The sequence below is a fragment of the Miscanthus floridulus genome, chromosome 16, assembly GCF_019320115.1.
Source record: "Miscanthus floridulus cultivar M001 chromosome 16, ASM1932011v1, whole genome shotgun sequence".
Classification (NCBI taxonomy): domain Eukaryota; kingdom Viridiplantae; phylum Streptophyta; class Magnoliopsida; order Poales; family Poaceae; genus Miscanthus; species Miscanthus floridulus.
In genome coordinates this window covers 56,179,471-56,251,559 of record NC_089595.1, presented here as the reverse complement: position 1 = coordinate 56,251,559, position 72,089 = coordinate 56,179,471, and the positions used below count along the sequence as shown (strand labels likewise).

The 72,089-nt window shown below is 45.4% G+C and overlaps 3 protein-coding genes and 2 pseudogenes across 9 annotated transcripts; 2 read left to right on the top strand and 3 right to left on the bottom strand.

Annotated features, from left to right (window-relative positions):
* The window catches only part of LOC136510707 (probable AMP deaminase), a 17,637-nt pseudogene extending 11,446 nt beyond the window's left edge, over window positions 1-6,191 (bottom strand).
* An 8,345-nt stretch (window positions 6,192-14,536) lies between these two features.
* On the bottom strand, window positions 14,537-37,050 carry LOC136512355 (probable AMP deaminase). 7 transcript variants are annotated; one of them, XM_066506322.1, is made up of 12 exons: window positions 36,523-37,050; window positions 35,680-35,846; window positions 32,417-32,607; window positions 31,602-31,780; window positions 31,470-31,521; window positions 31,072-31,347; window positions 25,305-25,449; window positions 25,136-25,203; window positions 15,827-16,447; window positions 15,470-15,746; window positions 15,215-15,377; window positions 14,537-14,990 (listed from the first exon to the last, which is right to left on the bottom strand). In XM_066506322.1, exons 3-7 carry the CDS (start codon window positions 32,514-32,516, stop codon window positions 25,361-25,363), a joined length of 696 nt encoding a protein of 231 aa, XP_066362419.1. In that variant the 5' UTR covers window positions 32,517-32,607; window positions 35,680-35,846; window positions 36,523-37,050; the 3' UTR covers window positions 14,537-14,990; window positions 15,215-15,377; window positions 15,470-15,746; window positions 15,827-16,447; window positions 25,136-25,203; window positions 25,305-25,360. The 7 variants fall into 7 exon arrangements, with proteins under 7 accessions (XP_066362419.1, XP_066362420.1, XP_066362418.1 ...); XM_066506323.1 differs by having other exon boundaries at window positions 14,537-15,377; window positions 15,470-15,575; window positions 15,686-15,746; XM_066506321.1 differs by having other exon boundaries at window positions 14,537-15,377; window positions 15,827-15,956; window positions 16,394-16,447.
* LOC136510706 (glutathione S-transferase T3-like) lies at window positions 15,269-16,279 on the top strand. Its single transcript, XM_066505069.1, has one exon. It carries the CDS (start codon window positions 15,269-15,271, stop codon window positions 16,277-16,279), a length of 1,011 nt encoding a protein of 336 aa, XP_066361166.1.
* Window positions 16,808-18,154, top strand: LOC136510705 (uncharacterized; annotated as a pseudogene).
* Window positions 37,051-44,754: 7,704 nt separating the features above from the next.
* Window positions 44,755-45,243, bottom strand: LOC136510704 (uncharacterized). The gene has a single exon (XM_066505068.1). It carries the CDS (start codon window positions 45,241-45,243, stop codon window positions 44,755-44,757), a length of 489 nt encoding a protein of 162 aa, XP_066361165.1.
* Window positions 45,244-72,089: the final 26,846 nt, after the last annotated feature.

Sequence of the window (72,089 nt, the reverse complement as noted above, 5' to 3'; positions counted from 1 at the left end):
TCTTTCTTCAATGAACTCAAAGTCCCGATGGGCTACTGTGCGAACCCAAAGAGGCTAGTGAACATGAGAGAACTCAAGTTCAACTAAGGCCCTATGAAGGCCCATGACTGTCATGTCATTATGACTTAGCTTCTCCCTATTGCCCTGCGTGGTATCCTCCCCCCAAAGGTCCGCGCCCCAATCATAAAGCTTTGCTCGTTCTTCAACGTGATCTCAAAAAAGGTCATTGATGTGTCCACGCTAGAGCAGCTGCAGCGGGACATAGCCGAAACTCTCGTTAGGCTTGAGATGCATTTCTCGTCGACTTACTTTGATATCTCATTGCATCTGCTCATTCATCTTGTTGACCAAATTAGAGCCCTTGGCCCAATATACCTGCATCAGATGTTTCCTTTCGAAAGATTGATGAAAGTTTTTAGGAGGTATGTTAGAAACAGATTCAGGCTAGAAGGGGCATGGTTGAAGGATGGTCAACGGAGGAGGCCATTGAGTTCTGCACATATTATCTAGACATCAAAAGGGTCGGAGTTCCAAAATCTCGTTATGAGGGAAGACTACATGGCAAAGGAACAATCGGAGAGAAATCTGTTACAGTAGATGACCCTATTTCTTTCAGACAGGCATAGTTCGCTGTTCTCCAGCAAGCCGAGGGTGTGATGCCATACATTGATGAGCACAGGCAATCGCTGCAAACTCTGTATCCAAGCAGATCATAGGCTTGGCTAGATAAAAAACATAAGGACGAATTTGTTAGCTGGTTGCGACGTCACTTGCTTGGAATAAAGTTGGGTAATCAACTGGATGCCTTAACCAAGGGGCCTTCGAGTACATATCTTAAGTACCAAGGGTATGAGATCAATGGATTCATATTTTACACAAAAAAGCAAGATGGAAAGAGCACATACCAAAATTGTGGTGTTCGTTTTGATGCTCACGACAAGAACGACAACGTGTGGGCGACATACTATGGTTTCATAGAGAAGATATGGGAGCTAGCCTATGGTCCGTTGAAGGAAGCTCTTTTTCACTGCCAGTGGGTTTGGCTCGAGGAAATCAACACTGACAGCGAAGGGTTCACTACCGTTGATCTCACTAAGACCGCATACAGAGACGACCCCTTCGTCCTTGCAAGAGATGTTATACAAGTCTTCTATGCAAGGGACAACAAGACAAAAGGAAGGCTAAAAGTAGTCCTAGAAGAGAAAAGAAAGATTGTCGGTATCGATGGAGTGATGGATGAAGAAGACTACAGGGGCTATTAGAAAATGCATCTATTCGGGGCGAACGTACCCCTACCTATCCTTCAAGATGGTGACGAACCTGCTTACGTACGAATTGATCACAATAAGGCCCTCATTGTTGATGCAACTAAAGATAGTTAGATTATTATTAACTATGTAATCATTATGCAGACGTTGTATTAGTAATTCACACTGAATATTTAATTTATATTTTGTGCGCATCTTTACAATTTAATTATTGACTATGTAATCAAATATTAAGATGATATTCACAAACACTATTATTTAATAATTATAGACTATTAATTAATTATCATAAAATTAAATAATCAAAACACAATTTTTTGTGTTATTTTAGAATATAAACTAACTGCATTATTTTTATTAATAAATAAATAAAGAAAAGTAAACTAACCGAACTCCCTATCCTAGCTCAACGGTTAAGGCTGCGCACTCTGTACTCTGAGACCCTCGCTCGAATCCCAGGCGGACAAAACTTTTTTGATTTTGCATTTATTATTTAGTAGTGCATTACGATGGGATAAAAGAAAAAAAATAAAACCATTCTAAACGAACTCCCTATCCTAACTCAGCGGTTAAGGCTGTACACTCTCGATCCCATGACCCGCGCTCGAATCTCAGGCGAACCAAACTTTTTATATTTTTTACAAAAAGGCTGCGATGGTAGGCTCCAAACCGACATTGTTTTTTTTATATTTTTTTACTAAAATATGGCGGCAGGGCCCTTCGTTGCCAGTTTTGGTTTTAAAACCGATAGTGATAGCTTCTATCACAGTCGGTTTTAAAATCGACAGTGATAGCTTCTATCACTATCGGTTTTTAAACTAAAATCAACGGTGATGTGTAGATGCTCCTCACATGCCAATAGTGCTCCCATGACCACAACAATTGGAATACTGCTCCCACCTACTCCAACAACTTTAGTTCAGAAATAAAAATATACCACGACTGCTAGCCCCTATAAAATGGCCCTCGGCCAGGAGCTAGCCTCTCCATGCATGTTGGTTTCAGCCAGGCCTTATCAGTCATGATACAATATTTTCCTCTCACAACAAACCACAGATATCGTTATGCATCGTAGTCCACAAAAATGGTGCACACATGTAAGGTCTTTGTTATCGTATATGTAACTTATTTCTAATTTTTTGTAATTTTTGATGTATTTCATTACTATCTAGATAAATATATCGTTCTTGTTAAAACTTTCGCACTGTAGTATTTAAATAAATATATCCTTTACATATATGCACCTTCACTGTCGGTTCTATTTAGAAATCGATAGTGATAGCCACCTTCACTGTCGGTTCTATTTAAAAACCGACAGTGATGCCCATGTCCCCCTATATAAAACAAACTACCGGCCACATATATCGATCCCACCCACCCACGAACTCTCTCAGTCTCATTTCTCACGTTTCACTCTCACTTCTCAAAACATCCACTCTCTCTCTATGTGATTTGGTCATGGCTCCTGCATTTTTCAATGGTATTGATATGTTGTCTTCTGCAATATTCTATCTATATTCATTTGATCTATATTTATATTCATATTTCTTTGCATTCTACATTTATATATATTCTTATTCCTTGCATTCGATCTATATTTAATTATGTTGCCACATTTTACTTGGAAGAATTTTTTTTGTGCATATATTTTATGTTCATATTTTTTTTGCATTTTATCGATCAGGTGGTATGAACAACGGACCTCCCCCACCACAAGAACCAGGTTTCCACCCTGGCAATGAGCCATTCACTCCTAATATGGCCATTCCACGGTTCCCTGTTCCAGCTATTGTATGAAATATTTTCCAACATCTTTTGTTTTTTAATGCTAATAAATAAGTGTAATTAGTTTAATATCATTGTTGCATGCATATATGTCACAGACTATATCCCTAATAGATTGGCTACGAACAGCACTTAGCTAGTTCTTTATCTTAGACATCGTCGAGAACACGGCATCTAATGCAAGTGGTCGGCTATGGACATGTGAACTCAGTTTTTTCATCCCTATGAGGGGTTCAAATCATCGGAACCATATTCATGGGACGGGAATACAGAGCCCGAACTTGATAAGCGCCCAATTAAGTACCGTGCGCATCTGTTTAGAGGCACTTCGACGTATTTGCTATGATGTGCTTGATTTCTCGCACTTCAAGGCACTTGCTTTGAATGCTGGTGATATCCCCGTCACGCAAGCAAGCGAATGGTTTGCAAGCTACAACCATGCGGATGTGGTAAAATGATCACTTATACCTGAGTCGTGGTTATTTGTTGTTTATTATTGTAATAACATTCTCTAATTTTTTTTCTCCGCATGCAGATTGCACTACAGGACCTTACCTATGCTATATGTGGCTTGTGGGCCATTCTAGACCAAGCTACGTGTCAACTCGGGTACGATTGGGACTTATGTAATGAAAACCTTGGCCAACTCACTATAGAAGGATGCCAGTACTGTATAAGGATTACTAACAGGGGCAGTGGTCGTACCATGCCTATACACATAGGTTATTAAGGTTTCTGTGGTTCATATGCATTCCGGTGTTGTAGTGGTCTCAAACTTTTTCTTAGGCTTGCACGTGCCACGTGTGAAGGAAACACCAAGTTTTGGATTTTTTAGAGATGGTTTGCTACTTTCTGAGGTTTAATTGAATTTCCGCGCGACGAGACCGTTTAATTATAGGTTGAACTGAGTCTACCCATGAAAAGATCCAGAATGGTGCTAAACTTTTACACAAGATCTAATGTGCCCTAGGGATAAGAATTTTGTGGAGGTGGATGAAAAAATCTATTGGGTCCAAGATGAAATTAACCCTCTTTTGTCTCATTCAGCACACAGAAAAATATAATTAATAAAAAGTGATTAGAAAAACCTAAGATCCTGTGTGGGATCTTAATTTAGGTGTACAAGCTTGCCAAAAAAATTTCAAGCCATTTTGACATAGGTGGACTATACATGCTTCACAGAGTTACATGTGCTCTTTCATCTAACCATGACTATACACATAGGTTATCAAGGTTTCAGTGGTTCATATGCATTCCGGTGTTGTATTGGTCTCAAATTTTTTCTTAGGCTTGCACGTGCCACGTGTGAAGGAAACACAAAGTTTTGGATTTTTCGGAGATGGTTTGGTACTTTCTGAGGTTTAATTGAATTTACGTGCGACCAGACCGTTTAATTATAGGTTGAGCTGAGTCTACCCACGAAAAGATCCAGAATGGTGCCAAACTTTTACACAGGATCTAATGTGCCCTTGGAATAAGAATTTTGTGGAGGTGGATGAAAAAATCTATTGGGTCCAAGATAAAATTCACCCTCTTTTGTCTCATTCAGCACACAGAAAAATATAATTAATAAAAAATGATTAGAAAAACCTAAGATCATATGTGGGATCTTAATTTGGGTGTACAAGCTTGCCAAAAAAAATTAAGCTATTTCAACATAGGCGGAGTATACATGCTTCACAGAGGTACATGTGCCCTTTCATCGAACCATGACTATACACATAGGTTATCAAGGTTTCTGTGGTTCATATGTATTCCGGTGTTGTATTGGTCTCAAACTTTTTCTTAGGCTTGCACGTGCCACGTGTGAAGGCAACACCAAGTTTTGGATTTTTCGAAGATGGTTTGCTACTTTCTGAAGTTTAATTGAATTTCCACGCGACGAGACCGTTTAATTATAGGTTGAACTGAGTCTACCCACGAAAAGATCCAGAATGGTGCTAAACTTTTACATGGGATCTAATGTGCCCTAGGGATAAGAATTTTGTGGAGGTGGATGAAATAATCTATTGCGTCCAAGATAAAATTCACCCTCTTTTGTCTCATTCGGCACACAAAAAATATAATTAATAAAAAAATGATTAGAAAAACCTAAGATCCTATGTATGATCTTAATTTGGGTGTACAAGCTTGCCAAAAAAAATTCAAGCCATTTCGACATAGGAATACATATGCTTCTATTTATTCAGTATATAAAAGAATTTTTAATATATATAAACATCACTATCGATTTAAAAAAACCGGCAGTGATGAGAAAAAGCCGATAGTGATGATTGTTATCACTGTCGGTTTATTTTAAAAACCAGCAGTGATATATAAAAAATTAAAAAATAATTGTGCCAGCCCTCAGGTTTGAGCTCGGGTCTCGGGCTACAGAGTTCATACACTTAACCGTTGCGCTAGTATAGGATCTGTGCCAAGGTTTATTTATTTTATCTTTTTGACCTTTAGACCGCTTAATAAATTATAAATTTAAACCAAAAAAATTGGGTCGCCCGGGATTCAAACACGGGTACCGGGGCTAAGTTGCGGGGTCTTAACCGTTGAGCCAGTAGGAGGTATTCAAAAGAAGTGGAAAAGATAAGTTACTTATTCTGTAATCCCTACACGAAAATCATTGCCGGTTTAAAGAATGGCCAGGCAGTGATGTACCCCTATCACTGTCATTTCCTACTTACAACACAGTTTTCGTGACAGATGACAGACATGCTACAACACGGTATTATCTAGAAGAGCAACAGTCCTGTTGGCCCCCTCGATCTCCGGTACGTAGCATATCATATACTACGGTCTTCGTGACATGCTGTAACCGCTACACGGAAATCACCGACAGTGATGTACCACCATCACTGTTAGTTCCTACTTACAACCGGTAGTGATGTACCACCATCACTGCCGGTTTCTAATTAGAACTGGCAGTGATGAGGTCTGGTATAAAAGGCCATCGCGGGTTGAAATCAACCCTACGCTCCTCTTCTTCGACGCCGACGCCCGTGCACCACCCCACGCCGGAGCACCCATCCACCGCCCCCCCGCGCCGCTGTTCCCAGCCTCGCGCTCCTCTTCTTCGACGTCGAGGCCTGTGCACCGCCCCATGCCGGAGCAACTATCCACCACCCCCTGCGCCACCGTTCCCATCCCCGCACTCCTCTTCTTCGGCGCCGATGCCTGTACACCACCCCATGCCGGAGCACTCCCCACGTCGTCCACCGCCCGATGCTGGAGCACCGCCGAGGCCTTCAGGAGCGTGCGCGGACAGCTGCTTTCTGACCCCCACGGTGAGTGCGTGGCTCACCGCCTGCTAAGTGTTAGATGAAATGCCCCACGGTTGTTGTCTTCCCAATAGCAGCCGATTCCTATTCGATTGAGTTACATGCTGTTACTCCTTGGTTTAGCTATCCTTATATGTACATGCTGTTACATAAACCAGTTAGTTTTTCTCTGAAGAGATTATGCTACCTACTGATTTGTTGAGGACCTAGTAATCATGGCCCTAAACTGTTTAAGAACCATTGGTGTTATTTGCATGTTGTTGCAACAAGTTATTCCCTCGAGTCACAGCTAAATGAAACATGGATCATCAACACCTCTTGACATAGTTAGATTGAATATGTGACAATGATATGAGCATATCTGTCTTGAATAGTAGTTGCATAATGTTATGATATCTCTGTATTTTGTAATTATTGCAAGCAATGAAAACTAGCAGTCAAAGGTACACGTTAATGCCTGTGGATGTCTTATTTGTGATGGTAGGGAGTGTTCTATTTGTGTAAGAGTTAGATAAGAATTTCTGCTCTTGCTTAAATAGATTTAGTTTGGAATGTCAAGGATAAAGAACATTAAATAGATTTAGTTTGGTCATATAACTTGAATAATAACTCTTGTTCAGTGAGTTACCATTACCACTTACCACATGCCTAATTTATTTAAATGTATAGGCAACCATGGCATGGTATGTAGTGCATGTTGGTCACATGCCTAGGATTTATCAAACCTAGGAAGATTGCTATGCTCAAGTCAATCGCTACCCTGGTAATTTGCACAAAAAATACAACACAGAAGCTGAAGCTTTGAGGGCCTACTATAGTCATCTGGCCTACCTTGCAAACTATGGGCAACCGACCTACTATGGTCTAATGAATGCAAACCATGGCCATCCGCTGGCACTAGAGATCGAAGAGAAGCCACCCGCCGAAGATGTGAAGATTAGGAGAATTGCTCCTTGGTCTTGAAAAGATGTCATGCTTTTATTTATGGCTATGGTCATCGCTTTTCTTATTTGGAAGTTGATGTAGGCTTAGTTTCGTAGAATAGTAGGTGGACTTTGTTGTATGTGGTCAATCAAACAATGAATTTGTTCTAGGTGAACATATGCTATTATTTGACTTTGTTGTATGTGGACTTATTATTAGACTTTGCATTAAACATATTATATATATATATGAACATATGCTATTAGTAGTTGTCCATGGCCAAAACTAACCATGATCATGTCACAGCCATGACTCATCGTCGCCTATTACCCCGTCGCCGAAGAACTAATCATCAACAAGAAGCGACTGATATCGCTGGGACAGGAGAGCCGCATGATCCGACAAACGGTGACGGTATCAATCAGGTCGGTGAGAACGAGCAGCCATGGACCCCGTCCGGCCTGCTCGATCTGGGTCAAAATGACCAAGATGGCCAGGTAACTTTGGTATCATGTCACTATGTAGCCACACATGCTAATCAATTGAGAGGGTCATAGCTTACTTGGTGTGTCTAGCAGGAGCCTCCACCGGCCAAGGAGCTAGAGGGTTCGGGTAGCAGGAAGGACAAATCCAAGCAAGGCGTGTCAAAGATTCCTATTGGTAGGAATGCACACTGGCACATTACTAAGTTCGATGAATTCGGGGATCCACTCTCACCACCTATAGCTTTGACCAAATACAAGACTATCCTCGGGTTACTTGTTAGGAACTTCATCTCGATTAAGTACAGGAAGTGGATTGGAAAAGATGATGACCGGTGGAGGGTTCCCAAAAGCGAGAAGGATTACATATGGGATGTCAAGATCCTAGAGTATTTCACTTTCCTAGCCGACTATGATAGGGAGTTAGTCAAGAAAAAAGCAAAAGAAATCATGGGGACATGCTTCAAGAATTTCACGGGGACATTGTATAAGAATTTTGTCCTCCAAAATAAAGAGCTAGATTTCGATGGTGGATAGTTTAGCAAGCAGAAGGACTTCTGGCAGAATTTCAAGGAATACAGGTTATCCGAGGAGTGCTTAGAACTGAGCAGGAAGAATAAGGAGAATTCGCAGAAAGCGACGAATCCTCATCATCTCGGCTCTCGTGGCTACGCCAAAAAGATACTAGAATTTGAAGCAGAACTTCAAAAGATGGATCGCCTTGCTGAGGAAGGCATTCAGGTTGAGACCACCGATTGGGAGCCCAGATCGGTATTATATTGTATGGGGAGAAACGTACAGCGCACCAAGGACGGGAGCTTTAGCTCCTCAAATTAACCCATGAGCGAACTCATCCAGAGAATCTCCCATGTAACTGAGGAGGTGAGGCAAGGGACTCGCACTTCTAATAGAGAGAAAGACGTGCTCACCTAAGCACTCAGAACCAAGGAGCACCCTGGTCGCACTAGAGGAACCGATGTTGTTCCTTGGAAACTAGCATTCCCCCAAGAATCTAACACTTACCGGAGCCACTCGAGGGGTAGAGCGGAACATGAAGCAGAGTATTTGAGGAGATTAAAAGAGATGGAAGACAGAATGAAAGCACAGATTGAGGCGACCGTTGAAGCGCGAGTCGAGCAAATTTTGCTGTCCAATGGGTCAGTAGTACCACAAAACCCTACTCCTAGTGCCTTTAGCCCACAGTTTAGGGGTCGCAGCAGCTGCGGATCGACCCCGCTCGATGAAGAAGAAGCGAATATGCCTCATCCAATGGATGACATCACTGAACCCGTCAATGTCAGGTTGTACATCCATTAGGAATGGACAAAGGACAAGGTGGCGCTCGGCCAGGCCTGGCCTACGAGAGATGGGACAATTAATGGCTGCCCAATTCCACTAGGGTACGCTCACATCACCGTTGATAGAATACTTGATAAGAAGTATAACAATATACCCATTGAGTACCCCGTAGTGGAAGACAGGCCGAAACTTGGTCAAAACAAGGGCTCTCAAGTCGCCTGGCGCAAGCGCTTCATTAAGCTTGACCATCAATTGTCCTCTGATGATGAGGACGACTGCGAGTCTTTGCCCACCCGCGATGATCACTCACCATCTCCCAACAGAGATCACTCTCCTCCTCATCCAGAGCCACCACCCCCGAGAAGACAGAGGTCTCCTTCTATTCCTCCTCGTTCGACTCCATCTTCATCAGCCCCGAGAAAAGAGACTCCTCCTCCTCCTCCTCCATCTTTATCAGCGCCGGGAAAACAGAATTCTCGTCGTCATCCTTCTCCTCCACCTTAGCCCAAAACAAGATCAAGGACATCCTCGTAGTTGCAGAAAAGGTCCTTGGATTCGGTGGCTAATGCTCCCAAAGTGGACCAACATAAAAGAAAAGGCCGTTCAGTGGCAGCGTTACCACCTTGATGAAAGACAAATTTACAGCACATATCTCGAAGGAATATTGTGTTAGTTTCTTCAATCGATGTGCCTCACTGCCTCCGCTTTTGTTGAAGTCCGAATTCAAAAGGCAAACATATAATAAATACGCTACAACAAGAGACGAAGAAATACACAATAAAGATTTAAGAAACATTATGAAGTTAGTCGAAGACAACCCTGATTTAACCATGGAAGAGGCCGCGAACATCTACTATGATGTACAAGGGACGGGAACACCAGCAATGAAGTATGAAAGGGGCAATCTTTTGGTTTCCAATCATGAGTATAAAAATCTGACAACATATATGCGCCAGTTACATGAATATTACATGGCTCAAGCAACAGAGACAGACAACTTTGGTTTTGAGGTTATTCTTTGTTCGCCACATGTTTTCCAATATCCTGAAGAAGAGAAGTTCGATGTCGAGTGGGAGAGCTTGTTCCAGCTATACCAGAAACGCTCTCTCGATGTTCCAATGTTGACGCTGTGGACTATGTAAGTACCCTACACGCACGATATTATAATTAACTACTCTCTTGAGACACAAATTGTTAACTTTTGAGCACTTCCCATGATTTTATATAGGTGTATAGAAAAATTTTGCATTTTAAAAAGCAAATGGGATTACATAGGCTTCTTGGACCCCATGCGAGTCAATGAGAGGACATGTCTAGGCCTTTATGGATGTGACATAGAAGACCTGAAACAGAGATTGATTGCTGTTTTCGACGAATTCATGATGAAGAAGAAAACCCATATACTTATAGCCTACAACTGCGAGTATGTGTTCTCGGTTTTTAATTTTATGCTTCTTTTTTCGTTAAGATTATTCGATAATTAGGATTCTGTGATTGCAGCAACCATTTCATCTTCATTTATATTAATCTTGCCAAAAATCTGCTCGAGGTGTGGGACTCGAAGAAAAAACCATTTCATCATCTGGATGCACCGGTGGCTGTGCTGAATTAGTAAGCGATCCTAATAACTATCATTTTCTAATCACACATACTGCTTTCTAATGTTTCTCCTTTTAATGTTGCTCACTGTCCGAAGAAGACATATCGGTGGGACACCGGTCCCATTCAAGGTTATCGAAATGGAGGGGAAGTACCTATCACAGCCGGCGGGAAACAATGATTGCGAGTTTTATGTAATGTGGGCAATGCTTCGCTACATCGACGAGAAATCGGAAGAAGCCGATTAGTTGGTGTGCATAATCTCCATTTCATTTATGTCTATTAATAATTCAACAAAATGATTTACTGTTCCTCTTTGGATATCATCTTTTTTGAACGACAGCGCAAGAAATTTAAGCACGAAAGACTGCTAGACATAGAGATCGTCGCACTATAATCGGAGCTGGCAAAATTCATCTTAGCCGAGGTATTGGAAAAAGATGGAGTATTTTCCATTGCACAATCCGTGAACTACAAGGACCAGTATGGCCCAAAGCGGCTCGCCAGATTATTGTAGGAAGTCCGAGAAGCATGTGTGAAGTCCAAGAATATTTCTTTTTTATTTTGAGGGATCGAGATGTGGATAAGAACATTTGAATTGTAATCGTAACATTCATAATGTTTAATATTGATGGACCTGTCGTCTACGTAGCGTATATAAAGTGAAACCTGATTTCACGAAAAAATATAAATTAAAATAAATTATAAAACAATAAAATACGAACAGGCCATCACCGCCGGTTAGCAACAAACCGGCAGTGTTGTCGTAACCATCACTGCCAGTTAGAAGCAAACCGACAGTGTTGTCTTGCTCAACACTGCCGGCTTGAACCATGAACCGACACTGATAGTTACAAAAACACTGCCGGTTTAATACATGAACCGGCACTAATATTTACTACAACACTGTCGGTTTGATCCATGAACCGACAGTGTAGGCTTGCTCAACACTGCTGGCTTGAGCTAAGAACCGACACTCTTAAAGCAACCGTCACTGTCGGTTGGCACTATAAACTGGCAGTGTTCAACGGGACACTGCTGGGCGGAGCCAGGAACCGACATTGTTTCCTATAGATCAGTGTCAGTTTTAAGGACCGGCAGTGATGTCAACCCCCCATCACTGCCGGTTTGCCATTGTCGGTTCAAAATCCGGCAGTGAAGTGGGTTTTTGAACCGACAGTGATGTCCAGATCTGAGGTAGTGTAGAATCATTCCTCCACGGACCAAAACAAACTAGTGCCGAGCATACTATACAGCAACCTCATTTTTAAATGATGTCTAGGCCTCTAACAAAACAGAACTTGGGCATGTGGTCGAACAAAGCCAGAAACCAAAACCAAACAACCAGCTTGATCACTTTAGCCTACGTATATATCTAAAGACTATTTTCTGAAGGGAATCTAAAGAGAAAGGTGATGGCTCAAAGGTTAATAAGCTCAGGAGCACAAAAGGTTGGTTTAGAATATCTCTTGGAGTTGTGTTAGGAAGCTAACCCGTTTCAAATTATAAGTTATTTTGCCTTTTCTAGTTACGCAGGTTTTGATAGACATAACATATATCTTAGGTACATAGTACAAACTATGTATTTAGAAAAAAAAAACTAAAACGACTTATAATTTAGACTATCTATTCGAATTGTACGAGGAAGCTAGCATATACGCGTCGCAAATTGCTGATCGTGGTAGTTTTGCCTCTGTCGAGGTCTAGCACAGGCACTAATGTAATTTCAAAGCTTGGTGATACATCATACATGCGGTGTGGGTATGTTGTAAAGGTTTCTCGATCTGTCCCTCTTTCTCTTCTTAATATAAAAGATATGCAGCTATCCTACATGCTCGAGAAAGAAAAATGTGACAAATCGACCTAATATAGACCAAGGAGACACTTAGCAGCCATGCTAATTGTTTAACAGGAAGAACATGAACCATACGATCACAAATGAACAGTTTATAACAGTGAAAAGCTTTCTCCAAATAAGTTAGAACCTACAAGCCTAAAACATAAGGGATTTCCTCAATGTTTCGAGGTACTTGTCTCATAGGCTCATAGCACCAACATGGCAAACCATGTTCTACAGCCAGTCCTAAGCAACAAGAAACTATTTTGGAAAACCATATCCAATGAATATTTACCAAAGAAAGCTTAATATTGCTTTTGCCACCATGAATTAAAATACTAATTTTTTGTGTCTAACACTCTAATTTGATCATCTCCATTATCCAAGACAATGCTCAATAAAGTTCAGATGTTCCAACTCTATATAGACATAAATTTGTAAGACTCCAAATGACAAAAGGTTGATGAGGGCTTATAATAGTATGATAGAACGATGAGCATGACAATAAGCAATAAAAAATGGAAGTCGCATAAAAGGCCCAATCAAAAAAGTCTTTCAGGGAATATAGGGCTTTATAACGACACAAATACCTTGAATGAGATGTCTTGTTTGAGGAAAACTTCTCTGAGCCTACTTTGGCCACATGGATTGTATTTTAGGTTGAATTTGTCAAAACGATGAAATGTGCTTTTGTCTGCATGGACATCTAGCAAATCAACATTCAAATCGTACCTGAGAAAAAATAAGAATTATAAGCCAACAGTAGTGTCAGCATCATGTGTTAGGAATAGGCAACTCATCTGTTACTGTATCACAAGTGGGAGAATATACACGTGTATATCTTACAGAAAGGACCCTATGTAAGAGAAAAATAACATACCCCTCAAACTCATGGTGGCTCTGCAACACTAAGAGCCTATTTGACATAGCTTATGTCGGCTTCGGCTTCATCTATTTTGCGCTAATCGAGGCACTGTAGCGTGAAGCCGTTTTGTAAGCCGGGGTTAAAATGAACTAGAAGCCAGAAAAAGCCAGTTTTTCTGACTTCACCGGCTTTGGCTTCACCGGTGAAGCCGTTTTGGATGAGCCGTGCCAAATGGGCTTAAGTTTGGAAAGTACTCCCTCCGTCCCATTGAATTTGTCACTCGGGAACCGGAATTATGAGGGAGGCACGGTTTTCAAACGACAAACTCAATGTAACGGAGGGAGTAAATAGCTATGGTGCGCCCGTATATGTGCCTTTGTGAAGAAACCTCCCAAGACACATGGTGGAGTCACAACTAGAGCATGCAGCTATGATCTCTGATCTCTTGTAGGAAGCATCAACACCAATGTGCTTATAGTCAGCTCATTCTTCACAGGATCCCGAGCAATACTGACTGCATGAATGCTATCAGAAGAGAAAGGATTTGGTGTACTCACAAGCACACCCGTTTCCAGGGTCACCTGTGCAATCACAGCCGCCATAGCTCGCAGCTCAACCTCAACACTCTGAGGTGGCAAAGGCACAAGATGCAAGTGCCAGTGCGCTCCAAAACAGCAATCTCCTCAGCCATAGCATGTTGCCACTCCTGGTGGACAGCAGCCTCCCCATAGGTCGTGGGCTCAACCAAAGCAATAGCGGTGAAGCCAAGACGACTGGGAGAATGAATAGTGCTACGATCACTAAGAGCAAATCTTGGAGAAGACTCTGGGTAGGTCCAGGAAGAGATGGAGAGGAGTTGGATGGTAGAACAGGTCATGGACAGCGAGTGTAACAATGAGTGACCTCACGAGGAGGACATACCAGAGATGGGGAGGAGGTACCAGAGGCGGGTAAGGGGTAAAACGGACAGTGGTGGGGAGGATGGAGATGGTGGCAAAACGAAAAGCAGAGGTGGAGGATGAGGTCGAGATGACAACAGAAGATACTGTTAGACATGTAATCTGCTGCTCCATCCCCCTTTCCGGTCTAGAGGAGCACAACAACAGTAGCAGCTCCCTCCCTTTTCTGTCAATAGGACAGCAAGTGGGAGTATGGCTATAGCAGGTAAAATAGTAGCAAGTACGTGCAGCATGGCCTTAGGCCTTCTGCAGTGTGGTCAGAGAGTGATGCCCAAAAGAGGAGAGAGAGTGTTTGGGCATCACTCCCAACACTGCAACAAGTGGTGCTTGTTTTGATTGGGGCCAGAAAAGTTGGAAGCGGTGAATCTTCATTCACCCGGTGCCAAAACATAAACAATAATTGTTCACTGTAGCGCTGTCAGAACAGTTACAAAGCCGTTGGCACACAGACCTTCACAAGGCCGTTGGCCACACACGCACACAGACCTTCGAAGTTCAAAACACATAGACGCTGGGCACACAGGCCTTCAATATTCAACGTTCACATGGACTGGCACACAGGCCTTGAAGTAAACATGACCGTTGTCAAATATCTATAAATACAAGTAACTACCTGTACATGAACACATAGATCTCTCTCTATTCCCTCCCTCTGTAGCCATGGAGAACACAGCTTCATCTCTGACAAATATTTTGAACTCTGCAATACAAAGTGGTGAGCCACAAAATCCAAGTGGTGAGCCACAAAATCTAGCTAGGCAGCAACATCATTTTCCTTCACCCCAATACCCCATGAACTATCCACCACAATTTCCTACCCCTTTCCACCCCCAGTATTCACACATGTTCGGTCCCTTTGGATCCCAAACAAACTACCCACAATTCCCATTCCCATCACAAGGAAGCTACCAAGGTACCTCTTACCAAGGGATGGAACAATACCCACAAGGGGTTGGTCATGCATCACAAGTTGGATCCATGGGTTTCTTCCAAGGTTTCCGAGGGGCTAATTCACGGGTTGATGAGAGCAGCCCCATTGGTTCATCTTCTCCAGTGTCCCAAGAGCAACAACAGACTGGTGTTCCTCCTGCAAACACACCAGTTTGGAGTGACAATGAAAGCAGCCCTGAAGAAAGTGAAAAGAAGGAAGGTCGTTTGTTCTGGAGTCCGGAGGACAACCTTCGGTTAGTTAGTGCTTGGCTGAAACATTCCACTGATCCAATTGTTGGAATTGATAGAAGAGGAGATAGGTACTGGAAGGATGTTGCAGCAGAGTACAATTTGACTGCACCCAAAGATCGAAGAAAAACAGGTGCTCAATTGAAAAATCATTGGACCAAGACTATCCCTTTCATTACCATTTTCAATTCATGCTATGAAAAGGAGAAGAGAGACCATGCTAGTGGTGAATCCGATGATCAAGTTATGGAAAGGGCTCGTGCTGCGTATAAAGTAGCTGCCAAGAAAAAGAGGCCTTTTGCACTTGAATATTGGTGGAAAGCAGTGAAGGATCAACCAAAGTGGAGTAAAGCTTACCCAATTGAAGAAATGATGAACAAGAGAAGCAAGGTAAATGCATCAGGTGCTTATACTTCTTCAAATCAAGATAGTGAAGATATAGATCCTGTCATTAGGTGTCGACCTCCAGGACGAAATGCAGCCAAAGCTCAACAAAAAGGCAAAGGCAAGTCAGTACAGTCACAAGACAGCATCTCAAATGAAAATGCGAATCTGTTCAATGAACTTCAGTTGAGAAAAACTATTGCTGCTGAAAAACTAGCTGAAGCAACACTTATTAAAGCTGAAGCTATTAAAGCTAAAGCTGAAGCTGAAAATAAGATTGCAGACAATGAGAAGGAAAAGGCAAAGCTACAGACATTGGGTATGTACATGGCCCTGTTAGATAAAGACACTTCAAGCTACGATGAAGAAGCCATGGAAAGGCACAAAAAAATGTTGGCATACTTATCTGAAAAGCTTTTTAGTTGAGGCTATGTAGCAATGTAATACCTTTCTAAATTCAGGATATGTAGCAATGTATTAGCTTTTTTTCAAATATTTTGTGCTATCTATGTACAAGACTTGTAAGTTTCAATGTGCTACCTTGTATCAATGAATTAACTTGCTGGTTCTGCATGCACTATTGCCATATATTGCCTGTAACAAACAAGATACAAATACATCACACATCAGAGATAAAAAATAGCTAGCCAAAATTAATACAAAAGAAAGAATAGTTGTTCTGACAATACATATAGATGTTGTAGAAAAGAAAAGTGGGTCTGACAATAGATCTGTTGTAAAAAGGACAGTTGGTCTGACAATGTGGCTGTTGTAAAAGCAAAAGTTGGTCTGACAACTAATATAGCTGTTGTAAAAACAACCTGTTGCAATGAACTAGCCGTTGTGAGCTCCCTTGTATAAAATGAGGACCCTGCATTGCACCATGCACAGACCATATCTTCCACCAGACAGTTTGTCTTGCATCGAGCAAACCAACATCAGTACAGAAGTTCCATGGACCCAAACATGTCCATGAAAATTGACAAAGAGTCTGATAGTGAAGATGAAGTTGACCAATTCATTTGGGACTTCATGAATGATCCAGTGGAGGCTCAAATTGAGGCACAAATCAGAGCTCAGATAGAGTCACAACATATCGGTATGTCTACTCCAAACCAAAGGTTTCATAGAAGGTACATTGAAAGAGGGCGTGAAGGTGCTAGGGATCGTTTAATGTCTGATTACTTCTCAGAAAATCCAGTATACAATGATTTCCAATTTAGACGGAGGTATAGGATGAAGCGACACCTGTTTCTGAAAATTGTGCAGACCCTTAGTGAGTGGTCTCCTTATTTTGTCCAACGGAGCGATGCATTTGGAAAGGTGGGCTTTTCACCTTTACACAAATGTACCGTTGCTATGAGGATGTTAGCATATGGAACACCTGCAGATTTGTGGGATGAAAATCTATGAATCGCTGAAAGTACAGTTATCGAGTGCATGAATACTTTCTGTAGAGGGATCATTGAGTGTTTTGGTCCTACATATTTAAGAAAACCAACTACAGAAGACATCCAAAGGTTACTTCATATAGGTGAAGCGCGTGGATTTCCAGGCATGCTGGGTAGTGTGGATTGCATGCATTGGCAATGGAGGAACTGTCCAGTGGCATGGAAGGGACAGTACACTCGTGGAGATCAATGTGGACCAACTGTCATGTTAGAGGCAGTTGCCTCACACGACCTGTGGATATGGCATGCATTTTTTGGTGTTGCTGGGTCAAACAATGATATCAATGTCCTTAATCGATCACCTTTGTTCACTGATGTGGTACAAGGAAGAGCTCCAGAGGTTCATTTCACAGTCAATGGCCATGAGTACAACATGGGATACTACCTAGCAGATGGTATTTATCCAGAGTGGGCAACATTTGTGAAAACAATTCATTTGCCTCAGTGTGGAAAAGACAAATTATTTGCAGAACATCAAGAGGGAGCAAGAAAAGATGTGGAGCGTGCCTTCGGAGTTTTGCAAGCTCGATTTGCCATTCTACGAAGCCCAGCACGCATGTGGCAAGTGCGGTCACTCGCTGAAATTATTTATGCATGTATTATATTGCATAATATGATTGTGGAGGATGAAAGGGATTCTTTCAGAGTTCGATATGATGACAACTACGAGCATGAGTACCATGAAAGCAGCTCATCTGCACCATTGTTAGGATATGGACATGGGCCCATTCATGGATTTACTAGGGCTCTAGAGATACAAGAAGACATACGTGATCGAGATATGCATCGTCGTCTGAAGGCGGACTTGATTGAGCATATATTTCAGCGCTTTGGAGGCGGCCAAGCTTAGATTTATTCTCTCTTATCAAAATGTTTGTACTAGTATATGTAGTTTTTCATTAAATAATTGTGCTGTTATGTATGAACTCTATCAGGGTCAAAGTGTACTAACTAAATGTACTATGTTACTTTACATTTCTATTGGTAATTCTTGTAAAAAAAATTCTATTGTAATCTGAAGCACACCATTTGGATTGCGTTGTGTACAGATTCAAAAGTATTCATTTTTCTTGGTTCGCAATAAACAAAACAAAGCACAATCACTTGATGTCAAGATCTTTCGCGAGATAAAGTAGTACCTGCAACATCACACGAATCAAGGCAGCAGCACCTGCGTGCCTTCCTCCTCCACTATGAAGCAAGGCAGCAGCAGTAGTCTGCGTGCCTTCCTCCTCCAGCCTCCGCTTCTGCAGCAGAGGCCTCACCTGAAGCTCCATCCGCCATGGCATTCACGCCCACTGCGGCCTGCTGCAAGCCTTCCCTGGCGCTGGCACCGCGGGCGTCGTCCCGCGGCTCGGCGGCCCGCGCACAGGCGGCGCTCCTCTACACGCCCTCCACCTCCGCGTTCTGTGGCCTCCGGGCGCCCGCATCCGGCGCGCCGGTGGCCCCGCGCTGGCGCCGCTCGGCGGCGTCCACGGCCATCGTCTGCGGCAAGGTACGCAGCGGGCTTCGTAGCTCTGGATCGGCCCTGACGGCGACGCCTTCGACCAGATCGGCAGCTGCTCGCGCCTCTGGAGAAGCTGGATTTGGAAGAGCATGGTTGGATTTGAGGGAGATCCATGGCACGAATTGGGAGATCAGAGGAACGGGAGAAAGGGGAATTTTCCATCGCGCGAACGAAGAAGGCAACGAGAGTATTTTATTGGAACTGGGTCCCAACCGTAGCAGACGGCATCGCTCCCAAAAATTTTCCACACTACAGCTGAGTGGGCAGCGGTGCCTATTACTGTACAACGGGCCCATTTATTTTGGGGCACCGCTCCCACACTACAGACGGCCTTAGGTATGGGCAGCATGGCTCCTTATTTTTTACTTCTGTTTTTACTGTATTCCTTTGCTTCTATAAGAAGACAATGGCTAGCTGCAGCCAGCTAAGTTCAGCAGCCCCATTCACTTGTGTTCATACGTGTGTGTGGTCTGTTCTCCTCATCTTCAACCTCCAGCGTGTGTGTGTGAGTGAGAGGGGTGTGGTGCTACAGACCTAAGACAAAGTCGGCCAACAAGTCATATCGGAGCCGCAGTTGGGTGATCACCGGCAATATCAGGAGCAGCAGCAGGTTGTTCAATCTCCCTAGACCGCCGGGGACGCCGGCCATCACAATCACCAGAGCGTCAGCAGCTCGTGGTGCAGCGAACGGTGAGGGAGGTTGGCGGCATCCAGTACCCTGTTCTCACCTGCACCAACTACGGCGAGTGGACCGTGCTGATGAAGGTGATGTTGAAGGCGTGGAAGCTGTGGCACACCATCGAAACTGGCACCGAGAATGAAGAGGACTGCGTTGCCATGGAGGCGATCCTACGTGCCATTCCACCGGAGCACGTGGAGTCGCTTGGCAGCAAGGATACCCGAAGCAAGCTTGGGACGCCCTCAAGGTCATGCACGTGGGCTCAGACCGCGTGAAGAAGGCGAAGGTGCAGCAGCTTCAGCGAGATTACGAGGCCCTCGTTCCGCGAGGGGGAAGCGATGGAGCACTTCGCGCTGCGCTTGCAGTCACTGGTCAGCCAGCTCGCCGTGCTTGGTGTCACCATCGACGAGGAGGATGTCGTTGCCAAGTATCTGCGAGTGGTGCCCACAAAGTACGTGCAAATTGCGCTCTCACTCGAGACACTGATGGACCTGTCCAGGCTCACCATCGAGGACGTGACAAAGCACCTCAAGGCGGTCGATGACCGGGTCGAAGCCACAGCAATGACGACAGCCAGCGGCAAGCTGCTGCTGACCAAGGTAGAGTAGGCGGCTTGCATGAGCGAGCGGCAGCCCAGGGCAAGCTCCTTCGGGTCGTCCGGCCACGGTGGCGCAGGGAAGCATCGCGGCAAGCCACAGCAGTGGAAGACAGCGATGGTCATGCATTTCTAGCCACGATACTTGCCGCACACCGGCTACTGGAAACCGGCTCTAGGAACCAGCTGTACGTGCTAGACCTCCATCCAATGCAGCCGGTATGCTTGGAAGCGAGGCAAGACGATGAGCCATGGCTGTGACATGCCCGTTTTGGGCTTCTCAGCTTCGACGCGCTAGGGAGCCTTGCACGCCAGGAGATGCTGCGCGGTCTCCCACTCATCAAGCACATCGACAAGCTGCGACTGCCATTCCCAAAGACGGCGAAGTACCACACCAGCGACCTCCTCAAGCTCATGCATGGCGACCTCTGTGGGCCAATCACCCTGGAGCCACATGGAGGTCGCCGCTACTTCTTGTTGCTGGTGTACGACTGCAACCGCTACATGTGGTTGCAGGCGAGCAAGGACAAAGCGGCGGCGGCGATCATGAACTTCCAGGCATGGGTGGAGGCGGAGTCCGGAAAGAGGCTGCATGTACTGACGATGGGCCGAGGTGGGGAGTTCACCTCACTAGCGTTTGGTGAGTACTGCACCGACTGTGGCGTGTTGGGGCACCTCTCTGCGCCGTACTCGCTGCGACAGAACATAGTGGTGGAGCGGCACAACCAGAATGTGATTGACATGGCGTGGAGTATGATGAAGGCCAAGATGATGTCGACAGAGTTCTAGGGCGAGGTCGTCTCCATGACGGTCTTCATCCTCAACAACACACCAATGAAGAACCTGAAGGGGTGACGCCATATGAGGCCTGGTACGGGAAGAAGCCGAACATGTTATTCTTGCGCACGTTCGGTTGCGTCGGTCACGTGAAGTTGACAAAGCCCCATCTCTCCAAGCTGGAGGACGAGCACACCGATGGTGTTTCTAGGCTACGAGGCCAGCAGCAAAGCCTATCAGCTCTACGATTCACACGAAGGCAAGGTGACTGTCTTGCGTGAGATCCACCTCCTCCTGGCCCGCCACCCTAGCACCTCGGGTCACTAGGTGCTCGACGACGAAGGTGCCTTGTGTTGGGGCACCATAGGAGGTGGATCCTAGCGCAGCAAGTCCAGGCAGTGCTACATCTCCACAGACAGCGACATCTGGCAAGCCTACAAGTTCGCCCACATTGGGCACGAACGACCTGCTGTGGAACAAGAGGGGTCTCCGTCGAGCTCCATCCACTTTGTGTCTCCCCTAGCGACATGTCTTCACATGACGACACCTACCACCAAAGAAAGGAGGTGTGTTTCCAAGTAGTGAACGACATCATTGGTAACACCAACCCTATCAGTCAAGCGAGTCGAGTCCTCGACGACGAGGAGCTTCTGATGATGGGTGCGGAGGAGCTGCCAACATTTGTTGATGCCGAGCACGATCAACAGTGGCGATCGAGGAGAACATGATGTGGGAGCTCATCGGCACACCGCTCAGATGCAAGCCAATTAGGTTGAAGTGGGTCTACAAGGTGAAGCATGGCGACATCGCCAAGCACAAGGCACAACTCATCAAGGGCTTCGTGCAGAGGAGGGATCTACTTCAAGGAAGTCTTTGCACTGATGGCTCGAATGGAGTCTGCGCCGCCTGCTGGCGCTGGCGGCGAGGATTGGTGCATCCACCACATAGACGTGAAGTCCAAGTTCCTCAACGGGTAGCTCACCAAGGTGGTCTTCGTAAAAAAAACCACCGGGCTTCATCATTGAGTGCAAGGAGCACAGGTTGTTGTGGCTATGCAAGGCCCTCTATGGGTTGTGGAAGGCTTGTGGAGCCTAGAACATCAAGCTCAACACCACCATCGGCTCTCTTGGCTTCACCAAATGCGCCACCAAGCACGCTGTCGGGTTCATAAACTCAGGGTCCCCAATGGACCTGCTTCCCTACAAAAAAAACTTGGCCCAGCAGATGGTGTTGCGACAATGCGCGCCTCCTGGGTCGGCCCAGATACGTAATAATAGGATAGGGCAACGATCCAGTCCTCGACCGGAAGGCCTGGCCAAGGTGGGGACACAGACCGACTCTGACCTCCTTTTCTGACCGGGGATATGCCAGACCTTTGCTCATGATTCTTCCTCGACCGGCATGGTTGGAGCCAACTAGGAACGACCAACCGGGGACGCCCACTCGGTGAGGGCCCAGGGATCAGGCAAAGCAGATAAGGTAAGGCGCTCAAGTCAACCGCAATACAGAGGACCGTACCCTACAATGCCCTGCGCACCTTTAAGACAGTGCTGCCAGGTCATGTCAAACGGGCGCTATGCAACCTTCTAGGCATGCCAGAGTACAAACAGTATTGTAGGCACCAACGTTTGCCATACCAAGCGAACACGGTAGAGCCTGCCACATGCGTCTGACATAAACAGTATTGTGAGCGCCGATGACCGTCTTGTACCCGACAGCGTGGGCAACAAGACTAGGTAGCACACGTATCCATTCTCTCTTTCTCTGACTTGTAAGGCCATCCCCTTCAAACTATAAAAGGGGATGCGCTCTCTCCTCTCTGGGGGACGTTCTCTTGGTTCTCCAAAGAAAAGAGGTTGGACATTCTCTCTGGCTCTAGACAACCTAAACAAACGAACAGCTCAACGGTTCTAGAACCCCACAGCTACACAGAGCATACACTCTAATACTTAGCACACGTTAGAGCACCCGTCACTCTCGCCCATTCGGTTCAGAGTCCGACCGGGCCTCTAACACCTCCTTCTCATTCCTATTCGTTTGTAACCCCACAGCAAACTTCGAGCACTTGGGCTTAGGAATAAAGTCACCGACCGACTAAAAGTGGACGTAGGACACGTTGCCTAAACTAGTATAAATCATATGTCATTGAGTGCTAGGCCACATCCGATCACAACGCACGGCAAAACTATAAATATTTACTTGTTGGTCACTTTTCGCACCGACAGACGCCCTATAAACACGACAGATGGGGAAGGGGCACCTCATTGTCGGCGTGTATGTGGATGACTGATCATCACTGAGGCAAGGTAGGAGGACATCGACGGCTTCAAGTGCGAGATGACAGCCCGTTTTCGTATGAGCGATCTTGGCTTGCTCACCTACTACCTCAGCATTGAGGTGAAGTAGGGGAGGAGCTACAAAATGCTCTGCCAAAGGGTGTATGGGCAAAAACTCCGGGAGTAGAGCGGCATGGCGGAGTACAAGCCATGTCAGACGCCAATGGAGGAGAGGCTCAAGCTATCAAAGGCGAGCACCATGGCAAAGGTCGATGTCACGCACTACTACAGCATCGTCTGTAGTCTACGCTACCTAACTCACAGACGACTAGAAATTGCCTTCACCGTGGGCTATGTGAGTAAGTTCATGGTAGATCCAAGGGAGGATCATTAGGTTGCGGTCAAGCACCTGTTGCATTACATCAAGGGAAGCTGTGACTATGGCCATACAACATCTTCCCCAAGGACAGCAGAGTGGCACTGCAGCTCAAGGGGTACAGCGACAGTGACATGGCGAGCGACGTCGAGGGCCAGAAGAGCACTTCCGACATGTTCCTACTTCCTCCTGCTCGGCTCATCCCCTGTCGCCTAGGTGGTTTCATTGTTAACCTATGAGGCGGAGTACATCGTGGCGACCACGGCTGCATGCCAACGAGTTTGGCTCTGTAGGCTGCTGCACAAGCTCACCGGTGAAGAGGCTCGTGCACCGACATTGATGGACTATCAACCCACCATCGCCCTTGCAAAGAATCTAGTCCTCCACGATCGGAGCAAACACATCGACATCAAATATCACTTCATTTGTGATTGTGTCGATGGAGGATAAATTGTACTCAAGTTCTCATCGACTCTGGGCGGCAGCTTGCAGACAGCTTCACTAAGTTTCTCAGGTGTGTTCGGTTCCAGGAGCTTCGGGCCAAAATCGGCATGATCGATATCAAGGAGTAGCAGCAGGATTGGGAGAAGAAATGTTAGGTTTGTAGTCTACTGCTCCCCCCTCTGGTCTAGAGGAGCACAATAGTAGCAGCTCCCTTTCTTGTCAATATAGCAAGTGGGAGTCTCTCTGACTTCGATGACGGTCACAGCACGCACCACAGAACTCGGTGCCAAACAACTGAAAGTCCTCCATGGTAGAGTCAAGGTGGCGAAACGACTGAGCCTCCTCAACAACAGCAAGATTCATCGCCTCATTACAAATCACGTAACTACTGCAAAGCTGAGCCCACATTTAACAGATCAAATTCAATGCTCACAAGGAAGATAGCCTTAGCACAGGCCTCCTCAGACAACCAAGTCTCATAGGCAGAGAGATCAAACTGTCCATCTCAACCTCATATACCACAAGAAGAGCCACCTTGACATCAGCAGCAACATTAGCCAGGTAGGTAGGCGGTGTCGGAAGAGCCAGACATGGCAGACATTTCCACTCACCCTGAGGTAGCCCCCACAACTGTTGTCTGCCTATGTGGTTCTCCATGTGAAAGACGAATTTGCCCCAATTGGTGCCAGACCAGGACCAGGACATGGAACGAATGCCATGGCCATGCTACAGTCCCCTACTTCCTGTTGCACCTCCCTTGTCCCTTTTTTTACTCAAGGCTCGTGGCAAGTGGAGTGCACACGAGAGGCCACGACTAGGTCCGCTACGGTAGACTGGGCAGACGCGAGTGGCACAGGCATAGGCGCACATTGGTGGCACAACAGTGTGTGGTGCAGCCGCGCGGTGGTGGCACACCAGTGGTGGTAGTGGGGGGCGCACTAGGGGGACGGCGGAGGGATAAGAGGAAGATAAAGGTGAAGTTGCCAACTAACTGGAAAGCATGCGGGTGGCTCAACCAACATCCACGGCACGATGAGATTTGGATCGAGGGAGACCCTAGCTGTGATACCGAGGAATAGGCAACTCATCTATTGTTGTGTACCTCTTACAGAAAGGACCCTATGCAAGAGAGAAATAACATCTAATGACATGAACATAGGAGAAATCCAAAACATACCCAGTTAAGTCCAAGCTCTCAAAAACCTCGTTTAAAGTCATATAAGTACCATCTCTGAAAATGACCACCTACAAAGACATATTATGCACAAAAAAATTGTAAGGCGATAATCTTATCATGTTCCATAAGGGCCAGGAAAGTCATTTGACCAATTAATTAATGAATATACCTCATCAGGTTCTTTTCTTAGTTTGGATTTTATGAACCTCAACAGATGTTTTTGATTCATGCATGCTGAATGATGAACATGAGTGTCAACCTTCCTGACATTGTAAAAATCACGATGCGGTGCAGTCTTCTGGGCAAGAAATTCCCTATCCACATTTAACATCAGATGAAATTTAAACTTCTGAAAGGAAATAAGAAATGCATCACAGCCAAAGAACTGTAGGAGAGCATTCAAATATTTTTCATTGTATATATATGAAGGAGGTAAACAATTTTATGACATGATTACATGCTCAAGAAGATTTAACCGATTATGGCAGACAGTTCTTGTGTTCCCTGCAGCCGTTTGTTATGACGGGCCTCCAGTACAACCGGCGACAGCCAGCCAGTGGCTAAGGAGGCACCGTATGGGCTGGCCTAGGGCCCGGATCAGTTGCTATTTTTTAGGAGATCAGTTTCTATTTTTAGGAGAAAAGATATTATATATATTTAGGCTGTAAAACACTTTGGAGAATTAAGCAAGAGCAAACCTAATTGCCCGGCTTCCTTTAGGGAGCCGGGAATTCCAGAAACCCTAGCAGCCGCCACCCTCCTTCCCCCGCGCGTGTTCCTGCCCCTCGCTCAAGGAACCACGGCGCCTCACTGTCGTTCGTCGTCGTTCAAATCTCGCCCTTCCATCTCCCACTCGTACAACTTACGATTGATCCAGGGTAGGAGTCGAGTTCCTATCAACCTGGTATCAGCAGTCTCAGGTTCGATGTCGACTGACCATCCCTCGCCAGTGATCTCCGCGTCCTCAACCACCATCGCTGCAACCACCGCGCCCCTGTCCTCGGCCCTCGTCACGGTGTCTGGGTCGATCGCGCCATCTGCCGCGGCTACGGCGCCTGTCATGTCCGCTAAACAGATGACGGCGGCCATCCTTGACCTAGGGTGGTCGGTGGCGGCCATTCACGCCTTTCTCGCTGGTCCTCACGGGCCGCAACCGCCGACCCAGCCCCTGCCTCCGCAGCAACTGGCCCTTCCGCTGCCCTACAGCCAACAGGTCCTGCCGGCGCCGTCGCTGCCGTCCGTCCAGCATGCTTCATTGGCGCCAACCCGACCGGCGCCGCCGTCCGTGGCCACACCTGCTGCGGCTAGATACATCTATGGCATGCCCCACGATGGCGCACCCTCTTACGCAGAACTGATCGCACAGCCGCCTCCGCCCCACGGCGTGCTGATCACCCAGATTTCGTTTCCCCGATCGCCATCGCGTATTCCGGGCTGGCCTTCGGAGCCGGCACCCATCTACACTACGGCGACTACACTTCCCTACGTGCCGCCGCCGCCCTCGTCAGGGCCAGTGGTTGCCCACGGTGGGGTGCTCGCGTCAGGCATCCTGTACGGGGGGGGGGGGGGGGGTTGACGGACCACTGTTCCATGGGGGCTCGCTGCAGCCTTCGTCATCGTCGTCCCCGGCACGCGACGACACTGCTGGGGGCGCTATTTTGGTCATCGGCCCAGAGCCTCCACCACCGAAGTTTTACAAGATCGAGTTCCAGACCTACGACGGCTCGGCCGACCCCCTGAACTGGCTCAACCACTGCGAGCAGTTCTTTCGGGGCCAGCGGACATTGGTCTCTGATCGGACGTGGCTTGCCTCCTACCACCTCCGGGGCGACGCGCAGACCTGGTACTATGCCCTAGAGCAGGATGAGGGCATGCCGCCGTGGGAGCGTTTCCGCGACCTCTGCCGTCTGCGTTTCGGTCCACCGCTGCAAGGTAGTCGCCTGGCTGAGCTCGGCCGGTTACCCTTTACGTCCACTATGCAGGAGTATGCGGGCCATTTCCAGGCAGTGGCGTGCCACACCGGGGACCTCTCTACCTGTCAGCACGTCGAGTTGTTCGTGGGCGGCCTCCCGGACCATATCTGGGTGGATGTCGAGATGCACACTCCGTTGGATCATTAGACGGCCATGTACTACGCCCGAGCGTTCGAGCCGCGCACGGTAGCCCTGCAGGCACTGCCGGCGGCGCATGGCGCTCGCCCTCCGCCGCGTCCCGCGCTGCCTCCACCAGGCCGTGCCCCTACCGCGCCCCACGCACCGGTCGGTCCTAGCGCTGCGGCGGCCACCGTAGCCCCGGGCGCGTGGCCTTTTCGCCGCCTTACTCCAGGCAAGCAGCTGGAGCGCCATCGTCAGGGCCTCTGCTTCAACTGCGACGAACCGTATGTGCCGGGTCACATGTGTCAGTGCCTCTTCTATATAGAGGGTGCCGACTACGCCGACGATGACGCGGCGCCCGACGCCGCAGGCGCGCCCATGGCCATGGAGGCGGTACCAGCAGCCTCGGACGCGGACGCCAATGTGTTCGCCATCTCTCTCCATGCCTTGGCAGGTATCCACACGGAGAACTCCATGCTCCTCCTTGTGATGGTGAAGGGGGAGCACTTGCTTGCACTGCTCGACACCGGCTCCACGCACAGCTTCATGCAGGGCGCGACCATGCGACGCCTCAGCCTCATTCCGTCAGGGGGTGACCAACTGTGCGTCACCGTCGCCAACGGCGATCGCCTATGCTACGAGGGTGTCGCCCGCAACGTACCCATCAGCATCGACGGCGAGCACTTCTCCATCACCTACATTGGTCTTGACCTCAGCTGCTTCGTCTTCATCCTCGGCATCGACTACCTACGGACACTAGGCCCCATCGTGTGGGACCTAGAAGCCATGATGGTTGCCTTCACGTGCCAGGGACGCCGCATCCTCTGGCGGGGTGTGGGTGGTGCCGATGGGGCTGCTCATGCAGCGGCAGTGTCCACCGACACCCAGCAGCCCCTGCTGGACCATCTACTTCAGCAGCACATCGGCATCTTCGACGAGCCGCAAGGCCTTCCGCCGGCTCGCCCCTACGACCACCGCATCCACCTGCTGCCGGACACGGCGCCCGTCGTCGTACGACCGTACTGCTACCCCCAGCTTTAGAAGGACGAGCTGGAATGCCAGTGCGAGGCCATGCTCGCCTAGGGCATTATTCGGCCCAGCACTTCGCCATTCTCGACGCCCGTCCTCCTCGTCCACAAGGCGGACATGTCCTGGCATTTCTGCATTGACTACAGGGCCCTGAACACCAGGACCTCGAAGGACAAGTTCCCTATTCCAGTAGTGGATGAGCTCCTAGACAAGCTCCATGGGGCCCGCTTCTTCACCAAGCTCGACTTGCGTTCGGGTTACCACCAGGTGCAGATGCACCCCGACGACGTGGCTAAGACGGCGTTCCGCACTCACCATGGCCACTACGAGTTCCTGGTGATGCTGTTCGGCCTCTCCAACGCACCGGCGACATTCCAGGCATTGATGAACGATGTCCTTCACCCATACCTACGGAGGTTTGTGCTAGCATTTTTTGATGACATCCTGATCTACAGTTCCTCATGGGCGGAGCACCTCCAGCACGTCGCTATCATCCTCAGCGAGCTTCGAGCGCATCATCTCCACCTTAAGCACTCGAAGTGCTCGTTTGGGGCGTCGTCCGTGGCCTATCTGGGTCACGTCATCTTCGGGGACGGCGTCGCCATGGACGCCGACAAGGTGGCCATGGTCGCAGCTTGGCCACAGCCGTGGTCGGCTCGCGGGCTGCGGGGATTCCTCGGACTCGCGGGCTATTACCGCAAGTTCATCCGGGAGTTCGGTATCATCGCCTCGTCCCTCACGCGCCTCCTGTGGCGCAACGCGTTCGCTTGGGACGCCGAGGCCGAGACGGCCTTCCAGGCGCTCAAGCGCGCCCTCACCACCGGCCCGGTGCTGCAGATGTCGGATTTCGGCAGGCCGTTTGTGGTGGACTATGACGCCTCCGGCGCCGGGTTCTGCGCCGTCCTTCACCAGGGCGTGGGACCCCTAGCGTTCTTCAGCCGACCGTTCGCGATGCGTCACCTCAAGCTCGCGGTGTACGAGCGCGAGCTAATCGGCCTGGCGTCCATACTTATGGGGACGACATTTTCTTATTCGCACTAACCATTACAGCTTGAAATTCCTTCTCGACCAATGCCTGTCGACGGTTCCACAGCACCAGTGGATCAGCAAGCTGTTCGGGTTCGACTTCACTGTCGAGTACCGGCTAGGACGCCTCAACACTGTGGCGGATGCGCTGTCCCGCCGTGACACGGACGAGCCCGCGGTGACCGACGCCGGCGCTGCGCCACAGCAACCGCAGTGGACGCCTAGAGCCTCCGACAGCGCCTAGACGCCGGTGAACTCCAGGGCCCGTGGCGTTTCGACGACGGGTTCCTTCTGCACGGGAGCCGCATCTCCGTCCCCGACCACGACGACCTGCGCCATCAGGCGCTGCTCCTGGCGCACTCGGCCGGACACAAAGGGCGTCCAGAAGACCCTCCACCGCCTCCGCGCTGACTTCTACATACCCGGGGACCACACTCTGGTACAGGACTAGGTGCGTGCTTGCGCGACGTGCCAGCGCAACAAGACGGAGACGTTACAGCCAGCGGGGTTGCTACAGCCACTGGAGGTGCTGTCCTAGGTGTGGGCGGATATCTCCATGGACTTCATCGAGGGCCTTCCCAAGGTGGGCGGCAAGTCCATCATACTCACGGTGGCCGACTGCTTCTCCAAGTACGCGCACTTCCTCGTGCTCGGCCACCCCTACACCGCGACGTCCGTCGCCCGTGCCTTCTTCGATGGCATCGTGCGGCTCCACGGGTTCCCGTCGTCTATCGTCAGCGACAGGGACCCCGTGTTCACGGGCCACGTTTGGCGCGACCTGTTCTGGATGGCGGGCGTCAAGCTACGCATGAGCACAGCTTTCCACCCACAGACGGACGGGCAGTCCGAGGTGGTGAACAAGGTGATAGCTATGTATCTGCGGTGTGTAACAGGGGATCGTCCGCGTGCTTGGGTGGACTGGCTGTCGTGGGCGGAGTACTGCTACAACACCTCCTTCCACACCACCCTCCGCACCACGCCCTTCGAGGTGGTCTACGGTCGTTCCCCGCCACCCATCCTGCCGTACAAGCCAGGGACAGCCCGTTCTAAGGCGGCTGCCGTACTCTTGCGCACCCACGACGAGATCCTCGCCGAGGTGCGCCAGCGCCTTCTCCAGGCCCAACAGCTAGCTAAGAAGACCTACGACGCCCATCACCGCGACGTGGAGTTCGCCGTGGGCGAATAGGTCTGGCTGTGCCTCTTGCACAGGACGGCGCAGTCCCTGGACCCCCGGGCCAAGCGCAAGCTGGGTCCCCGTTTCGCCGGTCCGTTTCAGGTGCTGGAACGCATCGGCAACATCGCCTATCACCTCCAGCTACCCGAGGGCGCTCGCATCCACGACGTCTTCCACGTGGGCTTGCTGAAGCGCCACCGCGGCGACCCTCCGTCCGCCCCTGCGAACCTTTCGCCGGTGCTAGATGGCCGGATCCTTCCTCCACCGGATCGTGTCCTGCAGGCACAGCAGCGGCGCGGTATCTGGCGCCTTCTCGTCAAGTGGCAAGACCTACCGGAGGAGGATGCGACTTGGGAGCCGCTCCAGGCGTTCCGCACAGAGTTTCCCGCCTTCCAGCTCGAGGACGAGCTGTTTCAGCAAGCGGGAAGAGATGTTATGACGGGCCTCCAGTACAACCGGCGACAGCCAGCCAGTGGCTAAGGAGGCACCGTATGGGCTGGCCTAGGGCCCGGATCAGTTGCTATTTTTTAGGAGATCAGTTTCTATTTTTAGGAGAAAAGATATTATATATATTTAGGCTGTAAAACACTTTGGAGAATTAAGCAAGAGCAAACCTAATTGCTCGGCTTCCTTTAGGGAGCCGGGAGTTCCAGAAACCCTAGCAGCCGCCACCCTCCTTCCCCCGCGCGTGTTCCTACCCCTCGCTCGAGGAACCACGGCGCCTCGCCATCGTTCATCGTCGTTCAAACCTCGCCCTTCCATCTCCCACTCGTACAACTTGCGATCGATCCAGGGTAGGAGTCGAGTTCCTATCACTGTTACTCGGAGAATATAATGCAAGTCCGTGAAGAAGGTTGTGGCATCAGCCACAGGATAAATGCTCTCTGTGCCTGAGCCAGAAAAGAAAAGAAGGGGGGGGGGGGGGGGGGGGGGGGGGGGGGGGGGGGAGGGGGAGAATGAGTCATGAAATTATCTGGTTAAGCAAGCGAAGTACACCAGTAGAAGAACGTACAATCTTTATCCGCATAAACATGGACAACGCCATCAACCATTTGGAAGACATGCTGAAACCACAATTAGATGGAATCTCAAGGACAAAAACGGGGAGGATATCATAAGATTGCAATAAGCAGAACTAAGGTACCTCTGACTTTGGTTCACGCACATAAGTGAACGGGTTGGGGTTAGGTTTTGGAGTACAGGGGTCATTTATGGCCTCCTTCTCCCATGGAGTAACCTCTTCTCTAAAGAGATAAGAGTCTCTTAACTCGAGGCACTTCTGAAGGATTTTGAACACCTCAATTTCGTCAGCAGTTGGAATCTCTGCCATAAATAGATAACACCATTCCCCATAAACTTCCATAAATATTGTACAGAAAAATTCAATTCAGTTATAGATTTTCTTCAGCTGAATAAACAAGTTTCTCAATGTATCTGAATTAAATTTCACATAAAAAAGATCATAAACTAATCAACAAGAGAAATAAGAATCTGGCCAAGCACAAAACCCAACAATCAGCCTGTTCGCTTCGTCGTAAACGATCGTAAATTTTCAACTAAAACAGTATTTTTCTCTCACACCAAACCAACCGGCAGTAATAATCCACGATCGTATCAGCACCAGCCGAATAGGCTAATTTAGAAGTTGTAATAAAATTTACCATGGTTTTCCATTATGGTTCTTGACATACTCCAAATATTGAGACAAAATTATGAAGTCCTGTATATCTAAATGACTACTTTGGAGCATAGGACTAGAGCATCTAGGCACTCTGTCAAAAGAGTGTGCTTAGAAAAAACTCGAAAAGCATAGCAACGTTCAAGCAGGTGATCTTACCAGAGCATGTGAAACAATAAAACTATTGAGTCCTTCTAGCTCTGCCAAAGTTTCAAATGAAAGGCTATTGTTTCACCCCTTAAATCAGCATTGAGAACTATTATGTATTAACAATGCCATACCCTCTGGAGTAGTTAACATCTTGATAAATGATTCTTGCTGAGGTTCTTTTCGTAGAATATCTGCAGCAAACTGGGTCAGGTTGAACTGCATGAAGACCATTGGATATACTTTTTGACCGCATCAAGCTTGCTGCAGCTAATGGTTTGGCAGCCCCATTTTCCACAATTGCATTTCCTTTGTGTTCTCCTTCCTGTTCAAAATGTATTCCCAAATTAAAAAAAAAACTGAGAGGTTTTTCAGCCACTTTCTCTACCAAATGGGAGAAGAATATAGTATTTGTATAGAATTGGTCCATGCATCATAACAGCAACCAAATTAAACTAGCGTAATGTCAAACACAAATGCATTATTCGAGTACATCTTTGACTGTGTTTTTAATGGCTCTACTCCAAGCATTACAATGGTGTTGCGAGCTGTCACTTATGAGTGAATCCTTTGGTGCTCGGCTGGAGGTAGTTCTGGTCGTGTTGCTTTTGGTCTTTATTTTCAGTTTATGTTCTATTAGTCTTCTAGAGTGCTATAGGTGTTTGAGTGTGTGAGTGTTGTTGGGATTTCTTCCCCTCTGCTTCAGACCTTTCTTCTTAATGAAATGATATTAGCTCTCCTGCGTGTTCGAGGGAAAAAAAAACAGTGGCCGATGAATGTAGGGCGTGTTTTTGGTTCTCCGCCACACCATGCCACAGCAAAGTTGAGGCTCCCACACCTGCTGACATAGCTGTTTAGATTACAAATCAAGTTAGGCACGCCACAGCTCTTTGCATTGATCTACAACAGCAAACTTGCCACAAGTGTCACGGCCATTTTTTGCACCGCAGGTGTGGCGACGCCACAGTGCGCATGGCAAGTTCCAGCTGGGAACCAAACACGCCCATAGTCTTTGGTGCATGGCAGGTGCCTCTAATCTTCAGGAGCTTCTTGCTAGGTCACCCTCCCCAGACCTCTAGGCTCCGGTTGGTAGACTGCTGCCCAATTGGTCGTATTTTGCTCTACTATGGGGCGAGTTTGTTTGTTGTTCTAGCTGGTGTGAGTGTATGTTGTGTTTCTGGGTGGGGCTGTTTTACCCTCATTCCTCACCCCTGTACCTCTTTCTCTCTTAAATGAAATGACACACAGCATTCATTCAAGGAAAAAAATTAAAGATTTTTTCAATGAACCTTCCGAACTTCACCCCATTAGAAGTCATATAGAGGGGCAGCTGAAGCAGTAGGAGAGTTAAGAGATAGGGTGACAGTGCATTCCTTTTCTACGTCAAGGTAGCCTCCGTCATTCACTAAATCCCTATACCATTGTATGCTAAATGTAACGCAGATCATTTGATGTTAACACTTTGCATCATGCAACATTCACAATATAGCAAGCTTCATTTCATATAGACTTCAGCCATACCCTTTCAAAATGAACCGCAGCAAAGAAATTACATCATTATTTGACATCAGGAAATGTCTCGGGGGCAGGTTGGCGCATGCTGCCATGTTGAGGATACATTTAGTTTCAGCCCTAGCAAGCAACCACCTCCATTGCATCCAGTAAAGGAGCTTATCGCCATTACATTTCAATGCAAAGACAAGTTGTTTCACCGGGATGGCGGGATGTTGGAGTGCTGTAATGTCATGAATCATGTCTCGTAGTTCACAGGAATCCACATTGGTTCACTTGTAGCCTGAGATAACTTTTTCTACAGACTTGTAATCATTAAATGAAAGAAAAACAGTAGAATAATCACCCTGTCTCCACAGATCCATTCCCAGAACCTTTTGACTTTTAACTCCCTATACCTTGGAACATGTAATCATACGTGATTGATGTTAGGTTTCATGCACCAACCAAATAAACCTAAAAGCTTAGGCTATTGGGAAGAGGTGGGCAATCCACTAATACATCGCAACACTCCCACCCACGCGCAGGCATAACAAGGTGCAAACGTGGAAATAAAGGGAGCGGAGGACTTAAAAGATGACTCGAACTTGAGACCTCTGGCTTTGATAACATGTTAGGTTTCATGCCCCAACCAAGTGAACCCAAAAGCTTAAGCTACTGGGAAGAGGTGGGCAATCCACTAATACTTCACAACAGTTGAATCCAAGGAATGATGGTTAATATTTTTACAAACTCAGATAAATGATGGAACAGTTCATTCTCAATAATCCCTAAAAACTTTTAGCCACAAAGCCACTTAAACCATGGGCATTATCTCTACCATTTCAAAACAAATGCGTAACTTCCGGTGGTTCCTTGCATGCAAACTCATACCAAGGTCTACTTTGACATACAAAAAATGGGGAAATTGGATCCTTACCATCGAAAGAACACGTCTTTAGATATATACCATCAAAAGAATTAGTTTGAGATATTTACCATCAAAAGGTAACAATGTTACAGCTATTTACCATTTTCTCTACTTATGTTAGTCTGGTAGCTGGTTTCAGATTTTTTGGCCAGTCCATATTTTACCATGTTCCGATTTTGCCCATGAGACTAAATGAATGCCGCTGCTTCTAAGTCTCACGCGGAGAGAAAAAAAAGTAGTGCGCAGAGAAAGGGCATTTCACGCAGAGAAAAAAGAAGCGGCACATCTCCTTGCCACCACCGCCGCCGTGCTGCCCCGGCGGTGCACTCCCCGGCAATGCACCCTAGCGCCCACTGCCTCCTCCTCGCACCCTAGCTCTTCTTCTTCCTGCTCTCTTTTTGTTGTTGTTCTTAACCCTAAGTTTTCCCTCTCTCCTAGTGCTGAAAAATCGACCTATAAATTGAGCCATATGTATCCTTCTGAGGTTATAGAAGGGTAACAATCTTTTTCTCTCCTTTTGAAACTCTAAAATTTGTAGCTATTAGCATCTAGTTTGCTAGTACAGTGAGGAGATGACATATATAGCGCTTTGCAAAGGGAATAAAATTAGTGGATGAGGATCTAGAATTGTTGTGTTTATATGTTGCTGAGGTGTTGTGTTGGTATCCTACTAAATTTTTATTTACACATGCTCTCCTAAAGTACAGTTACACAGCGCTAGAATGGGGGCCTAATATGCAAGGGCAAAATGGTCAGAGATAACTTAGAGTTAACAGAACTGGTCAGCTTCTAACGTGAATCATGTTTTGATGGTAAATATCTAAAACTGATTCTTTTGATGGTATATATATAAAGATGTGTTCTTTTGATGGTACGGATCCAATTTTCCCTACAAAATATAGCATGCATGGGGCGGGCAGTAGGGGAGGGGAGTAGAAAACTGACAACAATAACAAGTGGATGATGGGAACTTACCAGGTTTCCATTTGTGTTCATGTAGCCATCGTCACTATTTTGTATAGCATCACATGATCCATCTGCACTCTTAAGTGCACTTGCACTGGCAGCAGGGGACTTGGGTGACTTAGGTCTAATTATTTCAACCCGTCTAGTTGAAACTGTCCGGGCAAATTGTTTACTGCCTGCAATAACCATCCATTGCTATAAAGAGCTATTGCAGAGATAAGAAAAGTAAACTTCACTGCCTTGCATAGAAAAAAAAAATGATGAAAAAGTATCACAGATGTCATGTAGCTTATAGACAGCTCATGCCGATTAAATAGATATTATTATGATGCTATGCATGATGGCATCTCCAGATTTAGAATACAGAGGTCATAAAATTATGCTTGGCAATCGAGGTGCTAAAAGTTTTGCTTTGAATATTGACTAATTGTAACAAATATTAGTGCTTCAATAAAGAATGACTGATTGCAGACTTGCAGTGTTAGCTTCCCACAACTTTCATGGCGCCTAAAGCTAAAATTCAGTATGCACATGCTCCATACAAATGTATTTAGAAGTTCCACTCGTTCTAATGATTTGCTTGCTTCAAGAAAAAAGAGAAGTATTGCCCTCGGTGTTGAGCGCTTGACGCAATAGTCAGAAATTCGATGAGCAAACAACGTTTTATTTCATTTTTTTATCTTATTTTGTCATACTCATACCCAGGGCGCCCGATCGGAAGCCATTCCACTGCCTAACCCACCTATCTCCGAGCAAGTTCCCCAATCCTATCCACCCCACACTGCAGTAATCTGCACCCACGCCAACTGCACACCCCCACACGTATCCATAAACTGGGGAACAAAAACATACCGTCGGGGCCCACGTTCAGTCTAGGCAATCCCTGGGGATGTCCAGCAGCTGCAGCTCCGCGCGTTCGAGCGCGCCACCGTTGGCGTGCGGGCCCACGACCCCATGCGCATCCTCCTCCTCCACGAGGTACCCGCCGGAGGCGAGCCCGCCGCCGCCGTGGCCGCGGGCATCATAGAACGCAGAGAGGTCGGGAAGCGAGGCAGAGCCGACGGCAGCGCGGCGCGGCGGAGGGAGCTTCCCGCCGGCGGCGGCGGGGGGGGGGGGGGGGGGGGGGGGGGGGGGGGGGGGGCGGCGGGTCCTGCGGCGATTGGTGGAGGCGGAGCGAGCGACCTGCTTGACGGCACGGTAGTGAAGGTAGTAGGCCGCTACGGCGGCGAAGGAGGCGCCCACGAGCGCCGCGAGGGCGAGCTGCAGCTTGTACGACGAGGCGGAGCCCGAGGAGTCCATTGGCGCCGGGCCGCCTGCCGGTGAGGTGCGAGGGGCTCGTGGGTTTAAGGAGGTGATTAGGCTGGGAGGGGGATTAGCATTAGCAGCAGTAGCATGCATGAGAGGGTGGATGGGATGGGCAGCGGTGGGCCTATTTATAAGGGCCCGTGCGGATGGTGACGTGGACGCTTACGCGGGCCCCGCTGGGTGCGTCTCGTCACTAATCCAGTCCAGTGGTGATTCCGTGCAGGGGCAACTTTTTTTTGTTTTAGGTTTGCTTGTTATCGTGGCCGCTGTTTTTAGCACTTTTGAGTGGTTATTATTATATTAAGCTAGGGTCTTTTTTAGCTTGAAATTACGCTAGGCTTCTGTCACTTTGCTGAGAGCTTTTTGGATTCGCACCAACAAGGCATAAAAGACGTGAAAAGTTTGTGAAAGGGGAGGATATTTGGACTTTGGTGGTACGGCAAGCCAAGGATAACAAAAGGCCTGCATCGTGGCCGTCCAATGGTACGGTGTGGACTGCTTCAATCATTTAGCACAGCTTTTGTCATGAGCAACTGGGGATTGATTCAAAAGCTTTTAAGAAAGGCAAAGATGCAGTGTGCGGTATTATCATAATAAGAACTTATAGATGGTGTATTTGTGGATACGCTGGAGCGAAGATATGCACTGAGGGGCTTATCTCACAGTTAGGATATACACAAGACGAAAATATAGTACCAAACCTACAAGAAGAGAAGGATAATAATGAAGTTGATGGATATCCTACATGGCTAGGAGATGGACAATACGTGACTCATATATATGTTTTGGACCTACTAAAAGCTGTACCCGAGGGGAGGACAAGGATTTGAATAGGGACAAACTGACGACTCATGATTGTTGAGCTCATTGCATACTGCCGGTTCATTTGGTTGTTTTTATATCTATACTATAATATATTGTATATTTTAGTTTGAAGTTATTAGCTTAAATGTAGAGGTAAACAAAGAGGTGCATTCTTGTAACTTCTATATGTTTCAAGTGGTTATGGAGGATACTACTTCCGTTAGGCCAAGTTTAGATGGCAATTTTTTTGGCAAAACGACACTGTAGCATTTTCGTTGTTATTTGGTAATTAGTGTCCAATCATAGTCTAATTAGGCTTAAAAGATTCGTCTCGTGGATTTCGTCTAAACTGTGTAATTAGTTTTATTTTTTATTTACATTTAATGCTTCATGCATGCGTCCAAAGATTCGATGTGATGGGGAATCTTGAAAAATTTGGTGTTTTGGAGGGGAACTAAACATGACCTTAATAAGAAAACAGAATTAAAAAGGCAGCGATAATACTTCTATATTATTCTCTTACTTCTCTCATAGGGTATGTTCCCTTCTTTATCCAATTCCGTTCTTTTCTTCACTCTATTCTTAAATATATGCTACCTCTGATTTCTACAAAAAAAAAAATAGATTACATAGAAGCACAAAGGAAGTGGGTCGATTTTTTTTGTGAGGAAAAGGAAGTGGGTTGATGAGCATACATCATTGTCCAATGGATAGATGCAAGTTCTTTGAGCTAAAACAAAGAAAAGCATCATTGTGAGCAACAATGGCTCTCACACACTCATATATATCATGTGTCCTAATGGATTTCATATTCATTGAATATATTTCCTTCAAGTGGGGTCTTACTAAAATTCACTAAATTACTCATTTATGTAAATGTTGACAAAGCTTGGCTAATATTTAGTTTGATACCACATTTTAGCAACACTCCTTATCTCATGGAACTCTAGTCCATTTCATGCTGGAAGTTTGATACACCAATAATGGGTTGCCAAATACGAGACTAAACTTTGGCATTGGAAATTTTGTAAGGTTTTGATAAGGCAATGCAATCTTGTAAAACAACAATGTCAAATAATCATTGAAATTTCTCACGAATTGTTCCTAAGATATCAAATTCCTAATATCTTTAACTTGCTCATCAAATAAGCATGGCACCTTGAAAATGATCATGATTTCTCTTTATTGGATTTTTCACTTGTTTCTTTTTTCTATTTGAATGGACACTTCTTTATTGTACACCATTTCATCATGATCTCATTATACCATTGTGGGTGTAGAATCTATGGCCCATAACTAGCCTTCTACACCTATTTTCATATTTGACTTAGAACAAGAGATAAGTAGTAGCAAAAATAACATTGATTCTTTACAAGTGTTGTCTTAGTTATTTTTGTTCGGAATATGAAAAATATGGTTTAGAATTGTTAAACTCTCCTAAAATGCTATATGAGATATATTTTAAATTTGAGAAAGAAAATATATCATATAGCATTACATTGGTGATTTGAACATAATAAATAATTCCTTCTTTGAACAAAGTTCACCATTTACTTTGATTTTTTACATTCAACATAGGGATACTTCAATCGTCAATAATAAAAACACATGAGATACTTAGAGTAGTATAGGTCTTTGTTTTTCCTTTGACTGTACTATAATAAAGGGAGGTATGAACCAGTAGCTTGACCTAGGTGAGTCTAGTGAGTGGATGTGGTGCACAGTTATCAAACCTAGAGCTAGGTAGCATAGATGAAGCCCTAAGATCAATTGGAAGTTGGACCATTTTGAAAGATGATTGAATTGGATGAAAAATGGAGGGATTACATAGCCACCGAATTTATTTGGTACAAGCATTGGAGTTTAGGATCTTTGTACACAGTTTGTTTATTGTGCTAAAAGACTGCTTTCTCCGATGATCACCAAATAACTCACACCGGAGTTTAGGCTCCTAGACCACAGGAGACAAAGAGCTCCCAGACACACCGGATTTCTCCGGTGGGGTCACCGAAGCACCATCGGTGGATTGCAGCTAGCCAAAAACCTTTCGCAAAAGGGTTTTTAGGCCACTAGATTTCTTTGGTGGTGACACCAGAGAGGCATCGGAGAATGCATTGGAGGTCATCGTACAGTAATTAACCATTGGAGAGTCACCAGATTTCTCTAATGCTCATCCAAAAGTACCAGTAGAGTTTTTCGATGAGTACATTTCGGCTGAGTGGCATTTAATGGCTAGTTTTTGGGGGTGAGCTCTATATACCCCTCCATCTCATGCATTATGGTTCTCTTGCCATTCTAAAGTTATAGCTAGACTCATTAGCATCCAAGAGATAACTTGGAACTAGATGAATGATTTAGGTTTCCTAATAGAAGATTAAGGATTGCATTACTGCTTAGGGAGTAGCAAGCGTGTATCCATTCTTCTCATTAGGATTGGTTAAGTCAAGTGATAGTTTCTGCTTGTTACTCTTGGTAATAGGCATCGCCTAGACGGCTTGGTGGTGTTGAGGAGCTTAGTGATTTCTCGGTGGTGATTGTGAGAGGCCCAAATTGGTGATTGTTCACGGCACCGATCATCCATCGTTCTAGAGTTGGAGAAGGATCAACCACTAAAGAGCACTTGGTGCTTGCATGGATCAAGGGGAAGCGATACCCTTGTGCGGGTGCTCCAACAAGAACTAGTGGAGAGTGCTAACTCTCTAATACCTCAAGAAACATCATTGTGTTCCTTTCCTTTGCATTTCACATTTACCTTCGTGCAATTTACTTTCTTAATATTGACATGCTATTGTAGGATTGGAATTAGGGTGCAAAAATCTAGTGCTATAGCGTTAGGCAACAGTTGTTAGGCACATGGTTGAAGTAGGCTAGGTGATAGGTTTAATTTCTACAAGAATTTTAGATTAGCCCAATTCACCCCAACCTGTCTTGGGCATCTTGATCCTTTCAATAGCATTTTAATATAGCATTCATTTTTTAATCAAACTAACCATATCAGCTCTTTTCACCACTATAGCGGAGTCAAAACCACGACAAGCATGTTGTTTGAGTCGGTGTTAGAGTACGGGGTCTCCGGTGGCTCGGGTGGACTCAGGAACACAAGAATCATGCAGAGAAGACGCAACGGTTTATCCTAGCTCGGGCAAATTCAGTCCCTACGTCCAGCAGCTGATGATTTTTTTACTCAAGAGCACCCAAAATCTAGGGGGTTATGATAGTGTAAAGGAAGAGAGTTTGGTAGGGGGTTAGCTCAGTACTAATCCTAAGGTTGCCTCACCATCGGTGGAGTCTCCCCCTTGTTGGAGAGGAAGGAGACGGCGGGATGCGGTGGAGGAGGGGCTCTCGGTGTCCCTCTTCGGGTTGCCTTGCTCTTGGTGCAGAGCGGAAGCAGATGGAATGGAATGGAGTGTCTGGTGATCGAAGTAGGATCCTCTCCCCTCTAGGTCTGACCTTATCCCTTATATAATGAGATAGGTCAGGTATAAGGTGGTTTAGGGGTTCTAGTCTATGGTCTACGTGCGTCGGAGTTTAGGAGGGGCTTGTAGCGGTGCACCATGGACCGTCGAGGTGTCTTGGAGCTGAAGAAGCCTAGGCATCGTCCGGCTACTCTGTTCTGACACTCTATGTGTCAGGCGGTGTCAGCTTGGACTGGCCTCCCCTAGGTGAGACCTTCTAGAGTCTTCTTGGTGGCAAAAGAGGTCGGCTCTAGGGGCTAATGCACGGGCCTAAAAGCCCCCGAGCCCCCAGAGGCCATAGGAAGCTTTGTCTTCTTGTGTCATGCCCTGAACATGACCCTATTAGAGGAGCAGTTGGCAAGGGCACGCCTAGAGAGCGATGCTAGGGAGCCCCCGGGCATCGATAGCCTAGGGCTTGTTTTCTTGTGCCCAGGCCTTGGCTAGCATAATTAGCCATGCAGGAGCTAAGGGCCAGGCCTAGAGGTGCCGTAGATTGGGATCCAAAGGCTCATGGAAGCCCTCGAGCCCTAGGCGGAAGCTACGGTTGAGTTAGGCTCAGCCAGACCTCTTTGCCAGAGGGCATGCGTGAGCGTGCCCGATGGGCATAACCCTCAAGTCCCTAGGCGATCCTGAAGAGGTCGGTCAAGGGGTCTTCTTTGTTTGGGAACCACTAGACCTGAGGCTTAACATATCTATATGTTAGGATCTCGTTAGGAGCCCCCAAGCCCTTTGTGGCCTCACTTGGCGTGATGGTGACAAAGGGCTGAATTCGATCTTCGGGTGACTGAATCCTCCTTGGTCGGGATAGCTTCCACTGGCGAGAGTGTTGTGCCCTGCTTGGGGCCTTCTTCTCTAGTGTGATGGATGGTGCTTGGCTATCGAGGCTAAGCAAAGATGATGTTGATCCCTTCACGAGTCTATGTCGCATGAGTTTTTGACTTGAGCGAGAGCTCGGTGGACTCATCTAGGAGTCACCGACTATAGGCCCAAAGGTGCCCTCCTTTCTGATTGGAGCCTACCATGGGCCAAGTGATCAAGAGCGCTGGGCTCTAGCTTGGGGCCATCTGATCATCCAAAGCTCCACGCCCTTCTAAAGGCTACAATAACAGGTTCCGATCCTCTCAAGCCAACCTTTTGAGGCCAACCCTCTACCGCCATAGATTGGGGAAGTGGGATCGTGCCAAGGCTCGGACGGTGGCCCTCGTTGGGCCCACTACTTAGCGGCTCCTGATCCAACTCTAGGGAGTTGGTTGGTTTTTTGGGGGATGTGCCACCTGAGCGCCCGTTGATCAGGAGGTCAGGCTGCTTTGTCTAGGGAGCCAGCGCAGCCCCTGAGGCCATTGTAGGGCCTCCTTACTAGCGAAGGGGGCAGCTTCTGGGTGTGTCCTGTCCGCTGACGCCTTGCATAGGCAGTTGATGGCATCTGGGCCATCATGCCTAGTGGAGTTATGACACGTGCGCGTGCGCGTGCCGTCCGGTCTTGTCTAAGAGATGGGACATCAGGGCCACGTAGAGCTGAATATGGTGGAGGTGGAATCATGGCACTAGGTGCGCGTGGATCCGAGCCATTGATGATAGTCGGTGGGCCTGGGAGGAGCGGATCCCCCTAAGTCCTGCAAGGAGGCGTGCATGGAGTGGGCGGTGTGCGCGTGGGAAAGTGGAGCGAGAACTTGACTCATTGCCAGTGGTTCCCTGACTCCACCTTTACTGCACGACCGTCATCATGCAACTGCCCAGAGGCATGCTGCGGGGATTGAAGGGATCCCTAGCTGGTTCCCCAGGGTCCTTTGTAGCCGCTGATGGCTGATCAGAGGGCCTGGAGCCACTCATAGTGCACCGCTTTTGGCTATAAAGGGAGGCCCCTAGGGGATGCGACATCTTCAATCCCTCCCTCTAGCCCCCTCTCTTCTTCTTCCTTAGATCCATCTTCTTTGGCGGTGATGGCGATGGCGATGAAGTGCGACGGTTTCCTCCGAGTGAGCTTGGTGTTGTCCGTCGAGCGACTGCTTCTTCGAGGGTGGAAGGACTCCAGTGAGGCATCCCCCACAACTACATGAGGTGGTGGGACATACTCTACAACACTACGTGGATCTTGGTTCATGAGGATGGGGGCTGCCAATCTTCTCCGGTCTTCACCTATGAGCCTAGTGGTGCAAGTCCCATAGAAGGGGTCGGGACGGCGTCTTGCTAAGACTCTTCCTGTGGGATCCCCCGCACACGTACCTAAAGTTGGTCTGGGGAGGCAGGCCTTCTCTAGCGTGGTAGGTTGGCCTCCGCTGCTGGCATCCTTTCCCCTTCCTGAGGAGGAGAGGAGATCATCGCAGGGTTAGGGGGTCGACCCTGTGCTGAGTAGAAGAGATTTTTGCCGCCATATATTGTACTCAGGTCGTTCCCAATCAATGAAATGAAATTGCTTTCATGTGTAATCTCATTTTCCTCTTGAGTCATGCTCAGAGACTTGATCCCTCGTTGGGCTAGGCTGTTATGATGATGGCAAGGCCAAGATAGTCGTGCTTATGTTGCTAGCAGGTAAGTCTATGAGAACCCTAGATTTGTGATCATTCTGTGCCCCAGTCATGTCCCCTAGGGGAGATTCTCGGCTTCTTGACCAGGCCACTCGTATAGTTCTTGAGCCCATCTATCAATGCTTGAGGGCTCGCTGCCTCCCTCATTGGGTCACCACGAGTGGCTCGAGGTTGATACATGGACATCACTCGTCTGATGGTCGAGACGCTTCTGAGTGTCCCGGCTACAGCCGCATGGGATTGTCTCCTGAGCATCCCTCGCACTTTTAGTTGCTTCGAGCAACCTTGAAGCCTAGTGGGCTGGCCTTGAACCCTTGGCAATGCCCCTTCTTGGGGGACCCTAGACCAACATGCAGTGGGGTGGAACGATCCAGTGGAGGATCAAGAGATAGGCAGAAATCTAGAAAGAAAATAGAATGGACACAAGAGAGGGGAAAGAGGGCATAGATGGCAATCAGATGGCCAGGGCCACTCTGTTAGCGCCTTGCCGATCTTCCACCTGCTCCTCCTACTCCATCCACCCATCCTTGCCTCGCTTGAGGGTGTTCTACAGTGGTCCTCCTTTAGAAAAGGTCAGCAGGTGGTTAGCTCAGTCGATCCTCCGGTGTAGCCGAGCCATCGTTGGGGTGGCTCGGGTCAAGGAAGACATCAAATAGAGCAAATAGAGGTAAGCAAAGTAAAAGGGTCAGGAGGACATGACATATCTTGGTTTTTGCTATTGGAGAGGTAAGCCAGCGAAGGAGGTCGATAGGCGGGCCATGGCTCGAAAGGTGCCACTTCTGGGCAGATGGCTCGGCGATGGCCTTCAATAATGGGGAAGGTCAGAACTCACCTTGATTGGGTTAGCCCCTTCTGGGGAGCCAAGCTCCAAGATGGAGGGGCTAGCCAAGCCATAGCTACTGCCAGAGGTCTTGACTGCCATGCTGATGCTTGGTCAGTCGAGCACCGCCACCATCTTAGATGCTTCCTTGACCAGCGCTCTCCCTATGTCATGTCTAGGGTTTAGTAGCATAGGGGGCGATGAGTGTGGTCACTTGGGCGACGTAGTCTTGCTCATAGTAGTAAGCTTGCTTGAAGCTACCTTCAACGGTGATGACCCCCTTCGGGTCGGGCATCTTGAGCTCGAGGTAGGTGTAGTTGGGGACGGCCATGAACTTGGCAAAGCACGGTCGACCGACGAGGATGTGGTAGACACTGGGGAAGTTGACAACCTCAAAGGTGACATTGAGCCAGATGCGCCCTAGGGGCACGGCTTCCATCCCCAACACAATCCCATAGAACGACGCCTTGCTAGGGCACAGGCTGCTCCGAGGGACGCCCATCTTGTTGAGGGTGCTGGCATAAAGTTTGTTGAGGCCACTACCACCATCCATCAGCACCTTGGTGAGGCACGTGGTGCCCATGATTGGGCTGACCATGAGCAGGTAGCGCCCTGGATAGGGGATGTGATCGGGATGGTCTTCTTGGTCAAAGGTGATGGCCATCTGGGACCACCGGAGCCACGTTAGGGTAGCGAGGGTGTGGACGGCGTTCACCTCCTGCTCAGTGATGCGACACTATCGGTAGGATTCATACGCTTGGCCTTGGAGAACTCATTGTCTTCCTCCTAGCACCATCAGCTAGGTCATTGACCTTTGGGGTAGGCTTCTAGGCCTTGCCCTATTGGCTAAGGGTGCTATGGATGTAGCCCTTCATGGTGGCGCAGTCCTTGAGAAGATGTTTTGCCTGCCCCCCGTGGAATGTGTAGGGGACTCAAGTGCCTTATCAAAGTGTTCTAGGCATACAGCACACCCATAGGGCTGAGGTCTGGTGGCACAATCAGCCACGATGACCATCTCCTCCCCGCGGCGCTTCCAATCCTTGTTCCGCCTATCGTGGCATTGCTAGGATGAGGCAGGATCATTGGTGACGTCGCCACCACTGAGGTGGCCGACGGCCTTGGCTTTCCAGCTAAAGTTGGCCTAGATGGCTTCCTCGTCGGTGGCATACTAGGTGGCGACGTCCAGGAGCTCCCACGTGAAAGGTCCTAATATGGCTAGAGGGGGGTGAATAGCCTATTTAAGAATCTACAAACCAACTAGAGCAATTTGATTAGTATGACAAATAGCGAAAAGTGCACTTGCTCTAGCTCTACAAAGGTTGCAAGCCACCTATCCAACAATTCTAGTAACTATGATCACTAGACACACAATTTACTAAGTCACTACTCACTACGATCTCTCACACTTGTTACACTAAAGAGCTCCACTAGATGAACTTAAGCTACAAAGCAAGCTCTCAATTCTAGCTACACTAAAGAGCTTACTATAACTAGTTTGCGGGTATGTAAATGAGTAAGTAAGGTGATTATACCGCCGTGTAGAGGAGTGAACCAATCACAAGATGAATACTAACTCAATCACCAGGAGAATACCAAAGGGCAAGAGACAACTAATTTTCTCCCAAGGTTCACGTGCTTGCCAACACGCTACGTCCCTATTGTGTCGACCAACACTTGGTGGTTCTGTGGCTAAGAGGTGTTGCACAAACCTCGTCCACACAATTAGACAATGCAAGAACCTACCCACAAATGAGGTAACTCAATGACATGAGCAATCCACTAGGGTTACCTTTCAGCGCTCTGCCGGTGAAGGCATAAGTCCCCTCACAGTCATAGGGAGATGGTCACAAACAATCACCAACTCGTGCCAATCCTCCTTCACTGCAGCAAGGGTCTAGGTGGTGACAACCACTAAGAGCAACAAGTGAATCTGGTAGTGAAACACAAACACCAAGTGCCTCTAGATGCAATCACTCAAGCAATGCACTTGGATTCTCTCCCAATCTCACAAAGATGATGAATCAATAATGGAGATGAGTGGGAGGGCTTTGGCTAAGCTCACAAGGTTGCTATGCCAATACAAATGGCCAAGAGAGTGAGCTAGAGCTAGCAATGGGGCTTAAATAGAGAGCTCCCATGAATAGAGCCATTGGCTCTCTATTCACTGAAAAATTGGGTTGACCGGACACGCCGGTCATATTGACCGGATGTAGGACCCCAGTGTCCGGTCCTTAGATCTTCGCCACATGTCCCCTGCTTCAAATGCTGATCGCCCAATCTAAATGGTCATCAGTGCATTTTAGTTGTGACCGGACGCACTACAATGTCGGACCGGACGCATAGTTGCCTAGCGTCTGGTCACTTCTAGTAAGGTTCTAGTCACGATCGGACGCATCTGGTCACGCTCGACCGGACTCACCTAGCGTCCGATCACTCTCCCTCTTCTCTATACGCTACCACATCAGCATGATCGGATGCTGAGCAGCGTTCAGATAGAGTCCGATCACCTACGTCTGGTCAAGAGACTAATGACGTCCTTCACTGTGTGCCACTGACCGGATGCTAGGTCAAAGTTCGGTCACTACATGACCAGCGTCTGGTCACTGCGTGACCAGCATTCAATCACTGTATCTCAGTGACTATCACTTCCTTCATTTTACCAACTTCTCCACCCTTGCTCAAATGTGCTAACCACCAAGTGTATCACCTTATGCACGTGTGTTAGCATATTTTCACAAACATTTTCAAGGGTGTTTGCTTTTCACAAACATTTTCAAGCGGCACTTTGATAACCGCATTTTGATACGAGTTTCACCCCTTTCTTAATAGTATGGCTATCGATCCTATAAGGAAAATGGACCCTAGTCCCATTTACTTTGGATTTTGATGTTTGATGACCAACATAACCAAATTGGACTAATAAATTTGCAAGTGTTTGTTTTGTAGTTCAATAGGGTGCAAGACGTGACTTGGATGAATGCGACGTGATGATCCAAAAATCAACACCTCAACAAATGCATGTGAAGATGCATAGAAGACATACAAAGTCAAGCAAAGTCCAAGCACAAAGATTGGAACCAAGCTAGATGCAAGATTGCGAAGAAATGAGTCTGGCAGAGCAGCTGTGACTAGACGCTAAGCAGCTGTGACCGGATGCTGAGCAGCAGTGATCGGACGCTGAGCGAAGCAGTGACCGGACACACCGGTGTCACTGTTCATTGTCACAACAATGTTTTCAGCATGACCGGACGTAGTAGACTGGATGACCGGACGCATGAAGTGCAGCGTCTGATCATTTTTAGAGAGGTTCCAGAGCAGTGCCAGCGCGACCAGACATGTCCGGTCAATGATGATCGGACTCAGCCAGAGTCCGATCAATGTGCGAGCTCCAACGGTTGGGACGACTGGACATGTTTGATCATGACAGATCAGCATCTAGTTAGTAGCAGAAAGCTGGTTTTGTGCCTAATGGCTACTTTTTTTAGTGGAGCTTATAAATAGACCCCCCAACCAGCCCTTTGAGAGGAGTGGGGCTAAGAAAACATACCAAGGGTGTTGATACACTATTTTAGTGATCTCCACTTGCATAGTGCTTAGTGATTCATTAGGTGATTAGCGTAGGTGCTTTGTGAAGTGCTTAGGTTGATTAGACCACCGCTTATGCACTTGCTCTAAGTTTAGGCCTAGTGTTTAGTGAGGTTTGCATACCTCTTACCACTCGGTGCTTGCATGCACCATTGTTGTACATCGGTGGGGCTTGTAGTCTTGTGAGATCACACCAACCGTGTTTGTGGTGTGGCTGCCACCGTGTACCGGAGGGAACAAGGCCCACGGCGTTTTGGCCAGAAGCTTGATAGTGAAGACGGCGGGGAGCATCCGAGAGAGGCTTGCAGAAGGCACGTCAGAGACCCACTTATGTGTGGGGAAGGCCCAAGGCTATCCACGGAGTTACCCGACCAGGAGCTTGGCCCTTATGAGGGATTCCTTGCGAGGGGCTCCAACGAGGACTAGGGGGAAGCTTGCATGATTCTCGATACCTTGGTAAAAATACCGGAGTTGTTGATGGGAGTTTGCATATCTCTACCTTACTCTTTAGCTTCCATATTTAGATTGTTTGCATAACGCTTTTTTGCGGTAGAGATAGCAACACACTAGCAAAATTGTAGTTGCACATTTAGATAGTTTATCTTTTACATATGTTTTGCTAAGGTTAGTAAAAGAGGTAATAGTTTAGAGTTAGAATTTTAAGTTGCCTAATTCACCCCCCTCTTAGGCGTCACGGTCCCCTTTCAATTGGTATCAAAGCCGGTTGGCTCAATTTGGACCTTTGGCTTCGTCGCTGTTGAGCCGACGTCATTTAGAGTGGTTGGGATGGATACCTCTAGGCCTCCGTACTTTGACGACACTAACTTACCTTACTATAAAGCTAGAATGACTTGTCACCTTGAGGCGATTGATTTGGGTGTTTGGAGAGTCACTCATGACAGGATGAAACCCATTAAGAATCCTGATAAACCCACAAAGAGTGAAGAAAAATAAATTCATTTCAATGCTAGAGCTAAAAATTGCTTGTTTGAATCTTTTAACATGGATGTGTTTAACCAAGTGTTCACTTTAAATACGGCACATGAAATTTGGTTAAAACTCCAAGAGCTCCATGATGGCACAACTAATGTCTGTGAGCAAAAACATTATCTAGCTAAACAAAATTATGATTCCTTTAAAATGAATGATGATGAGCTTGTACGTGATATGTATTCTAATTTGAATCTAATCATCAATGAGCTCTATTCAATAGGATTAACAAAGCTAGATGATATGGACATCGTGAGGAAGATCATCTCTATGCTACCACAAAAGAAATATGCAAACATCATCACCATCCTTTACAACATAGAGGACTTGAGCACCATGACCCGGCCATAGTCATTGGCAAAATAGTGGCATTTGAAATGTCACGCAAGATGGGTCAAGAAGAAGCCTCTTAATCAAGCAAAGGCAAAGCTCTCACATGTAGTGAGAAAAAGAAGATGAAGGGCAAGCAAGTTGAGACAAGCTTAAGCTCAAGCTCCTCAAGTGAAGAAGAAGAAGCCACAAGAGGCGTGGGCACAAGCACGCATCATCAAGCACCTCATGTGTGTGCCTTATGGCACGAGATAACAAAAAACCTATCCCTAGTGATAGTGACAATGATAGTGATAGTGATGATGAGCTACCTTCTTAAGCTCAAGCTCCTCAAGTGAAGAAGAAGAAGAAGAAGATGATGATGATGATGATGATGATGATGATGATGATGATGATGATGAAGAAGAAGAAGAAGAAGAAGAAGAAGAAGAAGAAGAAGAAGAAGAAGAAGAAGAATAAGAATAAGATGATGATGATGATGATGATGATGATGATGATGATGATGATGATGATGATGATGATGATGATGATGATGATGATGATGATGATGATGATGATGATGATGATGATGAAGACCACCACAAGAGGCGCGGGCACAAGCACGCATCATCAAGCACCTCATGTGTGTGCCTTATGGCATGAGATAACAAAAAGCCTATCCCTAGTGATAGTGACAATGATAGTGATAGTGATGATGAGCTACCTTCTTATGATGAAATTGTGCAAGAAAATTTTAACTTTACTAAAGTTTGCACTAGTCAACAAAAGAAGATCGAAAAATCAAAATAAAAACTAGATAGCTCACAACAAGCTTATGCTACTTTGCTTGAACAATATGAAACTTTTGCCAATCTTAATATGGAGCTATCTACTAAAATTGAGCAACTCGAGACTAGTGCAAACACAAATAATTGTACAATCAATGATGAGCAACTTGTAAAGAAAAATAAAAAATTAAAGAGAAAGTTTGCTAACCCACAAGATGCTTATAAAAGTTTGTTTGCTAAAATGGAAACTATGTGCAAACATTGTGATGAGCTAGCTAATAAAGTTGCTAATCTTGATGCCATAGGTTCTACCCCCACGGAGGCACCTAAAAAGAAAAGTTCTATCTTTGACATGCCTAAAAAGGATGCCTCTACTTCTTGCAATGATTTATGTTTAGACTCATCCTTATGCAACCAAGTTTGTATTGAGAAAGTTGTTGTAGATACATGCACACAAGAGGTTGCAATGGAGAATGAGCAACTCAAGCAAGAAGTGGCTAGCCTCACCAAGGACATGACTCAAGTGAAAGGCAAGATGGAGCAAGACCAACTTCATCAAGATAACACCATCAAGGGACTAAAGAAGCTTGATGAAGGACAAACCGTGGTTTGCTACATATGCCACAAGGAAGGCCACAAGTCCTATGAGTGCAAGGTGAAGAATGGGGGAGGAGCAAAGAAGAAAGAGAAAAAGCAAACAAGCAAGTTCTCTAACACCTACACCAACAAGGTGGACAAAAATGCCTCCACATCTTATCTCTTAAAGAAGAAAAAAAATGACAAGGTGATGGCCATCAAGGTGAACAAGTAAGCCAACAATGGGGCCAAATGCATTTGGGTGCCAAAAGAAATCATTTCCAACATGAAGAGCACCAAGAAGGTTTAGATCCTAAAAAGGAAGTGAGGAGTCCAATGGACTTCAGGGAATTTGCAGACTTGGTATAGTTTTGGGTGCATTTCATGGGATGCATCACATTGGATCATGTCAATTGCCAAGTGGGTTAGTGAACACTATGGACCCAAATTCCCCTCCCCATGTTAGGTAACTAGATTTAATTTCTTGCAATCTCAATTAGCATCTAGTTCCTTTTCATGCCTAGGTTTGCATTGACATGCTTAAAAATTTTGTTTTGCATACACTAGATATATCTTATGGTAGGCTTGCTCAGTTTCATTCTTAACCCTTGGAGCAAACCTACATTGTTTAAATTATTTAGGAGCACGGCGCATACCTTGTTTTACAATTATTCATCTAATATGTGCCAAAGTCCAAATTATAGATAATTTCTCCCAAATATCACCTTCAAAAATGATTCTCACATTCATGTGATGTCATCTTTCAAGTGGTATCTTTGATTCTAAATCAATGTGCATGTCTCCTACAAGTATTCCATACTTGTGTGCGCAAATTTAGGGGGAGGTTACTCTACAAGTTGGATACTTTGAGACTAACACATTTTCAAGCTTATCATGTGTGTAGTAGTCTCATTGCAAGGAAAATGGAGTCCCCGGAGTTAAGCATCATACTTCAAATATCCACCACCTATTGCAAGTGGTATAAATCAAATTGGTTTCCACATGTGGTATTTCTAGACTAATATCATCATATTGATTTCACTTTGGTATTTATATGCTTTCTCCATGCATTATATAGATTAAACTCCCTTGAGCATTAATTTGCCAATTATGCATAAACTACATTCTCTATCATATGTATACATATATTTAGGGGGGGCTTAGTCTATGTAATGTGAGAGTCAAATTTTGTGACCTATTCCACTCCACATACAAAGGATCACAAAGTTTGACCCTCCCTTGTGCTAGTAATGTCTTCCTTTTTGGTGTTTGGTTCCAAAGGGAGAGAATTTGTGGGACCAAAAGCAAGCTCGATCATTATAATTATAATAGTAATGGTTTTCAATTGGTAATGGTCTGAGAAAGGGAGGATAGTGGATTATGGAGTTAGGGGAGGCTTAAATCCATAATGCCACATGGGGATATTTGCAAGGGAAAGATAAGTTTCCAAAGATGTTTACATATGGTATCTTTTAGCATCATATAACCTTGCCCTTTGCATTGCATCCTAGCAAGTAGATAGTTTTTAAATTCCAAAATTCTTATTATTTGCTTGCTTTGGTCATGTTATCATCAATCACCAAAAAGGGGGAGATTGTAAGGAAAATGGACCCTAGGCCCATTCACTTTGGATTTTGGTGTTTCATGCCAACACAACCAAATTGGATTAATGAATTTGCAAGTGATTGTTTTGTAGTTCAATAGGGTGCAAGACATGACTTGGACGAAAGCGACGTGATGATATGATGATCAACACCTCAAGAAAGACATGTGAAGATGCATAGAAGACATACAAGGTCAAGCAAAGTTCAAGCATGAAGATTGGAACCAAGCCGAACGCAAGATCATGAAGAAACGAGCCCGGTAGAGGTGACCGAACGCAGCTCTATGAGTGACCAGACACACCGGTGCTCGGCAACACCAGGCGTCGGCAGCTATGACCGAACACTAAGCAGTAGTGACCGAACACTGAGCGAAGCAGTGACTAAACGCACCAGTGTCACTGTTCATCGTCACGATAATGTTTTTAGCATGACCAGACACAATAGACTAGAGGACTAGATGCACGAAGTGCAGTGTCTGATCATTTTTAGAGAGGTTCTAGAGCGGCGCCAGTGTGACTGGACACGTCCGGTCAATGATGATCGAACTTAGCCAGAGTCCGATCAACGCGCGTGCTCCAATGGTCGAGATGACCGGACGTGTCCGGTCAAGACGGATCAGCGTCCGATCAGTTGCAGAAAGCTAGGTTTCGTCCCCAATGGCTACTTTCTCAGTGGGTCTTATAAATAGACCCCCCAACCAGCCATTTGAGAGGAGTGGAGCTGAGAAAACATACCAAGGGTGTTGATACACTATTTTAGTGATCTCCACTTGTATAGTGCTTAGTGATTTATTAGGTGATTAGTGTAGGTACTTTGTGAAGTGCTTAGGTTGATTAGACCACCGCTTATGCGCTTGTTCTAGGTTTAGGCCTAGTGTTAGTGAGGTTTGCATACCTATTACCACTCGGTACTTAGGCGCACCATTGTTGTACATTGGAGGGGCTTGTAGTCTTGCGAGATCACACCAACCGCGTTTGTGGTGTGGCCGCCACCGTGTACCGGAGGGAACAAGGCCTGTGGTGTTTTGGGTGGAAGCTTGATAGTGAAGATGGTGGGGAGCAGTACGGGAGAGGCACACCGGAGACCTACTTGTGCATGGGGAAGGCCCGGGGCTATCCACGGAGTTACCCGACCAGGAGCTTAGCCCTTATGAGGGATTCCTTGTGAGGGGCTCCAACGAGGACTAGGGGGAAGGTTGCATGATTCTCGATACCTTGGTAAAAATACCAGAGTCATCAATGGGAGTTTACATATCTCTACCTTACTCTTTAGCTTCCACATTTAGATTGTTTGCATAACTCTTTTTTGTTGTAGAGATATCAACACACTAGCAAAACCATAGTTGCACATTTAGATAGTTTATCTTTTGCATAGGTTTTGCTAAGGTTAGAAAAAGAGGCCATAGTTTAGAGTTAGAATTTTAAGTTGCCTAATTCACCCCCCCTCTTAGGCATCACGGTCCCCATTTCAGATCCTAAATGTGATCACACTCTCTAAGTGTCTTGATCACTAAACCAAAAAGCTCCTATCAAATTCACCTTTGTCTTGAGCTTTTTGTTTTTCTTTCTTCTTTTTCATGTCCAAGCATTTAATCATCACTGTGCCATCACCATCATCATCATGTCATGATCTTCATTTGCTTAGACACTTAGAGTAGTGCTACCTATCTCATAATCACTTTGATAAACTAGGTAAGCACTTAGGGTTTCATCAATTCACCAAAACCAAGCTAGAGCTTTCAATCTCACCCCTTTTTGGTAATTGATGACAACCCTTTCACAAAGATATGAATTGGAATTTGATTGAATCCATGTTGCTTGCCCAAACATATTTACCATGTGTAAAAGGATATGGACAAGTTTCATGAACCCCAAATGGTAGCAATTGCTCCCTCTACATATGTGCTAAGAGTTTGGATTGTAGCTTGCACATATGCTTAGATAGGAAATATAGGAGACAATGTCTACCAAATGATGCAAGGTATAAGAGATGGACCTTTGAAGTGTGATACCAATCGGAGTGCACCAAATATACCATCCTTAGCACCATTAGTAACTAAACATACACAAAAACTAGAATACCCCATGAGATCAACATTAGAAGCAAGGGTCTAGTTTCCATAAAATGAACATAAGTCTAGTTACTTAACCTATGCATGCTAGTTTTTATTTCATCATTCAAACCTACAACTAGCATACACCACACAAGCATGAATATTGAAATTTAAAACTTGTGTCATGCAAGCAAATATATGAAATGCACATTCGAATGCAATATACAAGTTTATGAGCTTGCTCCCCCTACTTGTGTACAATTTTGATTGATCACCTTACAATGTCATTTCATTTGTTTACTCCCCCTATCTTACTATCTTTGTGAATTTCTCTCCCCTTTGTCAACAATTAGCACAAAAGGTGAGCTCACATTTTAGATAGGTTGGGGTGAAACAATATGAAGTGAGGATCATTTTCCCAATTTGGTTCAATCTAGATCACTTGCAAAAGATATTTAACTCGGTTTGATCCAAGGGCAAGCTTCTTCACACCTCCAAAAGAGGGTTATCATGGACCATGTTAAGTTAAACACTTATAGCTCATTTTCTAGATTAAGCACTAGGTTTACAAGCCCACAAACTTGTCATATGCTACCACTAGATCATTTCAAGCATACAAGCAATAGTGGTACCATACAAGCATCAAATTCGTTTGATTTTCATGGATGAGCCTAAGACATGATAGGAATGACTAGATGCACTAAACAAGTCCTTAGCAATGGATGAATGACATATCAATCAACTTTACCTTGCTTTGCTCATAGGAGAGGCATGTCATATAATGGGGGGTGCATCAACACATATTTGAGAAGTCAAGTATGTTCAATTCATTCCTTAGCTTGCAAAACCTCTTCTCATCAAGTGGCTTGGTGAAGATATCGGCAAGTTGATCTTCGGTGCCTACACTCTCAATGCAAATGTCCCCTTTTTATTGGTGATCTCTTATGAAATGATGGTGGACATCAATGTGCTTTGTTCTTGCATTTTGAACCAGATTGTTTGTTAACTTGATTGCACTCTCATTATCACATAGCAATGGCACTTTCTTGAACTTGATTCCAAAGTCACCAAAGTGGCCTTCATCCAAAGTATTTGTGCACAACAACTACTGGCCAAAATGTACTCTGCTTCGGTGATAGAAAGTGCTACACTATTTTGCTTCTTTGATGACCAATACATAAGTGATCTTCCCAATAGTTGACATATTCCTGATGTGCTCTTTCTCTCAACTTTGCATCCCGCATAATCGGAGTCCGAATATTCAATCAACTCAAATCTTGCTCACAATCCAACATTTTGTGTATGCTTCAAGTACCTCAATATTCTTTTTGTTGTCTTCAAATGATTTTCTCTTGGTGAGGCTTGAAATCTTGCACACATGCATACACTAAACATGACATCCGGCCTTGATGCGGTCACATAGAGTAGGCTTCCAATCATAGACCCATACATCTTTTGATCCACCATGTTACCACTAGCATCACTATGCAAGCTTCCATTTATTCCCATTAGTGTGCTAATAGCTTTAACATCATCCATTCCAAACTTCTTGAGCATGTCTTTGATGTACTTGCCTTGACTCACAAATGTGCTATTCTTTAATTGCTTGATTTCAAGACCAAGTAACTTAACTCTCCAATCATGGACATCTCAAACTCACTTACCATCATCTTGCCAAACTCCTCATAAAAATCTTGGTTTGTTGACCCAAATATGATATCATCAACATAGATTTGCAATACAAACAAGTCATTTCCAAACTTCCTAGTAAAGAGTGTGGTGTCAACCTTTCCCATCTTAAATCCCTTAGAGAGTAGGAAATCCCTCAATCTCTCATACCATGCTCTTGGTGCTTGTTTCAATCTATACAAAGCCTTTCTCAACTTGTAAACATGGTTGGGTTTCTTTCATATTCAAAACCGGGAGGTTGCTCAATATACACAAGCTCATTGATGTACCTATTAAGAAATGCACTCTTCACATCCATTTGGTACAACTTGATGTTGTGGACACAAACATAAGCTAAAAAGATCCTAATTGCTTCCAATCTTGCAACCGGGGCATATGTTTCTATAAAGTCAAGACTTTCAACTTGAGTATAACCATGAGCCACTAATCTTGCTTTGTTTCTTACAACTATCCCATCTTGATCTTGCTTGTTCCGAAAGACCCACTTGGTTCCAATCACATTATGTCCCTTTGGTCTCTCTAACAATTTCCATACTTAATTTCTTGTGAAGTTATTCAATTCTTCATGCATAGCATTCACCCAATCAACATCCTTCAAAGCTTCATCTATCTTCTTAGGTTCAATGGATGACACAAATAAGAAATGTTCACAAAATGATGCCAATTTAGATCTTCTTTGTACACCTCTAGAAATATCACTAATTATAGAGTCCAAAGGATAATCTCTTGCAACATTGGTTGGTGGGAGCACTTGCATTTGATTGATCATTTTCTTGAGATGGTGAAGTAGCCACTTGCTGTTGATCTTGCACTTTGTCAACACTAGCACTTGCTTGACTTTGATCTTGAGAGCCACTAACTTATACATTTGAGTTAGAGAGCACTTGATTCTTGTCATCTTCAACATCAATCACCTCTCTAGGTCTTATATTACCAATGTCTATATTCTTCATTGCATTGACTAATTGAGTGCCTTTCACATCATCTAGATTCTCATCTTCCTCCTGGGAACCATTTGTTTTATCAAATTCCACATCATGAACCTCCTTAAGAGTACCACTAGCTAAATTCCAAACTTTATAAGCCTTACTAGTAGTGGAGTAACCAAGCAAGAAACCTTCATCACATTTCTTTTCAAACTTACTCAATCTAGTGCGTTTCTTCAATATGTAGCATTTATAACCAAAAACCCGAAAGTATGCTATGTTTGGCTTTCTTCCATTCAATAGCTCATAAGGTATCTTTTTCATCATGGGGTGACAATAGAGTCAGTTGTTATAATAGCAAGTCGTGTTGATTGCTTCGGCCCAAAAAGAATAATTCACATTGTACTCACTTAACATTGATCTTGCCATGTCAATTAAAGTTCTATTCTTTCTTTCAACTAGGTCATTTGATTGTGGGGTATACTTGGCCGAAATTGATGCCTAACTCCAAATTCATCACACAAATCATCCACTCTTGTGTTCTTAAAGTCACTTTCATTGTCACTTCTCACTTTCATGATGGTTGTTTCAAACTCATTATGAATTCTCTTGATGAATGTCTTGAAGGTTGCAAACACATCACTCTTATCAATAAGAAAGAACACCCATGTGTATCTAGTAAAATCATCTGTAATCACAAATCCGCATTTATTTCCACCAATGCGAGTGTATGTGGTTGGTCCAAACAAGTCTATGTGCATCAACTCAAATGTCTTAGATGTGCTCATCATGCTCTTCTTAGGATGTGTGTTACCTACTTGCTTTCCGGCTTGACATGCACTACATAGCTTATCCTTCTCAAATGTGATATTTTTCAAGCCTCTAAGTCATGCTTGATCAACTTGTTCAATTGTTTCATTCCAACATGACCAAGCCTTCTATGCCATAACCAACCTATGCTAGACTTAGTGAGCAAACATATTGACAATTGAGCTTCTCTAGCATGAAATCAACCAAGTATAGATTCTCATATCAAAATCCTTTTAATATCAAGTTTGAGCCATCTACACTTATGATCTCTATATCATCCATACCAAATAGGCACTTGAAACCAAGATCACACAATTGAGCTACCGATAATAGGTTGAAGTTCAAGCTCTCTACTAGTAGCACATTGGAAATGCTCAAGTCATTGGATATTGTAATCTTACCAAGACCTTTGACCTTGCCTTTTCCATTGTCACCAAATGTGATACTATCAATCCCATTGCTCTTATTTTCATTGATTGAATTGAATATTCTTGGATCACCGGTCATGTGTTGTGTGCATCCACTATCAAGCACCCAATGCCTTCCTCCGGCTTTATAATTGACCTACAAAAGAAGATCAATTTTTTAGGTACCCAAACTCTTAAAGGTTAGTTACCAAGGTCTTTGGTACCCAAATGACCTTTATATTTTGGGCCCATAATTGGTGTACCAATGAACTTAGCCTTCACACCATTGGCACCCTTAACAAGCATGTAACAATAATCAAATCTAATTGAGAATATATTAGGTTGCTTGTTCTTGTTAGTCTTGCAATATTACTCTATATGCCCAACTTGCTTGCATCTATTACAAAACTGACCATTGCCCTTGATAAAGCTAGCTTTGGGAGTGATAAAGGGCACCTTGCCTTTCTTGGGGGTATAGCCTAATCCCTCTTTGTTGAGAGAAAACCTTTGGCTACCCAAGCACTTTAGCAAGCAGGCATCTCCACCATAGGCATTGCCTAAGGCATGAGTGAGCTCATTCACCTCCTTCTTAAGGGTCTCATTTTCCACCATTAGTGAGGCATCACATGTGAAACCATCACTCAAAGGTGAAGTTGAAGTGGAAGTACTACAAGAAGGGTTAGTGGGAGGAACAACAATGGTCATATAAAAAGATTCACCAATAATATCACATGTTAGTCCCACATCACAAGACACAATCACTTGCTCCTTCTTAGCTTCCTTCTTCTTGACTTGATCGATGAGAGAGGAGTGAGCCTTTTCGAGCTTAGAGTGAGCTTTGCCAAGCTTTTCATGGGCTTGTATTAGCCTCTCATTAGTGGCATTTCGCACATCAATGAATTGCTCAAGAAATTTGACTTTCTTGTGCAATTCTTTGCACTCCTTTCTCTTCATCTCAAAGCAAATGTGCACTTACTCACACATGTCCATGAGCTCCTCCTTGGTGTACTCATCATCATCATCTCTCCTACAAGCATCACATTCAAATTCATCATCATCACTCACCTCAAATTTTATCTTGGTAGGCTTTGCCATGAGGCATGTCGATGGAGTGTCGAAGATGGAGGGCTTGTTGTTGATGGCGATGCTTGCTAGTGCTTTCTTGATAGATTTCTTGCCATCATCACTAGAGCCATCACTATCCGAAGAACCATCACTATCCCAAGTGACCACATCGCCTCCACCCTTCTTCTTCTTTTGAAAGGTCATCCACTTCTCCTTTTCCTTCCTGTCCTTCTTCTTCTCATCCTCATCATTGTCACTATTGTAGGGACAATCCGCTACAACATGATTGTGGCTCTTGCAATTATAGCATATTCTCACATATTCTTTGCTTTTGGTGTGATCTCATCGCTTTCTTGCACCATAGCCCTTCTTCTTCATGAATTTGCCCATCTTGCGCACAAATAGAGCCATGGCCTCATCATCAATGTCACTAAGATCCTCATCATCACTTGATTCTTTATTGGACTTGCCCTTGTTCTTGGATGATGAGTTAGCCTTGAATGCTACACTCTTCTTCTTCTTGTCTTCATCTTCCTTCTTGTCATCCTTGTCAACCCCTTCTCTTTCCACACAGTATGTCTCTTGTGTCATGACATCACCTAGTACTTGGTTAGGGGTAATCTCCTTCAAATTGCCTGTTATGATAAGCAATCTCAACATCTCAAATCTTGGAGGTAAGCACATAAAAAACCAACAAGAGACATCATCATCATTGATCTTTCTCTCAATGCCTTCAAATCATTGACAATTACTTGCAATCGATGGAACATCTTCGGAATGCTCTCATCTTCCTTCATCTTGAAGCTTGTCAACTTATCCTTAAGAATATACAACTTGGCACTCTTCACCGCCGGTGTGCCCTCATATGTTTTCTTCAATCTCTTCCACACCTCATTAGCTCTCTCACAATCCTTGATTTGCTCAAACACCTCCAATGGCATTGTATATGGTGTTGAGAGCCATTGTATTGCATTGCTTGTTGGTCTTGTCTTGGTTGGTGAGATTGTTGGGATCAATGATAGCGTAGTCACTCTCGGTCACATCCCATACTTGATCATTGATTGAACCAAAATACATCCTTATCTTTCTTTTCCAATAATCATAGCTTGTGCCATCAAAGAATGGTGGTTTGCCTCCCACATAGTTGAATACAACTTGAGCCATAATTTGACACCGAGGTTGTTAAGCCTTCAATCAAATGGTGACCACAGCTCGGATACCACTTGAAAGGTCCTAATATGGCTAGAGGGGGGGTGAATAGCCTATTTAAGAATCTACAAACCAACTAGAGAAATTTGATTAGTATGACAAATAGCGATAAACAAACTTGCTCTAGCTCTACAAAGGTTGCAAGCCACCTATCCAACAATTCTAGTAACTATGATCACTAGACACATAATTTACTAAGTCACTACTCACTAAGAGCTCTCATACTTGTTACGCTAAAGAGCTCCACTAGATGAACTTAAGCTACAAAGCAAGCTCCCAATTCTAACTACACCAAAGAGCTTACTATAACTAGTTTGCGGGTATGTAAATGAGTAAGTAAGATGATTATACCGTCGCGTAGAGGAGCGAACGAATCACAAGATGAATACTAACTCAATCACTGGGAGAATACCAAAGGGCAAGAGACAACTAATTTTCTCCCAAGGTTCACGTGCTTGCCAACACACTACGTCCCCGTTGTATAGACCAACACTTGGTGGTTCGACGGCTAAGAGGTGTTGCATGAACCTCGTCCACACAATTGGACACCGCAAGAACCTACCCACAAGTAAGGTAACTCAATGACACGAGCAATCCACTAGGGTTACCTTTCGGCGCTCCACCAGGAAATTCACTAGTCCCCTCACAATCACTGGGAGATGGCCACGAACAATCACCAACTCGTGCCAATCCTCATCCACTGCACCAAGCCGTCTAGGTGGTGGCAACCACCAAGAACAACAAGCGAATCCGGCGGCAAAACACAAACACCAAGTGCCTCTAGATGCAATCACTCAAGCAATGCACTTAGATTCTCTCCCAATCTCACAAAGACGATGAATCAATGTTGGACATGAGTGGCAGGGCTTTGGCTAAGCTCATAAGATTGCTATATCAATACAAATAGCCAAAAGAGTGAGCTAGAGCCGGCAATGGGGCTTAAATAGAGGGCCCCCACGAATAGAGCCGTTGGCTCTCTGTTCACTGAAAAATCAGGGCGATTGGACGCGTTGGTCATATTGATCGGACGTAGGACCGCAACGTCCGGTCCTCAGATCTTCGCCACGTGTCCCCTGCTTTAAATGCTGATCGCCCGATCTCAACGGTCATCAGTGCATTTAAGTTATGACCGGACGCACTACAGTGTAGGACTGAATGCATAGTTGCCTAGCGTCCGGTCACTTCTAGTAAGGTTCCAGTCACGATCGGACGCGTCCGGTCACGCCCGACCAAACTCGCCTAGTGTCCGCTCACTCTCCCTCTTCTCTGTGCGCCACCACATCAGCATGACCGGACGCTGAACCGTGTTCAGACAGAGTCCGGTCACTATATCTCATGGCGGCCTTCACTACGCGCCATTGACCGGACGCTGGGTCAGAGTCTGGTCACTGCGTGACCAGCGTCCGGTCACTGTATCTCAGTGACTATCACTTCCTTCATTTCACCAACTTCTCCACCCTTGCTCAAATATGCTAACCACCAAGTGTATCACCTTATGCACATGTGTAGCATATTTTCACAAATATTTTCAAGGGTGTTAGCTTTCCACTAGATCCAAAATACATATGCAATGAGTTAGAGCATCTAGTGGCACTTTGATAACCGCATTTCGATACAAGTTTTACCCCTCTTAATAGTATGACTATTGATCCTAAATGTGATCACACTCTCTAAGTGTCTTGATCAATAAACCAAAAAAACTCCTATCAAATTCACCTTTGCCTTGAGCTTTTTGTTTTTCTTTCTTCTTTTCCATGTCCAAGCATTTAATCATCACCATGCCATAACCATGCCATCACCATGTCATGATGTTCATTTGCTTAGACACTTGGAGTAGTGCTACCTATCTCATAATCACTTTGATAAACTAGGTTAGCACTTAGGGTTTCATCAATTCATCAAAACTAAACTAGCGCTTTCACTGTGTCGTGCGCTTGATCTCGTGGCCAAGCGCATGGACGAGCGCCTCGCATGTTGTGCCGCAGATGAAGGCGTACGTCAGCATCGGTGATGTTTGGGAGCTCATTGCGCTTCTTGGAGAAGCACTGAATGTACTCCCGAAGGGTCTCGTCGGCCCTCTACTTGTAGTTGCGAAGATCCTAGAAGTTTCCAGGCAGGTGCAGGTACCCTAGAAGTGGCCGATGAAGACTGCGTGAAGATCACCCTAGCAGCGGATGCTGTCATGCCTTTGCTTTTGTTGAGGCTTAGCGCCCTAGGTTTGCGGCCGGTCGAAGCTATTACCGGAGGTGTCGCCGCTACTCCCCTTCGCCTGCGGGGTGTGAGCGTTGGAGCACCCCCCCCATTGGCAGTGGCCTGCCCGTGCATTGCCGCGTGATTTTCTTAAAAATAAATCTTTTATATATAGTATTACTTATATGGTATTCTGTATACTATGTATATATATGAATTTAACTTGCATATTATGGCCCTGTTTGCTTGTCTTATAATCCATATTTTTCAGCTTATTTTTTTAGCCGAAATAATGTTTCGGCTTGTTTTTTCAACGAAGCGAACGGGGCATATTTTATTATATTGGATCTGGTAAAAATCGGTAAGTTAATAGAAGAAAAATCAATAAAATATTTGATCACATTATAGAAGATAGGTGATGAAACAAATAGCATATGTAGATGACTTTATGCTAATATATTAAAGATCAAAAGTATTGCACAGAATAGAGACGATGTGGACATTTTTTTTGTAGTTAATAAGGGATGACATGGATAGTTTGCATGAAAGGATCGCAAGTTAGTGGGATACTTAGTGGAAAATGATGTGAATATCTTACATGAAGAGAGAAACAATCTAATGGGGTTTAACTTTATACTCCAAGAGTTTAAGATTTAAGATTAGTAGAAACACTACTAGAGAACAGACTTTAAAACGATGTCCCAATTTGGCATTAGCCTCGGCATTTTTTGCCCCTGGGGCTAGAGAGGCTTTAATCCCGGTTGGTGTCTCCAACCGAGACTAAAGGTCCCTACCCAACGGCTAAACCGGGACTAAAAGTCATCGAACCTTTAGTCCCGGTTGGTAACACCAACCCGGACTAAAGGACCCTTTAGTCCCGGTTGGTAACAACCGGGACTAAAGGTCCCCGGATGGGTTAGTTCAAAAGGAAAGCATCCCATCCATTGTTAGATGTGTTGTGTAGGTGGGGTGGTAAGCTATGCGCGAGACAGTGCATGAGGTCCTGGGTTCGAATCTCACGGGGCGCAGCGGTGGGAGGCATTTTTTTTTAAAGTTGGGAGGATCTTTAGTCCCGGTTGTGACAAATCGGGGCTAAAGAACAATACCTTTAGCCCTGGATTGCTAGTCCCGGTTGAAAAACCGAGAGTAGAGCTAGTTTTCAACCAGGACTAGATCTCATTTCTGTAGTAGTGAAAGCAAGGATTGAGACTTAAAATAGTTTGACTAAAAACAACTCTAGAAGTTAACTTAATTTGAGACAGAGGGATACGTATAGCAATGGATATCCGCCATCAACATGTTGCAAATTCATTTTCCCGATCGGTCGCTTTTTTTCCCTCTTCCAATCAGGCGGACTTTTCCTGTTTACTAATTAACGTGCCTAGGCTGCTGGACACGCTTTATGTTGCATGCCATTGCCGCCACCACTTACTCCTAGTACTAGTATTATTACCTGATTACTGCTGCAGCAGATCAATCACTTTGTCTAAAAGGGGCCCAACAATGCCACAGTTGGATCTTGTTAGGTCCCTCCACTAGCTAGTCCCAAAAACCTTCAGCGCAAACGCCCAATCCAATCACCTCTTTACCCACTTTTCATCAATGACCAGTACCATGTGATGTGTGAAATGTCGGCCTCCTGTCCTCCTCTAGCCGGTGGGTGCATGCAATCATCAAGCTACTGCATGGTGCATGCCCCTCCGTGTTTCGTGTGGAATTCGAGGGTTCCACCGCGTTTCTGCGGAATCACAGATTCACAGTGATGCATTGAGTGGTCGCCGGCATCCATCCAACATGCTCCGATCCATTCGTCAAGGCATCTAGCCCTCGTCCCTCTTGACCTTGCAACGCAAATATCCTCCTACTTGGTGGCAGTGGCACGAGTTGGATTGTTGGATCTCAAGAGGATGGGAGTGTGAGAAAGGGACCCGGCCGTAACTCGAGACCTGGAGAACCCATCTTGGCAGGCATCCGCGGCTAGCTGCCACTTAAAACGACGCTGGTGGTGGAGGGGGGATTTCGCTTGGTGGCTGTACTCAGAAGGCGACGCCGCTGGATTGTACGAATAATGGTGATAGCGAAATTTTTCATACATATATAACATAGCAGTATGGTACATGGAAAAAACAAAGAAGCAGCAAAAGAAAATTACTCCCTTCATTTCACTCTATCTATGACCTTTATTTAGGCCTTGTTTAGTTCCTCCCCTAAAGTTTACTTTTTATCCCATCGAATGTTTGGACACATGTATAGAGTATTAAATATAGACTAAAAAATAATTAATTACACAGTTTGCGACTAATTTGCGAGATGAATCTTTTAAGACTAATTAATTCATGGTTTGACAATGTGGTGCTATAGTAACACATGTGCTAATGATGGATTAATTAGGCTTAATAAATTCGTCTTACGGATTACTGATGGATTATGTAATTTATTTTTTATTAGTATCCGAAAACCCTATGCGACACCCTCATATGACACCCAAAAACTTTACACCCTGGATTTAAACAAGGCCTTAGCTAGTGTTTAGCCGACATAAAGGGTCTCCACGTTAATTTTTAAGGCCTATAAATTACCACATTAATGGAAGAAAATAAAATCAAAGTGCACATAGACACGTTATAGATTATACTCATCACTATCATAATGAAAAAATTAGCCTAAAATATCCTTATATACCTGTTCAGCTATTACCCACTCATTATCAAGAAAAACATGAAGCTGATAAGAAAATTATAAAATATGAAGCCAACCACATACGTACGTCATACTTATTACATCTAAAACTAAAAATATCAGAATACTATGACAGAAGCCTTTTCTAGAGGGAAATTGGGTTTGTAGAGGCAGATAGAAAACCCAACTCTATTCAAGTACGTGCATCTAAAAATATAATCATCAGTTTCTAAAGCAGAATGAAATCTACCATCCCTAGAAATCGATTTCTAGAGATGGAAAAAAAATAGAAAAAAGATATTTTAACCCCGGATGAAGCCTATCATGGAACACTACTACAGAATGGACTTGTTGTCCCGGGCGGTAACAGCCTTTAGTCCCGGTTACCGCGCCGGGACAACGATCCCGGGACTAAAGGTGGAACCTTCAGTCCCGGGTCATCGAGCCAGGACTAAAGAGGGACCTTTAGTCCCGGTTGGTAACACCAACCGGGACTAAAGGCCCTCCAGCCGAGCGAACCTGGCGCATCCTTTAGTCCCGGTTGGTAACACCAACTGGGACTAACGGTTCACCCTTTAGTCCCGGTTGGTAACTCCAACCGGGACTAAAGGTTCCTTTTCTTTTTCTTTTTTTTTGTTTAATTTGTTTTCAGTTCAGTTACACGTATTTGTTTAATATATAATATGTTTTTATGTACGTATTCTACGCTGCTAATATAAATACACGCATGCGTATAATTACATCTAATTATCATCTTGAGCATTATTATATTCGAATAAAGTATGAAACTATATATATTATAGATATATATATATATATATGTATATATACAACACTTTCATAATCTTGTTCTCAAAAATAACGATATCAATAAACATTTAATTTACATCATTTATTCCTTAAGATCAAAGTAGAACTCGCCATTGGGATTTAGCACTTTTTCTAGAAGATATCCTGCTATTGACTCTTGAACTGCTTTCAGATGGTCTTTTTGCATGACCCTTCGTTTCAACCATTCAGTCTTGCATTTGAAATAAAAGGAAAAGTATTAATACACATATATGTATATATATTCATTTAAAAATAAATAAAAATTGATATATACGTACTCTGAGGACATCTTCAGGAGTTCTTCTTATGTGCGTAGTGATAAATTCACAAACGTAGTATCCACACAAGTTATTACCTGGTTCCTGCCGCAAACACCACTGTACGAGAAGAAGATTATTCTCATCATCTCACACGTAAATTGAAGTACGATATAGTAATTAAACACGTGGGGAAGTGTATATAGTACAACTTACTGGTATTTCAACTACATTAAGTGGTGCCTTGCAATCCTTACGATGTTGCCGAATAAACTCTTTCCAAACCCTGTGCGACCAATAATGTACGATCGTTAATAAATTATAGCAAAGTCTATTCAATAATAGTTGTGCGCGAGAGATCGAAATTACCCCTGGATAATGTCTATCATATCTTGGTATAGTGCCCGTTCTTTTCTCAACGAGTCAAAGATTAGTAACCGACTTGAGTTTAACTCAATGACAATGAGTATCCAGTGAAAACTGCATTGGTTTATACACACACGTACATGCATATAAGTTGTATTGATATTGCATAAAATGTGTAGACTACATTATTATTAACACTTACTCAAAGTTGTACGGGAAAAGTATTGTTGTCTTGTCGTGCTGCTTCACGAAGAACATCATGATATTCTCCTATGCTTCAGATACCCATCGCTCCTTGACAATAATACCGGTTTTGAATACGATATAAGGATCAATGAAGCCAACACTGGTGTCTTGTATTCTTTGGAGCTCTGACATCTGGAATCTGTATATAAATATAAGTTACATGTGAGGATAATTATATACACGTACGCATGGAAGTGAGTTTATTAAATAAAAGTAAGAATCACTTACAAACAAAAGGAGCTAATGATTGATTTGTCCAGAGCGTCTATGTGGTATAGTTGATGCAATTCTTCGAAACTAATATGTAAGATGTCATCGCCACGGAAGTAATGATGGTCTCTAAATCTGACAAAGATCCACTGCTCACCCCTGCCACATGCCTGCATGTACCACTTGTTGAGCAAGTACATTTGCGTACCCAATTCATTCAGAGCCGCAGGGTTGTACAGACTTTTGCCATATTTATAAGTCTTCCAGGTATCAACTTCCAGGTTCTGGATTGGAGCTTTGCCCGTCAATTGATCCAAGGTTAAACCAGTATCTTGAAAAAAAGCATTAAGGGCTTGAACCGACACTTCTCCAGAGTTGTCTGGTCGATAGACTTCTATGTTGGAACCATATTGATTAGCAACAAGAAGATTTTGCATTGGTTGCTTCTGTTGTCCGAGCTGTGGGACATCCTTCCCTGATGCTCTTTTCCTTTTCTTATCTGCATCATGTGACTTCACGAGGGAGCGGTCATAGTCTGATAGTGGCGAAGGCTTACGAAGTTCAATCATCTTTTTCTTGTGAGCATCGACCTTCTGCCTCAACACCTCTCGTGGTAGGTAAAAGTACGGCTTCTCCTTAAGCTTCGCTTGACTCTTCTTTTTGGTATCTATAAAAAAATCTTTCACTTTTTTGTCTTCTTCAGCTGCTATTTGCTCATCAGTTTTTTCAGAAAGTATTTCTTGAGAAATAACTCTTTTTCTCGGGGTCTTCTTTGCCGCCGGGACCTTAGACGTCTTTGTAGTGCGTCGCTGTGGAGGGGGTGGGGGCGGTGTTGGAGACCGGCGTGGAGGCGATGTGGCCGGTGTTGGTGGAGACCGGCGTGGAGGCGTTGGAGATCGTTGTGGAGGCGGTGGGGCTGGTGTAGGAGTTGGAGATCGTCGTGGAGGCGATGGGGCTGGTGTAGGAGTTGGCGATCGCCGTGGGGATGAAGTCGTCTCGCCCCCCGCGACGCTGTGATGAGATGGGGAATGAATGATTAGGCTAGGCTGGGGGGAGACCCTGCTACAAAAACAAGTTGTGTGTCAATTATTTTTTAAGCCAATAGAAAATTAATGGAAAATAATATTTCATTCACTTTCATTCGTACCTAGGGTGAGGTAGGGGAAGCGGTGGCGCCCCAGGAATGATGATGAAGCGTTTGCGCCATTGAATAAATGTCTTTTCTGCTTCTCCTAGTGTCTTCTCCCCATCACCGCCTTCAATGTCAAGAGGAACATTGCTGTAACCTTTGAGCACTCTATCGACCGAGACGCTAGCATATCCAGGTTGAATAACTGACCCATGGATTCTTGGTGTCTTTGTTCGGTCTATTGGAGATACAACCCCGACAACCACCATGATTAATGCATTATTACCATCTGGAATGTGCAGCTCACATGTTGTTAGAGGCTCGGTAATGTCATCAACAGGGAAGCGCAACCCAGCGTCGTCTTGAATAACTGACAGCTCCGTAGAAGCACAACTACTTTTCATCTGACCAACGGGGCTAATGGTGACTCCCGGCGTTGATTGCGATTGCATTTGACTCATTGCTAGCTGCACTTGCCTCTTGATCTCCTCCTGCATTCTTGCCTCAAGAGATTTTTCTCGTTCACGTGATTCAAGCAATGCTTGTCGTGACTCGTCAACAAATTGCTCCAATGCACGGATTCGTTCTGCCTCCTCATCCTTCTTTCTTTGGCGGCTTCTGTAGGTATCCTTGTCTGCTGGGAATGCGTGTAGCCACGGAACCGCCCCATAGCCTCTTGTTCGACCACCGTGTTCGGGATTCTCTAGTGCATATGTCAATTCATCCTTCTCTCTGTTGGGCTTGAAAACACCACTATCAGCTTCTTCCCTAGCACGAGCTAGTCTCTGTGTTGCTCTCTCAATTTTTTGGCCGAAAATTAGCTTGCCAGTGTCTAGGTCTAGGCTTCCCCCATGAGCGTAGAACCAATTCTTCGCGCGTTGAGGCCAGTTCTTCTCTATTGTTTCAGGTATGATTCCCTTGGCAGTAATCTCTGCTTCTAGGTTCTGCCACTTGGGAATAGCACTCTTATAACCACCTGATCCCATGCGATGATGGTATTGCTTCTGTCGGGCATTCTGCCGATTCCTCATCACACGTTCCTCACTGTCTTGGGATGTCTTGGTATTTCTAAACAAACGTTTTAAGCGTGGTATTATAGGAGCATACCACATAACCTTGGCAGGGATTTTCTTTCTAGGACATTGTTCACCCTCGACGTCACCAGGATCATCGCGCCTGATCTTATACCGCGATGCTTTACATACCGGGCATTCATCCAAATTCTCGTATTCATTGCCATGGTAGAGGATGCAGTCATTAGGACATGCATGTATCTTCTGGATTTTTAATCCCAATGGGCAGACAACCTTTTTTGCTTCGTACGTAGTGGTGGGCAATTCATTTGGCTTCGGAAGCATCTTCTTTATGAGGTTCAATAAATTCCCAAATGCCTTGTCGGATATACCATTCTTTGCCTTCCATTATAGCAATTCCAGTGTTGTACCTAGCTTTTTTTGCCCCTCTTTGGCCGTCGGGTATAGCAACTTCCTATGATCCTCAAGCATGCGCTCGAACTTAACTTTCTCTTTTTCACTTTCCCATTCTTGTTGTGCATCACGAATGGCATCGCCAAGAGCATCACCGAGATCATCTTCTACCGCTACCTCTTCTTCATCTCCCCCCATTGTAGTATCATCAAAGGCACCATACTGAGCAATAATGTCATCAATGTCTAAATCTTCTCCTTCACCTTCTTCCATCATGACCCCGCTTTCTCCATGCTTAGTCCAACATATATAGTTTGACATGAAACCTGACTTAAGCAAATGTGAATGAAGACTCATTGAGCTTGAATATTCCTTTAAATTCTTACATAGGGCACATGGACAGCACATGAAACCATCCCGCTTATTTGCCTCGGCCACACCTAAGAAATAGTGCAAGCCCTCAATAAAGTCTTGGGAGCGGCGATCGGCATTGTACATCCAATGGCGTGACATAATCTGTATTACACGACAAATTATGAAAACCTTGAACATAATTTAGTATTTTATTACACAACATAAATGACACACACACGGTTGATTAATTAACTAAGTCTGGCTACAACGTAAGCAATCCCAACTATCACTAAACAAACTAAAACTACAATGCACTTCAGTAACATAATTATTTCGTGATCGTACGCAACTAAAACAGACAAATCATTCTTCTGTTGAATATCAATAAGCTTCTCCTGCTGGCTCACTGCCTCATCAGCAGCAGCCGCTACCTCAAGCGCACCTAAATTCTGCACGTATGTAGCATAATCTTCCTCCCAGTACCAACCATCGCATCCATTGCCCTCCCACTGTAATTAAAGCCAAAAAATATTTAGTCAAAAATATTCAAGAAAAGCAGGTCAATTAGCCATAAAGATAAAATGCGTAAGAAACTCACATCGTGATCCGGGCACTTGTAGAAAACACGGCCCTTGTTGGGTCCCTGTCTCTTGACTCGGTACTCTATCACAATCTTCTGCTTACACTTGCCGCAGATAATGAGAGGGAGTTCTGGCCTCAGTCGTTTCGCAACCGAACAAGAGGCCGATGATCCGGTACCAGTTGTCATCTACTTTCTATACTTATTTTTGCAAACTAGTGTAAATTTCATATTTTCTAAAATGATATATTTAAACAAAACTAGTACGGATTTCACATGTTTCAATAAATAACCACCCGTACTAGTTGACCTTGCTTACGTGATCATCTCGGCCAGCATTTCTCCACCGGACGGCACCGTACTTGGCCAAGGAAGAGCTCCGATTCTACGAGAAAGGGAACACGGTCTTCCACGACCGTTGCAGCTCTCCCTCGTAGCATCAAAGTTCCTCCTTGACGTCCGTTACCGCTCGGCAGAGAACATGTTGGCCGAGCTGAACACGGTCCGCAAGTTCAACTAGTACGGATTTTCTATAATTTTCTAACTATTTACTAAGTTTTTCATTTCATGGAAAATTTAATTCTAAAAAAAGGCATGATTTCTAAGTAGTTCATTTCATGGAAAAAATAATTCTAAGTGACCTGCTCGATATCGGCGAGCTCGCGGACGTTTAGGTTGCCGAGGATAGTAACATTTGTAGATGACATTTGTAGGTCTGAAGTTATCAAATATCCATCAAATTATAGCTCAAAAATATGTTTCAATAAATAACCATCCGTACTAGTTGACCTTGCTTACGTGATCAACTCGGCGAGCATTTCTCCACCGAACGGCACCGTACTAGGCCAAGGAAGAGCTCCGATTCTACGAGAAAGGGAACACGGTCTTCCACGACCATTGCCGCTCTCCCTCGTAGAATCAAAGCTCCTCCTTGACGTCCGTTACCGCTCGGCAGAGAACATGCTCGCCGACTTGAACACGGTCCGCAAGTTCAACTAGTACGGATTTTCTACAATTTTCTAAGTTTACATATAAAATCATAATAAAGTCCAACATATAAAGTTACACATGCATCTACATCGCAAAATGAGATAAGCTACTGATAAAACATAAGAGGATTAAGTTTGTTACCTCCAAAATCGAAGAGCAACACCAATGGAGGGGGAGAGAGCAAGAACAACAGCAAGCTGAAAAACAGAGGCAGTGAGTTTGAATGGAATGGCTCGGGCT

Excerpts from the sequence above, each read along its gene's own strand:
- LOC136510706 (XM_066505069.1), top strand. The coding sequence starts at position 15,269 with ATGGGTTTCTTCCAAGGTTTCCGAGGGGCTAATTCACGGGTTGATGAG.
- LOC136510704 (XM_066505068.1), bottom strand. The coding sequence starts at position 45,243 with ATGGCCATCACCTTTGACCAAGAAGACCATCCCGATCACATCCCCTAT.
- LOC136512355 (XM_066506320.1), bottom strand. The coding sequence starts at position 32,516 with ATGGTCTTCATGCAGTTCAACCTGACCCAGTTTGCTGCAGATATTCTA. Across the intron at positions 31,522-31,601 it reads TGCGTGAACCAAAGTCAGAG|CATGTCTTCCAAATGGTTGA; the intron begins GTACCTTAGTTC and ends TTGTGGTTTCAG. Across the intron at positions 25,450-31,071 it reads AAAGGAAGCCGAGCAATTAG|GGAATTTCTTGCCCAGAAGA; the intron begins GTTTGCTCTTGC and ends AAATGTGGATAG.